This window comes from Miscanthus floridulus, chromosome 3 (assembly GCF_019320115.1).
Source record: "Miscanthus floridulus cultivar M001 chromosome 3, ASM1932011v1, whole genome shotgun sequence".
Classification (NCBI taxonomy): domain Eukaryota; kingdom Viridiplantae; phylum Streptophyta; class Magnoliopsida; order Poales; family Poaceae; genus Miscanthus; species Miscanthus floridulus.
Window position 1 is genome coordinate 67657998 of NC_089582.1, and position 72089 is coordinate 67730086.

Below are 72089 nucleotides of genomic sequence, written 5' to 3' on the forward strand. Positions count from 1 at the left end.
TGATCAAATAAACTGGCCAGACTCACCCTCCAGCGTCTGATCAGAACCAGACCAGCGTCCGGTCAGTACCAGACAACTACAGTTGATCAAATGAGCTGACCGGACTCACCCTCCAGCGTCTAGTCACAACCAGACCAGCGTCCGATCAGTCATTTGACCCTCCATTCACTTCTAACTCAAAATCTTATGTGAATAAAGTTGACTCTAATTGATCTTAGGGCTATTCCTGAGCTACCTAGTGCTAGGTTTGACAAGTGTGCACCACACCTAACCTACTAGACTCACCTAGGTCAAGCTACTAGTCCATACCCCCCTTAATAGTATGGCCAAAGGAAAAACAAAGTCCTAAACTACTCTAAGTGTCTCTTCAACTCTAAATGACACTTAGAACTAGCCGTCCTTAACCTTATCGTCCATCCTTTAAAAACCAAAACGAATTGCATCAATGGGGGCATGAAAATCATAATTGCCTAATCAATTGCCATTACCATGACCTAACTTTAAATTGCCTCTGCAACGTTAGTCATAGTAATCTCGTGTCGTCATTAATCACTGAAACCTAACTAGAGGCCTAGATGCTTTCAACTGGATTTATAAATAAAATATGATAAATTCCACTTCAGTTTTCAAAACCAAATATAAGTTTGGCTTAATTCAACTTAGGTATTTCTCTGAAATATCTTATGCATCCTTTTATATAGTTAAACTTAATAAAGCCTATGGTTCTCTTTTATAAAAGCAAGCCTTTCGATAGTTGTATCTTTCGCACCGTAGTTCTGATTAGCGTGCTATTCGCGTCTGTATGTTCGTAGCAATGTGTAGAACATCTTTAAAACCTTTTTACTTATTGTTTCATATGTTTGGTGTACTGTTCTAATTTAGTTCTATTGTTTGCTTCGTGTATGATTGCATGGATGCTTGTGTGGTGTTCTATGATCTTGTCCAGTCGGTGAGTTTTACGTGGTGATCAAGAAGCAGTCCTTTGGAGGCTATGAGTCAATAGATGAAGGATCAAAGTTTAAGGCAAGAATAGCATGTGATCATCCTTATTGTCCTATACATCTTTAATCATATAATTCATGCTACATGTGTCTACCTTAATTACCACTAAGGTTTTTCTGGTACTGTGTACCTTGTTCCTTGATACCTATGGGGTATTGCATTGGGTAGTATGATGCCAGTGCTCAATTAAAGCCATGATCTTGCAACTTGTCTAATAGTATATGCAATAAACACTAAAAGATGCTTTTTAGCAACATGGAACAAGGGGGCTAGAGCATTGGGTTATTTTTATGGTGCTCTAGATTCCTCTCCCTAAGAACTTATCTGTAAGTGATCATCCGAGACTTATAGTACAACTGTGAGAGCTACATGGCTCTAGCTTTAGCTCAGTATGAGGACCTTTTGTAGCTTGTTAGAGGTTACCTTTATTAGCGTAAGAATGGCTTGCCAAAATGAGTATAGGACAGCCTCTACTCTTATGTGTATAGCCATGATGGAATTGTGTCATTCGACAGGGGGTTCCTATATCTGTTTGCCAAGTGAATCTAATGACCCTAACTTGTTAGACGAACCTTTGAAAGGCTTCATTGTGAACGCTGTCGACCTTCCTTGGTAGTGGGTTAAGAGTCTTGTGACCTCGGGCGAAAGGGTAAATCATGACTCACAGTGAAAGTGTATAATCTCTGTAGAGTGTAAAACTGGTATATCAGCCGTGCTCATGGTCACGAGCGGCCTTGGAACCCTTACGGAATAGATGATGAACACTGATGATACTAATAATGAAGATGCTCACTAATGATTACTATTTATGCTATTCATTATTCATGTTTACATGATCATGTGTTTATGGGCTTGTGATAAACTTGTTGCTACTCAATTACTAAAATCATGACTCATTAAAAGCTAATCATAGTTAAACCAGTGTCAGCCTTTTGAGCCTCGTGAATCCCATATTATATTTGTTGAGTACGACATGTACTTACGCTTGCTTTATTTTTCACTTATTTGGATAAAAATCCTAGATAGGTACCAGATTGCTAGAGTTTGAAGAAGCTAGACTTGTGATCAACCAGTCAGTTGTCCCTGTGGAATTAGAGTTTTCACCCGAAGATCGGAGTTGTCTTTCCGTTGTTTGCTGTCTAAAGTTATATCCTTTATACTAAGTATATTGAGCATTCTCTTTCGATATTACCCTTATTTGTAGCTATATGTGAGATTTGACTTCCTGGGCTCACATATGGTGTGTATCTGGTTTTGTTCTTAAAACTGGGTGCTACAATCATTAACGGAGGCGGTCACAAATTATCTCCTAAAATACCTGAGGATTTTCAGAGGCGGTCACTTTATTTACGGAGGTCGTCGCATATTGACCATCTCACAAAATGGATTTACGGGGGCTATCAAAAGTAGTCCATCTCCCATAATCCATTAACATAGGCCCGTCTCCCAAAATCCATTTCGGAGACGGACCTCTTAATAGACCCGTCTCGGTTAATCAAGCGAAGCCCATTCGGCCCACTTAGCCCGCAACCAAACCCTAGCATACATAATAGTGTTCACCACCCACACCCCCGCCAGCAAGCCTCCACTCGATCAAAACCAGCCCCAAGTCTCTTCTCTCTCTATGTGCGTCAAGCGAAATTCACGAGCAATGTTGGCGTTCCCCTTCAGCAGCGAAGGCAGCGCCCCGGCGGCGGCGGCCACATGCACCCTAGCGGCACACCGCTCGCGGTGAGCTAGAGGGCCGCTCGCGCCATGGCGGTGTATCTCCCAGATCGAATGATGGCCAATGGATCTCCACCACCACCGCCTCCCCACCACCAGCGAGCTACGGCGACGATGATGATCGGGTGGACGGTGTCAACGGGCTCGTTAGCGGGTTCGATGGGCTCACTAGAGGATTTTTTTGTTTTGTTTTTGAGTTTCTTTTCAGAGGTGGGCATTTGTGCCGACTCTATGTAAGGCGGTGGTGGTGGAGATCCGCTGGCCGTCATTCGATCCGGGAGATCCACCGCCATGGCGCGAGCGGCCCTCTAGCTCACCGCGAGCGGTGTGCCGCTAGGGTGCATGTGGCCGCCGCCGCCGGGGCGCTGCCTTCGCTGCTGGAGGGGAACGCCATCGTTGCTCGTGAATTTCGCTCGACGCACATAGAGAGAGAAGAGACTTGGGGTTGGTTTTGTGTGCCGACTATGGAAATTAACATAGGCGATGGTTTGGAGGCTGACGTGTTGCCCACCTACAAAAATGAGTTTTGGCCACTGGGAAAAACGCTTCGGTAGTAGTGGTTTCATATTTTGAGGGGTTGCTTCATAATTTCTAAAATGTTCAAGTGGAGTTTAATATGGCTAGGGTGTGATCTATTTAATATATTTCCACATTGTATCCAAGTGTCATCTAAATCAATTCACATAAGTATATTGGCAACATACAAATTCTATAATGTCTCAACCTTGTAAAAATGGGCACATTGGAAATAAACAAGACCAATAACAAAAAACAACATTAACTACAATCACGCATGCAAAAGCATGTTTATGAAGTATTAAAATATACATGTTACTAATTTCTAGCTGGAATTGTAACCTTCTAAGTGGATCCAAAATTACAAACAACGATAAATACAAGTGCTTTTATTGATTCCACTCAATCTTTCTCTAGTAAAACTCAATTTTGTGTATGATATTTTTGCTTTTCTTGAGTTCCTTTTAATTATTCTTGGCAAATAGTTTACGACGATACTCCCCAAGAGCCCAAATTGGAAACAAAATGCGGTAGTTGGGGTAGTTGAAGTAAACAGAAGAGTTGGTGTTGCCAACATGTTCCTACACTCAAAATGCAAGAAACTTCTTAGTAATAGTAATGGTGTAGTTTATGGGAAATGTAATAGCAACATTATTGTCTTGCATGGTAATAATTCTAGAGTGAGATATCCACAATAAGGTGTAAGTGCAAAAAAAAAACACGAATATGCAAATACTATATGAACCCTTACACATACTATATATAGAACACAAAATGCAATTAGAACATTACATAGGCACACATATTCTATTTTGACAAATACAACTATCTAAAAGGCTATTATATAGGAATGTGACAGTAAGATAATGGAAATAATAATGAACAAATTGACCTAGCATGTGAATAGAATGACATAAATAAGAGTAAGCAACACCTTCTATGACCCTTTAGGTAATTAGAAAATTAATAGAGTTCTCTAGAAAGTCGACAGGGAAAAAGAGCTGGGCTCTGACTCAACAAAGATGTTTATCTTGCTAACTCTGATCACAAATATAAATCGATCTAGGTTTCTCATATATCAAAAAGTTGTAACTATGATTAGCAATATCAACAAAAATGTATTATCTTCAATGAAAGTAGTTATATGTTAGTGAAAATGTACTAGTTCAGTAATTTCAGTCATGTGTTACCGTGATATATTATGTCGATGGATAAGTAAGAAATGTTTAACTTAGCACAACCAAAATGGACATTTAAGATGAGAGAAGTTACAATTTTTCAAAAAAGATAGTGTTCGTGTCGGAAAAATGTTTGGAAAACTCACTTGTTGAGGATAGTCTCCTGTCTCAAACTGCATATTAATCAATACTTTTGCTGCTCGATGTAATGGTGTTGGGTCTCGTTCCATCTAATTTTTACACAAATAGAACAAGGTGGATGCAATCAACATGGTGTTTTTAGTCATCGACAAGTGACATTTCAGATACTAATTTGATATATCGAAAGCACAACACAAGCATTAATTTTATTGTGATATAGTAGTATTTGTCAAATCTAGTAAAAGGCAACCTTATGAAAATATTTTTAGGGTAAATTTGTGAATCTAACACATACAGATCTACACATTCATCCAGGTACCTACATATTCATAGATTTACCATGATTGATTATTATTGAAAGAAATAACTTGTTTTCATATCTAGCTGAGTATTCCTTTCACTAAACAATATGTGTTGATCAAATTGAACCTGCCCAGCATAAATCAAAGCTAGCATCGCCCAAGCAGTTTGTACAGCATGTGTACTACGACCCTCTACATAGACCTGCACAAGGTAATGTACAATCACGGATTAGGATCACAACAAACTAATAAAGAAATGAAGTATTAACAATATTTCCAAAAATCCAGAAATATGCATTACTATAAAATTGATGTAATGATTTTTGGTGAAAACCCATTTTATCTACATAGGCGTGCCAAAAGTGTTTCCGTCTCAAAGAAACACACAGTAATAATTTTCAAACATGGTCAGCCCATTTGTGGAGGCTACCCAAAAAAATAGCAGTCTTTGTAAATCAATTTTTAGATGTGAGCTTTCTTAGGAGGTTGTCCACCTCTTAGGGCAATTTATATAGAGGAAAACCTCCTAAAAAGCCCTCTCGAAAAGCCAAAGGCCCTTGAACTCCACACACAACCATCCGCTGCACACAACCCTATAACTTCCTCACACCTGAGACTAGCCATTGCACACTCCTATCCTCCATGTGCTCTCCAGATCGATCATGCATCTCCAAGCACCACCATTGTTGCCCTCAACCCACTGATCTCCTTAGCCAGAGATCAGCTACCTTACTCCAAGCGCCGTTGCTGCCACCCCAACTCACCGATATCCGCCCGCCGAAGCTCGTTCGCTCTACTCCAAGCTCCGCCACCACCCTAGCTCTTCCTCTCTTTCTCAAGGTCGTGCGCGGCTGGTCCATTGCAGATTTGTCTGCAGTCCGCTGAACCTTGTCTATGCTACTCCAAGTGTTGTTGCTGCCCTAGCTCTTCTTTGCCCGCTGCCTTGGCGTCTAGGTCATCCGATCCTCAACCTCCTATGTACCACTCTATCGACTTTGTTGGTGATGCAAAGGATCTCAGCAAACTCGACAAGCAAGAAAGGTACCTACCAGTGTCAGGGCGGTTGGATCTAGGGTGGCGGTGCGACCCGATCCATAGCCTGGCGCCCTAATTTGGAAAGGGCGGGGTAGATCCATCATGGTGGCGCACCGTGGTGGACATGGTGGTTAGCTGGCTAGGCTTCATTAAGAGTGTCATTGACTCGAATGACCTACTGCTGGACACTGAGATGTGTTCTTTGATTGAGATCGCCCAGATGTCTACGTCTCTACGTGGTACATGAGCACATACACTATGCCTTCGTGATCCTTTGCACTCTATTTGACCCATTGTCGATGTGCAGATCTTGCTGTACCGGTTGGGACTAGTTATGGTGGTGTCATTCTTTGTGGTCACAGCCTCCATGGTGTTACTACCATAGAGTGTCGACCTCTAGTACACCGTTGACTTATTAGCGAGGCTAGGACAGGGGCCGCTGTCCAAAAGGACTAAAAGAACCGCACCAAGCTCATCAACCTCCTGTGCTACAAGCCTACAACCCCATCTTGTATGCCGCTACCGCAGCGAGGCTGGGATTGGGACAACTTTTTCATTTGAAATCATTTATCTAAGGAAAATTATGTTTAAATTTCTCACATTTGAGATTCAAAATTTTCAAACGACCTTGGATGGAGAAACAACCAAAACCAATGTAGTAGATCTCAAAAAATTATACAAATTTGCAGTTGACAATCTTTTTAGTTGAATTCATTTAGGGTCCCAAATATCTCAAATGGATACAAGTGTGACTTATGACTGGAGTGGTTAGGGGATATATGCCAGAGGCCAGTGGGCACGGGTTCAATCCCCTGTGTGGCTGCCTGGTGAGATCTCCCCTGGATTTCAAAGTTTTTTTTTTGGCTATTTTTAGACTTAGATTTGTGATTTCTGGACAAACAATTTGTAGAGGCGCTGTATTCCGAACCGTCTCTAAAAATTTGATTTGTAGAGACGGCTGGATAACCACCTCTACAAATAGGTAGAAAACTAGAGGCGGTTATAGCATCTTTCTGTAGTAGTGTTTCCTTGTCTGTCAAAACCGTGCCGTTCAACTATGAACCACCTATGTAACCCTTTTTGTGCTAGCGATGAGTTACCACTTCCTAGCCGATTGCACCTATAACTCTCATCTATTAATGCTGATTTGTCTTTCATCTTTTGGAACTGAGCCTAGCACAGTTAGAACAGCCTATCTGTATATGCACAAACAACCTTAGTTCAAGTCCTTATGCAGCTAAATATTTATGCCCGTCCAAATCCTGCCTATTCCTAGTTTGGTCTACTTTTTTACTTCTTTCTCAATGTTTAATCCTATATAATATATTTTAAAAAGTGGTACATATAATATTTTACCCCCAATGTTTTATTTTCCTAATATTTATTCAATCTCATTTTATAGCAACTTGACCTAACAACAGTTGAGTGCTTATCTTTTTTGTAATTTTGTAGTGATAAAATGAAAATCTCTATGCATATTGATTACTGAAACTTTCTGCAAGTATTCCTCTATTGTAGTTCTGCACAAAAGGTTTTGAAATACACGTGCAGAAGTCTATGACTTTTGTTTTTGATAGTATGACTATAATTAAGTAACTGATGACAAGACCTAAGTAAAATGAAAACTGCTCTTCACCTGTCTTTCACAGGAAAGAAAGCTCTCTCCCCAGCCACCAGTTTTGAGTTGTGTTGAGAGCAAAAATCTACATGCTTTCCTGATGCAAATGCTGTTCTCATAATTTCTCCCAGCAGCAATTAAGCCTTTTATTGCATAGAGGGTTCCATACACAAAACATATGCCCCAAGTGCCATACCTTGTAGAAAAAATAGCTAATTTAGTTATTAGGAGTAAAAAAATGACAATAATTTGTACAAATAGATGATGTAATAATACAAACCAGGATCCATCCTTCTTTTGATTATTCTCAATAAATATGACTGCTTTGTTGACATAATCCTTTATCTCTTTACTGTGGTAATCTAAATTAATCTTCCTAAATAATATTAAAGCCTGCATCACTGAGGACGTACATTCAACCGTTCTGCCAATAGATAAACTGAGTTAGTTTGTCAAGAAAACTGAAACAGAGACATAAGGTCAGATCTATTTAGAAGAATCATCATTGCTCTTACGGGTAATCGGCAACAATATTTGAAAAACTCTCCAATGGATTTAAAATCTAGGATGTCAAATGGAACAAATGTCAGTGCACATGGACTATAGTAACCCGCAATAAATATAAAGTACTATTGTTTGCAAATTCATAATATAGTTATTGGTGGCTAACATCATGATAATTTGGAATATTTATTAGTAATGATAGACGCTATGGTTCATTGCATAGAACCTTTACGGTAAGATTCCAAAAAAAGTGATGGGCTAATAAAAAATTCTGAACAAAAGTAAACCCTATATATGTGTAATCCTTGTTCTGGTTATAACATTGTTTGTTAATCTAATTACAGTATTTTATGACATGCCACTCTCTTAAGTCATTTAACAAAGTTGACTTCATTGCAACAAATTGTCCTAAGCAATATACTAGGTGAGAGAATTATGATCTCCATGATCTGTTACCACATATATTAATATATACATGCTTGAACAACTTATTTATCATTTTCAGTCCAAAGCTACCAAAAATAAATGATACATAACTTGCTTTGACTAAAATCCTTTGATTGCTTCTTTTTATAGATGCTCCGTTCATTCTCAATTTGAAATCTCTTACTAAGCAAATACATGTAATTTTATCTTGTTCAGATTGAACAAATAATTGCTAAATTGCTTATTGCAAAAGTTATCAATATTTGACAATAGATGCACAATTGTGATGGAAACAAACTAGACTACTATGATTTTGGTTGCCCACAACAAACATGTTCATTTAACTAGTTACAAAAAGAGTAAAATATACAAGCGGTCCTTAAACTTGTCCAAGGTGTCACCTAGGTCCCTGAACTCTCAAAATACTTTTCAGGCACTTAAACTTATCTTATAGCGTCTCATAAAATGCATGTTCATGTACCTGAACTTGTCTTCGGGTGCCATCTAGGTTCAGAACTCGCGAAAATTTATTTTAGGTCCTCAAACTGCTGTATCATCTAGGTCCAGACGAGCTCCAACCAACCTACTTCTCCCTCCCTCCCTCCCTCCCTCCCTCGTGCTCTCCCCCCTCTCTCAGCGTTTCAATCTAGTGTGCCATCGCTTCACCGTCACAAACTAGCTAGCCATCCCAACCTATGCCTTCATCATCCTCCACATCAAATGCCACGACATCATCGTAGTGATGGCGGCAATGCCAACAAGGCCAAAGCTAGTGCTCCTTAGGCAGAAGAGGTGGGTGAACGATTGCTTTCCCATTAAGTTTATGGCAAGTTATATAAATAATGTCGCTTAGCAGCTTGAATTATTTATTAGATGGCCATAAACTACCCCATCCAACCTACAGTTATTTTGTTACCAAGAAGTTTTCACATTAACATGTGTTCGGATTAGCTCTAGATGTAAATATTACGTTGGCTTTTCCAACTGAGTTTGGCATTGCAACATATATATATATATATATATATATATATATATATATATATATATATATATATATATATATATAGTTATCCAATATTTTTTATGTTTTTTAAGTGGTCATGGGCTAGTTTTCCTTTTGGGGCAATAAGCAAATCAGGTTGTTCACAAACTTCTTATTTTAATTAGATACATTTTAACATAAGATGATATGCTACTGATTTTATTAATGCACAAGCATGCAAACATCCTCGCAAAGTCCTATTTTCTGTCCTTTCAAGAGCTTGCAAAATCTTTGGTTTAGAACAGGTACTCACCTCTAGCCAAGAATAGGTTCTTTGGCATTCCATTGAAGAAACTGAACCATCTTTGTTCTTTTGGGGGAAACAGAGTATGTTGTTAGTGAAATATTGCATTCAAGTAAATATAAAGTACTTCTATAAATGTATAAAATCCTAAAAGTTCATCCAGAAAATAAGTTGAGAATGAATTCTGTTAATTTAAACTAATCATATTTGATGTGCAAGAAATACAACCATAAATGAAAATAGCTAAAAAAAAGTAAAGCTATTCATTTTTTGAACAAATTTAATTAAATAAACAAAATTTACTTAATTTTGTTCATGGTCTCACTCCTCAGAAAATAAGTAAAGGAAACCAAATTATAGGTAGGCACCAAATTAATTCAGCAAAAGAACTGCATTGTTGGAAACAACATTTTCATAATTCCAATGGAATCAATCATAAGAATAGGATGGTGTCATGTTAAATAAATGCGAACAAAGTTGTGATAGAGGATCGGAGTAAATGTTCATACCCTAGAAAAAGATACAGATTTTGTTTTAGATGTGGATATAAGTTCTGCCTGTCTATTATTTCACCTTTGCTAGATCAAAAAACTTGCTTATATTGTTAGACAATATTCCCTTGCTAAGGTGTGATTATATCCATCATGGCATAAACAATATGGAGAGATGATTTGATTCATCAATATTATTATCCATAACAAATATTGATTAACAAAAAAAGTTCTGCTCTTAGTCACTTACTGTGGGGTTGACTATACAAAAGTGTGTTAGATAAATATTTGAACATTAAAATTCAGCTTTATACAATCATACCATAAAGGAAAGAAGGCAATCAACAGAACTAAGTAGCCACTCTTCCTCTGGGTGCTCAACGAGGTTAGGATATATCTTTGAAAGCAGCAATATCGCCTAAAGCATGAGAAGAAACAAAATTTGTGAAGTGATGTATATGGCTGCTATATAAATTTTGAGAATTTTCTTCTAAGTTTCACTTTGTTGATGTTCTTGTTATAGGAACATCATAACTCATCTATATCAAAACATAATAAACTAAAATTGTTGTGCTGACCTTAGTTGCTTCTGCACTAGTGTCTGGTGAAGCCCAGCCATTATCTACTGTCGAAAGTGGCCATGATCCTTTTGATCTATGCCGGAACCAATAACTTGGGTCTCCTGGAGGGTTTGTAGTCATCTGCTTATTATAGAAAATAGTTTAAAATGCCACAAAGCATAAAGGAGAGAAGTTCATATCGAATTTGTTGTTACAAAAAAATATTTTGATAAATTAAAGATGTGATAAACAACAGACTTGTGCTTTCTTTGTATAACTGAGAGCCCTCTCAATGGCTGGACCATATTCATTAGCAGCGTCTGCTGAAAAGAAGGCTTGTATTATAAGTGCTAACTCCCAGTTTTGGGCGCCATTGTATATCTACAATAAGAATCACACAGCAATGTTATCTTGATTTTCCACTTTGAGAAAAGAACTACTGAATATAAATAATGCAGCATTTTCCACAATGAGGCAGAAAAAAATTGAAAGAAAAAGTAAGAATTTCCTAAAAGTAATCCAAATAAACAATTTTTCCTACTACCCAAAACCCTTTACTCTTCATTCTGAACTATTTCTCTGGCCCATGTATCCACAAAAGATATACAATCATCCACTGCTCCTCATTTAAGTCACTTGTTTTGTCAATTGTGAAATTTAATTTTCGTAAGAGTAAAGAATTCTGAGTCAGAAGGGCAGGCCTGGTGCAAGCGGTAGTCTTACCGCCTGTGACCGGAAGGTTCTGGGTTCGAGTCGCGATCTCCTCGCATTGCACAGGCGAGGGTAAGGCTTGCCACTAACACCCTTCCCCAGACCCCGCACAGAACGGGAGCTCTCTGCACTGGGTACGCCCTTTTATTTGGATATAGCTGTGCAATGAAAACTATATCAAACGTGCATTAAAACATTGTTTCATACTTAGATGTTTAAGGCAATAACAATAACAAGAGAACCACGGACTCTGAATTCTTTAAAAAAGGGGGCGTACCCACTATAAAAGGGTGTTATTGACCCTTTTTTTAAAGAATTCAGAGTCAGTGGTTCTCTTGTTATTGTTATTGCCTTAAACATCTAAGTATGAAACAATGTTTTAATGCACGTTTGATATAGTTTTCATTGCACAGCTATATCCAAATAAAAGGGTGTACCCAGTGCAGAGAGCTCCCGCTCTGTGCGGGGTCTGGGGAAGGGTGTTAGTGGCAAGCCTTACCCTCGCCTGTGCAATGCGAGAAGACCGCGACTCAAACCCAGGACCTTCCAGTCACAGGCGGTAAGACTCTACCGCTTGCACCAGGCCCGCCCTTCGCACAGCTATATCCAAATATCATTAAGAAATAGTTAAAGCATGAGGGGTAGAGAGAAATAAAGAGAATCATGGGAAATTGCATGAAACTACAATAATAGTTGGAATAAAACATAGTACTTTAGTTTTCATGCCATCTTCAGCAATCCACAAATAATCATGTATCCTTGAAATATGTCGCTTGAGTGCATCTGAATTTGGGTTTTCGACCCAACAACAAATCATGTTCAGGGCCTAATAATCATCAAATGAAAATGGAAACTTAGCTCTAATCAATTTTGATATCACAACAAATAAAATGAAAAAATAGCCTCCTACTACTCTTAAAGAATATCACATTACAACACAGAACAATGAGAATAATTCTACATATGCTACGTGAATTATGCATTTCCTAATCCCAGCATGACTCATTACTATGGCATAAACGGTTATCAGCCATGGTTTGACACTCCTCATTTATCAAAAATGACCTCCCATGATCCATTCTTACCATTCTACATGTTATTGTTAATAGATAGCACTTTTATTCCTTTTGACCCTTGTTGATTGAAACTTTACATGGTAATTTGGGAATCTAAATAACTTCAAATAAAACTTCTTATGGATGCAAGAGATGGACTTGAGTTAGGCTAAGGTGGAGGTAATAAATAAACATATGGAAGATAAATAAGGACCCTTGGTTCTTGGCATATGTATTTACTATAAAAATAACTTGAAACCAACTTCTAGGTTACTAATGAAAAACTAGTGTATATTGTTTTCATAGTTATCTATGATGATAGATAATTTCTCCATTTAGTTGCCAAGATCCAACTATAACCTCATGTTATAAACCAACTGTGAATAGTGTCTTTGTGCTAGTGATAAGATTTAATGCATTAGGATAGAGCAAGAGTTCATAGTTCATGCCTTATAATAAAGTAAGATTAACTACACATGACTCCTAGCTAGGGAATGACTGTGAGGAAATCACCACAATAGACAATACCTTTGTAACTGGACATAAGCCAATATATTGAGTAGTTTCATCTTCATAGTGGATATGTTCTAGGATGTGGCTCAAAGCTTTCTCTCTTAACTTATAAAATGGCCAACAATTCAAGACCGGCTCCACAAAAGTGTTCAAACAAGTTGAAATACCTTTGAATATTACCGAAGGTTTATAACGCATGTCCTCCTAATGAAAATAGGAAGAGTCAAAATAAGCACGAGCACAAGAGTATTGAATAAGCAATTAAGAGGAAACATGTAAGCATGGAATGCATTCATACATCTTAATTAGCTCATGTTGAATTGCCATGCTAACGTTGTACAATGCTATATATCAGACAAATAAGGAGGTTTTATATTAAGTATCCTAAAAGTTATAAGCTCAGCATGTGATGTATAGTAAATAAGCAAAGGAGACAAATTTAAGTGAACCATAATTTCTATTTTTTTCTTTTGCAAATGATTATTTATGAATTGTATATTTTTTACTAATATAACACATAGATAAATCTTTAGTTACAATTCTACAACATCAATTGCATATTCAATCTCATGTTTCTTAAAAGAGTTCAAGATGATGATTGTAACATGTATGTATATGCATTTTTTATTGGACATGAGACATGCGTACATTATTCCAAGGTTGACGGCATCATCGCTACAAAACAAGCTTGTCGATTTAACTCAAATATGCACATTTATCTCCAAATCATAGTTTTTAAGGCGGTAAGGAGAGGTGCGGCGCTCCACCCCCTTCCAGACGCCTAGGCGGGTTAAGCGCATGGCGAGGCGACGCCATACACAAATAACAGAAAGGAGCAGAGCAGAGCACGAGTACAAGAAGCAGAGCAGAGAAAGAAGGGGGAGGAAAAGCAGAGCCGCAGTGGAAAGAGGGATGGAGGATTGGAGGAAGAACAGAGGAAGGAGAGGCCAAGAGGGGAGAGCATACCCGCAGAGTGGAGCTGGTGATGGAGGAGGTGGCGGAGAAGTCCTGGAGACAGTCGCAGATGGGGCGGGAGTCACTGCAGGATTCACGGCCACGGATGGGGCGGGAGTCTCGATCGTGGACGGGGCGGAAGTCGCGGACGCGGATGGGACGTGGGTCGCGGACTCAGGGTCGCAGGTGCCGCCGCTCGATTTCAGGTGAGCCGACGCGCTCTTCTCTCTCCCTCTCGCCTCCCTTTCCCTCCCTCGACTGGCGCGAGTCAGATGGATGCGTCTTTGGCGGGAGGTATGCGCGCGCTGCTCCCTCTTTCCCGCGCACTCGCGCCTCTGTTTCCTGTGCGCACGCAACGCTCCACTCTTTCCTCCGCGAGCGGTTTTCCTCCTGCGCTCGCGCGCGCGCGGCGTCCGCCTAGAGCAAGTCGACACCATGGCGACAACTTGGGGTGTAAGGCGACGCCATATGCGAGGATGCCGTGGCGAGCCCGACGCCATGGTTCAAAAAACGCCCGAACGACAAGGCGTCGCCTAGGCGACACCTTAAAAACTATGCTCCAAATAAGTTAGAGAACATGTCTTTGTCTATAGTACATGCTTTATATTGGCCTTGCAGCACTGCAAATTATGGTTTCATCAATAAGACACTAGAAGGGGAAGGAAAATGAAAGAATTTCTTATTTTCCATTAGGAGTGCGCTTTGTGCTGCCACTAAAAGTGCTCAAGTTCTTTATATGAAGTTTTAGTTTTGATGCCATCCATGACACTATCATCGAGTCCAGTAGAATCCATACATTGCCCACAGAACTCCATCCTCGTTCCCACTCAATGATAAATGTTGCTTCCTCCCTCGCATTCACATCTCTCTTCCAAAAACAAATCCTCTCACTAAACCCTAGGTCGAGGTAACATGGTGGATGTAGGAATCATGGCCCCATACTTTGTGGTTTTTGGGTAATTGAGTGACAACATAATAATTAGGACTAACATGCTTTTCAAGAATATTATTTACATGATTTATAGTTCTGAGGATCAATGTTCAAAATAGTGGGCAATAGTGGCACTGTAACATCTGGATAGATCCCCTTCTATGCAATTGGGATTTTATCTGTTACTTTAGCTATGACTGCTTTTTGTAGTGCTAAACAATGCTAAATGAACTTAGCGATGAGGAAATTTAGCGTTGCTATTCTTGATTTCGGTGGAAACAACAGGCTTGAGATGGTTTGGACATGTCCAACGGAGACCTCCAGAGGCACCGGTGCGTAGTGGAATCCTAAGCCAGGATAGTAACGTGAAGAGAGACAGAGGAAGACCGAAGTTGACTTGGGTAGAGGCAATAAAAAGAGACTTGAAAGGATGGAATATACCCAAAGACTTAGCCTTAGATAGGAGTGCTTGGAAAACAGTTATTCACGTGCCTGAACCTTGATTGCTTCTGCTGGGTTTCAACTCTAGCCTACCCCAACTTGTTTGGGACTTAAAGTCTTTGTTGTTGTTGGTGGTGGTGGTGGAAACAACAGGCTTCATCTCACCTTTCCTTGCTCAACAAGCGTTGGAGCGCATCCACCACTTTGCCCTTCTTCACTGTCAGCTGCTTCATACTAGAATCCATCACTTTGCTCTTCCCCATCGCTTTGCATTGTACAATGATTTTAGCAATGGCATCCACATGTATTGTACGGGTTTTCTCACTGGAGGAAGAGCGAACAGGCAACAAGGACTTGAGTAACACCCAGTGTCCAAAACTGCTTATATGGCCTAGCTCCGTACCTGGAACAGGCCTGCCTACTCGTAACACCTCTCTTACACTTTCGTCCTCGCCTGGCCCTCATCCTCCTAAACTTATAAGGTGGTACTAAACCCACCAACTACAACTCCTCCCTTGCCACATGGGCCAACTTCACAACTACAACAGGCTTCTAATGGGCTGGGGTGTTACAACTTATGGAGTTACGACCAAGATGTAAGCAATTGCTAGTGGTGGGGTGGATGATGGAGTGTGAGGGTAGGGAAATGGAGGCGCATGGCAAAGGGATCGAAAGCTAAGGGGGGGGGAGCTAAAAGGGAGATATCATGGATCAAAGGCGATGCAGCAGCAGGTGGGGAACAAAATAGGGAACATGGATAGAAGCAATGTGATAGCCAACATGCATAGGGATGGTTGGATGGGGATGCGATCCGTTTCACGTGGGCTTAGACATGTTTGGGCCTTCTATTTTTCATAGTCATTATTATGTTTTCCTTGTCTTAATCAATCTACTAATTGCAGTTGAGGCTGCTAAAGCATGCAATAGCGGCTCTTAGGTTTTGGAGAATGAGACAGCTAAATCATTTAGCTTGCGATTTAGGACACTACTGAGGATGCAAAGCAAAAGGATTCATGAAGAATAGATGAAGAAAGAAGAAAGATCAGAGATGACTTGAAAGAAATAGCTTAGACCAGAAGATTAGGTGCCCTGGAAGATTAGGTGATCTGGTGGTGTTAAGTTTGAAACATTTGAGTATTGTTCTGATGCATTGAAGAAGAAACAAGGTTTGGAATATATAGTGGGAGACAAATTGTGAGAAATAGACTATGGAACAACCAATATGGATAGTGTGATGTTAGCCAGAAGGAAATGCAAGCACTGAAAGGTGAAGTAATGACATAATAGTCAGCATTGGAGCATTGCTAGATAGACGTGAATAAGTTGGAGCTAGAAGAAATTCGGTGGATTGGATGATCAAGTGAATAAACCAAAGGAAGCATCAAAGTATTGCACACTGCTCCAACGACTAGAAAATGATGTGGCCAATTTCAAATTTGAAGACCATAATGTCCAGATCTAGTGTTGCAAACATCATAATATAGCATTGTATATAATGACTCTGACAATGAGTTGCAATGGCTAGTTGGAAAACTGGTATGCACCAGATGATCTGGTGCTACATGCAATAAGCACTCGATCATCCAGTGTGTGCATTTTGCATTAGTTGAGCTGCAATGGCTAGTTTTGGTTACAGAACCTATATATACCCATCCCTTGGTTCATTGGCAGATGCTAAAGTTGTGGATACTAGAGAAAAGGTTAGACACTTGAGAGAAGCTCCAAACGACCAAAGTGCTAAAGTGATCAATCCAAGGCATTTAGGACCTGTTTGGTTGGTGGCTACAAAAAGCTGCCTTGGCCTGGCATGCATCCCATGCATCTGATTTTGCATGCCTGAGGCTAGGATGTGTTGCTTGACAGGCCTTAAACCAAATATGCCCTTAGCACATTGTTAGAGAATGAGTAGTGCAAGATAAGGCCTTACAGGAGTGATTGTGAGGAAGCGATGGATCTAACTAAACCATCTTGGTAGTTCTTATTGTACTAAATCATTATGACTGGCTCATCGATGATGTTGTTGAACCTTCTTATTTGTGTGGAGCAGTGGACAAAAGCTTGTTTGGGGAATGAGACCTTTACTTTGGTTCATACACTCCAGAGTAGACATGGCATGAAGCTAACTACAACATATGTGTAGTGAGTATAATTAATTTTTGTGGAAAGCGGCTCATCCTATCAGCATCACCGGCAAGGGGCGCCATGTTATACTCCCATGCATTTCAGAGAGAGCAAGAGTCAGTCCCTACTATGGTCACATAGGCTAAAACTATGGACGGCATGAAGGACAGGACTCGCTAAGGTCCTAGACCAAAGTATGAGATACCATGACCGCTATGTTAGTCGCTGAATTCTCACTCTTGGAAATAGCAGAATTCTTACTCTCATCGAGAGAGGATGACACTAGGAGTTGGGACAATTTTCTGGTTTATTTCTCAATGCCATACCAACCCGAGGGGTTGGGGATACATATTTATAGGCTGCTAGCCAGCCAAGCATATGCCAAGATGCTAGTCTAAGATGCTAGTCTAAGATGCTGTCCTAGATGCTAAGATGTTCTCCTCTAGATGCTGTCCTAGATGCTGTCCTCTAGTCTAAGATGCTGTCATATGCTGTCCTAAAAACACAAAGACCACAACAGCCCCACAAAGACCACAGCAGCCAGACTTATCCATCATTCTCTCCCTAAGTCTTGTACGTCGTCTTATGGGAAAGTTGAATAATCCCAGTCCTGGAGCAGAGCTTAAGGAACTTGATCCTTCCAAGGGGTTTGGTGAGCAGGTCCGCAAGCTGGTCCTTGGTGTTGATGTAGCTCGCCTTGATGCTCCCTTCCTCAAGATAGCCTCGGATGAAGTGGTAACTCACCCGGATGTGCTTGCTGCGTTCATGGAAGATGGGGTTCTTTGCCAAGGCCAGAGCGGACTTGATGTCCATCCTGAGCTCCACCGCTCTAGTGTATCTACCGAGGAGATCACCAAGCAGTCAAGCGAGCCAGAGCGCCTGAGTCGAAGCGCTGGAGGCCACTATGTACTCGGCCTCGCAGCTGGACAGGGCCACCACCTGCTGCTTGATCGACTACCAGCTAACGAGGCACTTGCCGAGGAAGAAGAGGATCCCGCTCGTGCTCTTGCTGGTGTCGATGTCGCCGGCGTGGTCGCTGTCGCTGTACCCGACAAAGTGTGCCGCCCTAGGGCACCTAGGGTAGTAGAGGCCGTGGTCGAGAGTCCCCGCAACGTAGCGGATGATCCTCTTCACAGCCTGCTGGTGCTCCGTTGTCGGTCGCTGCATGAACCGACTAACGTAGCCGACGGAGAATGCCAGGTCCGGCCATGTGTGGGCGAGGTAGCGAAGGCTCCCCACAAGACGTCGGTACTGCGTAGCGTCCACCTCTTCCGTCGTGCTGTCACGGCTCAGCTTCAGCCTCTCCTCCATCGGAGTGAGAGCTGGGTTGCAGTCGGTGAGCCCAGCTAGCTCAGCGACGCGCTTGGCGTAGGCGGTCTGTCGAAGCGTGATTCCGGAGTCATCCTGGTGCACCTCGATTCCCAGGTAGGAGAGAGGCCCCTGGTCACTCATCTGGAAGGTGGCCTTCATCTCTTCCTTGAATGCCACCACCTCCGCATCCTTGGTGCCGGTGATCACTAAGTCGTCGACGTAGACACCCACTAGCAGAGCATTACCTCCACTGCCCCGTCGGTAGATGGCCGTCTCGTGCGGGCTTTGCTCGAAGCCCATTCCCTTTAGCGTGGAATCTAACTTGGCATTCCACGCCGTCGGTGCCTGCCGCAAGCCATAGAGGGCCTTGAGCAGGCGGAGCACCTTGCCCTCCTTGTCGGGGATCGCAAATCGCGACGACTGGTGCACGTAGACCTCCTCCTTCAAGTCGTCGTTAAGGAACGCTGACTTGACGTCCATGTGATGAACACGCCAGCCCTCCTAGGCAGCTAGCGCAAGGAGGAGTCGCACGGACTCCATCCGTGCCATGGGAGCAAAGGCGTCGTCGAAGTCGACCCCCTCCTGCTGCACGAAACCTCGTGCCACCAAGCGAGCCTTGTGTTTGACGATGGCACCGGCTTCATCCCTCTTCAGCTTGTACACCCACTTAAGGGTGATCGTGCGGTGACCACGAGGAAGGTCAGCAAGCTCCCAGGTGCGGTTCTTCTCAACCGCATCCATCTCCAACTGCATCGCGGCGCGCCATGCCGCGTGTCTCTCGGCCTCTGCAAACGACCGAGGCTCGCTGTCGTCACACGCAAGGTGCAACTGCGCCTCCAGGTCGTGAGGCACCGGTCCCGGCACCGGCTGGTCGCCGAGAAGGTTCTCCATCGTACGGTACCGCAACGGCTCGCCGTCGTGGTACGCGTCGACGCGCTCCTCGTCATGAGAGAGCGGAGTAGCGAGCTCAACCGGGCCGTGCTCGACACGAGCTGGTGGTGGAGTAGACGTGCCCGAAGTGGTGCCTGTCGGTGCTGGAGTGTGGTGTTGCCGGCTGTGGTGGAGCCGGCGAAGAACTCATCGCAGCCGAGGTCCTGACTGGAGATCGTGGTGCTGTCGGAGTAGCAGGCGTCGGGGTCGGTGGAGGCTCAGGGACTGGGGTAGACGCGCTCGCCGAAGAAGAGCCGCCTACTCCCCCAGCTCCCTCAAAGTGGACGTACTCGACAGTAAAGTCGTCGTACGTCGGAGCCGAGCCGTCGTCCACCACCTTGTCCCACGCCCATCCTCGCCCTTCGTCGAACACAACGTCGCGCGCCGTGCGCACACGCTGTGTCTTCGGGTCGAGGATGCGGTAGGCCTTCGAGCCCTCCGCGTAGCCGATGAACACTCCCGGAGTGCTCCTGTCGTCGAGCTTGCTGATGTGGCCAAGCTCCTTGGCGAACGCGAGGCAGCCAAAGACCCGCAAGTGGGAGACCGTCGGCTTGCGCCCATGCCAAGCCTCGTACGGCGTCCTGCCGTTGAGCGCTTTGGTAGGCGAGCGGTTGATGATGTAGATGGCCGTCACCACCGCTTCTCCCCAGAAGACAGCCGGCATCCCCCTCTGCTTGAGGAGGGCCCGAGCCATCCCCACAACCGTTTGGTTGCGCCGCTCGACGACGCCGTTTTGCTGCGGGCTGTACGACGCGGAGTAGTGGCGTTGAATGCCCTCGTCAGCGCAGTACGATGCGAATTCAACCGCCATGAATTCGCCGCCGTTGTCGGTGCACAGCACGCGCAGCTTACGGCTGCACTCCACCTCCGCAGCAGCCTGCGCGCGCCTGATGGCGTCCGCAGCCTCTCCCTTGCTGCCGAGGACCATCACCCACATGTAGCGGGAGAGGTCGTCGACGAGCAGCAGGAAGTAGCGTCGTCCTCCCGGTGTGGCCGGTGTCACCGGGCCACACAAGTCCCCGTGCACAAGCTCGAGCCTCTCCTTGGCTCGAAAGCTAGCCTGCTGTGGAAAGGGGAGTCGCCTCTGCTTCGTCAACACGCAGACGTCGCAGAGCTGCTCCACATGGTCGAGGCACTGAGCCGCTTCAGGGCCTCAAAGTGAAGGTGCCCGAAACGCTCGTGCCACTGCCACGCCTCGTCGTCCCGACGAGCAGCGAGACAGAGGGGTTGTGCCACCTGCACGTTAAGGACGTAGAGTCGATTTGCGCTTCTGGATACCTTGGCAAGAAGGCGACAACGACGATCTCAAATCCTCATGACTCCGTCCTCAACCACCACGCGCGAACCGTTCTCATCCAGCTGTCCCAAGCTGATGATGGAGTTCCTCAACGCGGGGATGTAGTAGACTCCGGTGAGCAGCCTGTGCTCACCAGACACAGTGGTGAAGATGACAGAGCCGACGCCCTTGATCTCTACGCCGGAGGCATCCCCAAACTTGACGGAGCCTCGGACGCTAGAGTCAAGCTCGGTGAAAAACTCCCGTCGACCGGTCATATGATGGGTGGCGCCGGTGTCGAGGCACCACCCGTCAGTCTTATCATTACCGGAGCTGTCGCCAAGGAGGGCGTGTGCTTTTGGCTCGTCGAGGTGGAGGAGAGCCATTGCGGCCGGTGCCGCTGGAGGTAGCTCAATGCTTGCATGTGCCATGAACAGAGCCAGCTCCTCCTCCTCCGCCTGTGCGACGTGGGCCTGGACGCGTCGTGGCTGTCGACAGTCCTTGGCCCAATGGCCGAGCTGGCCGCAGTTGCGGCAGGCGTCGTCTCGTGCCGGCTTGTGCCTGCCGGCAACGCCGCCCTGGGCGCCTCCACGGGCATCACCCTCGGCAAGTCCTCGCGTCCCGGCCTGGGCGTCTCTGCGCGCCTTGCGTGGCTTGCCACGCTTGCGGCCGCCTGTCGCGGAAGAAGGCTCCCCCTTCTTCTGGTCACCTTGGCTGGCAAGCCACTGCTCCCGAGTGAGAAGGAGCTTTCCGCCAGTGGTGATGGGTCCCGAGAGAGACTGTGGCTCATCGCTGTCGACGACCTTGAGGCGACCTATCGTCTCCTCGATCGACATCGTGGAGAGATCCAGCAGGGACTCGATCGAGCGAGCCATCTACTTGTACTTCTCGGGGACGCAGCGAAAGAGCTTTTCGATAGCTCTCTCCTCACCGTAGGTGTCATCGCCGAACTGCACCATCTTCTGCAACAGAGTGTTGAGACGGAGAGCAAAGTCATCAACGTCCTCACCTAGCTTGAAGGCCAGGTTCTCCCACTCCTTGCGAAGTGCCTGCAGTGTGGACTTGCGGGCGCGGGCGCTGCCAATGCGTGCCGCAGCGATGGCGTCCCAAGCCTCCTTGGCAATCCGCTTGTTGGTAAGCGAGAACTACATCTCAGGCGGGACTGCAGCGATGAGGGCATCCAGCGCCCGTCGATCTAGATCGTAGTCGACGTCGCCGTATCGGACTGCCTCCCACATGTGCCGCACCTGGAGCTTTACCCTCATCACCGCAGCCCACTCGACGTAGTTGGTCTTGGTAAGGGTAGGCCACCCACCGCGGGGACCGACGTCCCTGATAACTGCCTGGAGCCCGTGGTAACCACGGTACCGATCTGGGGAGAGAGAGCCACGCTGCCTGTGAAGGCCGCGCTCTCCATCGACCCGTCGGTACCGATCCGGGGAGAGAGAGCCACGCTGCCTGTGAAGGCCGCGCTCTCCATCGACCCATCCGCCACCGTTGCCGTGCGCGCCTCCTCCAGGAGCGCCGCCGCCGTGCGCGCCTCCTCCAGGAGCGCCGCCGCCGCGTCCGCGCCTGTCTGGGCTACCGCCGCGCTCGTGGGTGTGCGCGCCTCCTCCAGGAGCGCCGCCAGCGCGTCCGCGCCTGTCTGGGCTGCCGCCACGCTCGTGGGCGTGCGCAGCTGCCCACTGCGCCGCCCGCGCTCGCGCTGCCTCCCTCTCTAGCAGGTCGAGGTCCGCGTCGACGGTGTCGTCAGCGGAAATGGAGCTGTCGATGCTGCCGCGCAAAGCCTCGACCTCCGCTGCTGCCGCACGCGCTGCATTCGCCGCCGCCGCCGCCGCTGCCTCCGCCTCCGCTCTGGCTGCTGCCAGCTCCGCCGCTGCCAGCCTCGACGCCCTTGCCGCCGCCGCAGCGGTCTCTGCCGCCGCTCGCTCGCGTTCCTCTGCCGCGGCAAGTTCGGCCTCCTATCGACGCCGAGTGCTCGAGGCGACCGAGCGCTGAGACTGCCCTGCGGACATGACGCGGTACTGGGGGACTGCTGCGTGGGGAGAGGGCTGCTTCAGACGAGCTGCAGCTCGTCTACGTGGGGGAGGAGTGAGCAGGAGCGGACGGAGCTGCTGCTCGCAGCTGGGGCTGTTGTGTGGCTGGGAGAGGAGATGAGCAGGAGATGCTCAGGCTACAGGATAATACGCCTCTGACACCACTTGTTATTTGCTGAATTCTCACTCTTGGAAGTAGCAAAATTCTTACTCTCATCGAGAGAGGATGATACTAGGAGTTGGGATAATTTTCTGGTTTATTTCTTAATGTCATACCAACCCGAGGGGTTGGGGATACATATTTATAGGCTGATAGCCAGCCAAGCATATGCCAAGATGCTAGTCTAAGATGTTGTCCTAGATGCTAAGATGCTGTCCTCTAGATGCTAGTCTAAGATGCTGTCCTCTAGTCTAAGATGCTGTCTTAAAAACACAAAGACCACAACAGCCCCACAAAGACCACAGCAGCCAGACTTATCCGTCACGCTAAGCAAGTGTGGCCCCACTAGGTAGAGTGGTTATCACGACCACCAAGCAGGGTGGCAACCATAGCCGCGAGCATTGGTGGCTCCACAAAATAGGGTGGCAATCACCACCAACAAGCAGGGGTGGCACCTTGGAGCATGGTGGTGTCCATGATCACATAAAAATGGGGCAACCATAACAATTGAAGAGTGGCCCTAATGTGTAGGGTAACTGCCTCAACAACCAATAGGGTGCTGACCAAACAACAGAGCATGGGTGCTCCCATCAAGTGGGGTGGCAATGTGCATGCCTATGAGCATGGTGGCCTATCGCGAGCAATGAGGTGCACTTAGTCCACTCTATGGTATGTTTATTTTCAATTGCCTTAAACGCGAGTGACCCATCAAACCGTGTTGTAATGCCCTAGAAATTTGATCTTTGCCTTTTGTGTTTATCTAGGTCAATGTTTTCAGGTCGTCCGATTAATCACGATTAGTCACGATTAGTCGTCCTGGTCGGTCCCTGGTATTCGATTAGGAAGACCGACTCAATTAGCTCGACCAGAAAGCTGGTCGTCCGATTAGTCGACGACTAATCGCGATTAGTCATCCGACTAGGACAGGAACGACCAGTTTGGTTACTCTATTTTTGGGCCTGTTTAACTGGGCGGATATGTGAAACTATTGAATGTCAATGTTTGTGACTTTGTGATGAACACTTTAGCTTATCTGTACTGAACTAATTTGGTTATGTAATATGCTGGCTGTGTGGCTGCTATGGTCTGCTAAATGTTAGTTATTTTGCTACTGCAGCAGTGCTGCTGTTCAGGTGCGTCAAGATCAAGACTGTATTAGTGTCACCAGCTAAACACTAATGCAGTCTTGATGTTTGCTTTATTGTGTATACTATATATATATATATATATATATATATATATATATATAGGGAGAGGCTATTCAGTAGCCGGCTACAAAATAAGTTATTCTGTAGCCACTTCCATTTACTATAATTTTATATACTAATTTACTATAATGTCAATACATATTTACGATAGTTGGGTTACTATAACACATGGGGATATTTACCATAACGTTATATTAAACCACTTAGTAAGGAGTTACTATAATCTCGTAAATTAACATAGTAATTATCATAACTCAAAGTGGCTACAGAATAAGTTATTCTGTAGCCAGCTACAGAATAGTAGTTCTATATATATATATATATATATATATATATATATATATATATATATATGTCCTGATATACATGGATGATTAGATGGACGACCAGGGTCGACTAATTGGCCTGGTCGACGACTAATCGTGATTAGTCTCCTGGTCGGTCCCATGGCGACCAGGTTCAACCAGATGACCCGAAAACATTGATCTAGGTTGCTAGCCCACCCCACCGTTGGCTTGCTCACCCCGCCCGCGGCTGGACCACCCCATGGCCCTACTCGTCACCCCATCTATCACGTCGCCCGAGATGACTACTCTGAACCGACGGAGGTTGAAGACAAGGGTAAAAAGGTCTTAACTCCCACATTCTCTCTTAGCGGATACGCGACATTAATAAAGTAATCTATGCGGTGTGTTTTTACAAAGATACACACTTTCATAATAGTAGTGAACAAATTTCTTAGTTGACGGTGTCCATTAGCAAATATCATGTTTCTCCGATATCCCTGAGCAAATTTTCTCTAGATTTTATGATATATGGTATAGATAGCTATAACAACCCTGCTTTTTTAATAATTATATATAGAGAGAGAGAGGGAGTAGAGATAGCTAATTAATAATGATTGAGACCACACGAAGGATAGTGACAAACCTTGGCACAAGTATTACGAGCTTTACTCCAATCAATCTTGTCATACGGCGAACTGTAGAGTTCATCCCTTAGTGCTAATATAGTTGGTGTAATTGGACCAACAAATTTTTTTCCATAAAGGTAAGCTATTGACATGTAAGTAATCCTCGTGAAGCACCAGAACCGCCCTGTACAAACGAAAGCTCACTTCGTCATTAATAAAATGAATAGCACTTGTACACCAAAACAGCGTGAGTTGTGTTTCTAATATATACAGTATATCTATATCTCTTCCCACTCTAAGTATTTCTTAAATAGATTAAGAAGAGTGGTAAAATGGCTGATATGTGGTTCATTAAGCTTGTCCTACTTGTGCATGGTATATATTGTTGAGAATTATTATTTAGTGCTCAATTAGGGATTAATCCAAGAGGTGCCTTTTCACCCTATCTCTTTCGCACGTGTAACCGCCCACGTTATATGTACACACTGTTCATTTGAATACAGTAGAGAGATCATTTGCATCAACTCGCTATCTCTCGTTCTGTATTTTAATACGTTATCAGCACGTTTGCTTTCCACTGGCTTTGGCCAACAAGCAAGAACTGGAGGCCGCCGGTCTCCCGACTCTCCGTCCTGAATAAGAACAGGCGATGGTATTTTTCACACCGATGAAAGAAGAAGGAAAGATGTCCATGATGGGATCTTCGGTGAAGAATGAAGAAAAATGCATCTGGACACAAAGGCTGCAAGGCCGGATCAGGTTTTTCTTCAATTCATCATCCTCTTACCTTGCATTGGATCGGACAACGGACGAGTTCCAAGGCCACCGCCCACCATGGTGGTTGGTGCACCCTTTCGGCTCCCGCGCGCACGCCCTGCGGCCCTCGCGTGCCTTTCCGTGCCGCGGCGGAGTCCGCATGCCCGGCCGGCGGCAGTTGCCACAAGCCTGCCCGTTCGCTCGGTCAGGGCAGCGTTGGTGGCCGGTTTCAATGCCTGGCGCACCTGTCGACAGCGGCGGCTTGCCCCGAGGTCATGACCGGCGACGCCCGTGGCGGATGCGCACGGTTGTGGGTGGTGCCTGCGTGGCCGGCTTCCCGCGACGACCTCGCCCAAATCGGCAACAGCGGTTCCGACGTGCCTGTGGCACGCGGTATCGGCTGGCCCCAATCCGGACCCCTCTCCCGGCGACGGCGGCGGCCGGCTCCTAGCGCTCCATTGTCGGAGGCAGCCAGCCCCGAGGCCAGGCCCCAGCGGCCACTGCGGCCGGCAGCGGCGGTGCTCGCCCGCGCCAGGATGGCAGCAGCGGCGTCCGCACGTGCCAAGCCTGCGCCGGCAGCAGCCAAGCCCGCGCTCGCCTGGCTCCGTCAAAGGCGGCGGCAGCGACCAAGGGGCCGAGTGCCTGATTGAACATTCCGTGGGAAATTTCCTGGAAGGGATAAGGTTGTGTCCTTTTGCACATAAATCCTTATGCTCCAGTGAATTGCATAATAATTCTTATCAATTATTAATGCATTTTTGTTCCTATGTTTTAGCCTTTAATTTTAAGGTAAATCACCACAGCAATATATTGCATTTATATTTGATATAAATTCTTGATTTAGACCTCTGATTTAAATGGATTATGATGCACGTATTTACTAGTGTAAATAGATTTTTTAAGACCTACGAGTCTTAGAAATTGTATCATGATACTTTATATTGCGGGTGAATTTAATATGTTAATATTTAGATATGTTTTCTATTTCTATGACTTTCCGTTTGAGACATGGACTCTAACAGTAGTATTAGTATGATAGAGTTTTTACTCATATACATTGTTTGCTTTTAGAACAGAAATTTGTTCATGTCTAAACATACATAATTTGTCGATTTTGGTTTTCGACAATTAATTCTAATTGCAACAAAATCGATCATCTTTAATTAATTGATAGTTAATTAAGGTTGGATGATTTTAGGCTCATATGAGCCTAATCTGGAAAAGCAAAATAATAGCCAAACTATTTTTGCTAGTAAGGCTAACCTAGGAACTGGATTTTTGCTTTGATCCTACCGGATTTGCATAGTTATGCCACTAGCCAATCATAGCACTATGTGCTTAGTAAGTTTCTTGTTTTAACAGTATCAGTACAGTAGAGTGTTTATTCCTGTATATTTGTTGACCTTGTTAATTTGGTAATTTTCCATAATAAATTATATCTTAACAATGGTAGATCATCTTAATTAAGTATTTCTTAATTAACGATAGATTATGCAAAATTATTATATTCATATCATGGATACATTTGGGATATCCTAACACAAGTGGAGTCCTAGGCATTGGCTGCGTTTAATTCATATTGAATTATTTGGCCCAGAGACCATGTCTATGGTAGCGATTATTCATCCATTGATGAGAGGTCTACATCATGTTTATTTTAAACTTGATGATTACCTATATTGTGTTGTCCCAAATAAATGTTTTGGGAATATGAGAATGGTATATTTTTATGGTGACTACCATCATTCATTATTAAAGGCTATACATAGATGGTAGAGTCTTAGGCATTGGCTGTGGTATATTCCTACGAATATATCAGCCCAGAGACCGTGTCTATAGCAGCAATTTATTTGCTTATTAACGTGAGATCTACTCTATGTTTCAGACATAGAGATTATCTACAATGTGTGTGCCAACATTAATAATGATTGTTCGTGAGGTCTACACATCTTGTGATTACCTCTAATTGTTGGAAAATTTACAGTTTTGTTGACTATCTCCAATAATCCAAAATAAAGTGACAAGATATGGAACCCCCTAAATTTTTGCATTTGGAGATTACATCACCATAGTGATTTTTAATTTACCTCAAGTGTAAATTAATTAAATCAATGATTCATCACATGTTGTGGATATTGACTTTAGAGGAGTTTGATGAACTCGCTCTAGATAGCATCACTATCCCACAGGGACAATGGACATTAACATTGGTTTTATCCATGGACTAATAGAACAATTTAATAAATCTCAATTAGGGGTAGTTTGTTATAGATCAAAGGAAATTATGCCTTACTGTAATTAAGGTACTACGTCCATAAAGATCATCGATAAGATTATCTAGTGGAAAGAAATAAACATTCTTCGTGGCTCACTCTTTAGGAGTTTTATGAACAATAAATAAACTCATATAGCTTAAGGCTAATCATGAGTGGATCATGTCTCTAGTTTTTCAAACTATTAAACACTATGATCATATTGTTCATACAATTTGCTTTCACTAGTTAAAGCAAAAGGTCTAATGTGCAATATGAGTGATGGCAATGTGAACCCAAGAATGACAAAGAGGAATGTCATATATGTGGTTGTGTTTAGCATAGCGCTAAACAATATCATACTCTTAAATATGTAGTTGATCTATATCAACATTCTATAAGGGATGAAATAGGAGCTATAGAAATAAGATATGAAGGGTGTTTTAATCTTAAAATCTAAAGCTACATAGGAGGTTGGTTGTTTATGTTGGATCTTATGGGATCACATAACAACATTTCTCCTTTTTTCTTGTAAAGAGAACATCATATAGATGGACAACATGATCATCAAATATGCTTCGAATGATTTGTTTTGAGATTTGGGATAATCTCATGGTCCTTTGATTTGTCAATATATAACTATTGTGGGTATCATATTGATGTATTTGATACTCAACAATATTTATGGAACTCTATATATTAGATAAGAATTTCATTGAATTCTTATCATATATAGATTGTACGAGAATCATTCCAATATAGAAATGCTATGTGCCTAGTGGACATTTGTACCACAAACTCTATAATTAGAGAAGGAAAATATTGCTGGTTCTTATAACATGAAGAGGGAATAATTTTGGTCATCGCTGATGTGATGCAATGATAGTTTGGCCTATGTTGCCACTATATATCATTCTTCCTATGGATACTGAGTTAGGAGTTGAGGATATTTAATTATGTCCTAACTACACTCGTATCTTATCAAATTATAGAGATATCCAAATCTATTTTTGTATGAAATCACAAAAAGACAACATTGGATATGGCATATAAGTAAAAAGACAAGTCTCATTTTGGTTGTATTATGCATACAACCATCCCCGTACAACATGTTGCGTATAAGATAATTTTTCACACTATTGATGCATTCCTGATTTGGAACGAATAACTTGGCCATCATATGGGATGAGGTGAAAATTATTGACAATTCTTTTGGTCAAGATTTTCCAAAGTGTGGATATGATAAGTGCCACAAGGGAAATAGATTTTAAGACCCTCTTATCTTAAAATTAGATTAAATGTCTTAGATTCCTTCATCATATTCAAGAGAATATGTGTGGATCTGATACAAAGATTGTATGGACAATTTATGCATTTCATGGTTGTGAAGATACATCTATAAGATAATCTAGAGTGTGTGAAGTGTCCACACTCGGCCATGCATTTGGTAAATAATGGCTCATGTTGTGAGCTCATTATCCTGAACACTACTAAAATTTTGTACCTACAATGACGATTGTTTGGTATAACAAGAATTTAGTTACTAAAAGTTCTAGTTTGGTTTTGATGAATTGATGAAACCCTAAGTGCTAACCTAGTTTATCAAGTGATCATGAGATAGGTAGCACATTCCAAGTGGTGAAGCAAATGAAGATCATGACATGAGGATGGTGATGCTATGGTGATGATCAAGTGCTTGGACTTAAAAAGAAGACAGAGAAAAACAAAAGGCTCAAGGTAAAGGTATAAATGGTATGAGCCATTTTGTTTTGGTGATCACATTTAGGTTCGATAGCCGTACTATTAAGAGGAGCAAAACTCGTACCAAAATACAATTATCAAAGTGCCACTAGATGCTCTAACTCATTGCATATGTATTTAGGATCTAGTGGAGTGCTAACACCCTTGAAAATGTTTTGTGAAAATATGCTAACACATGTGCATAAGGTGATACACTTGGTGGTTGGCACATTTGAGCAAGGGTTAGAAACTTCACTAGTGCCCTAAACTTAGGTGAACGTGGTCACTATAAGTGACTGGACATTGGTCTCTGAAGGACCAGCGCGTCCGGTCAGTAGCAACAGAAGAAGCGCAGCGTCGGTCGTCGACCGGACATTGGTGCTGAAACAACAAGACGCTGGCTGGCTGTGTCCGGTCACACTGACATGGTCATGCATAGGGGAAACGCCAAGTGACCGGACGCTGGGTGAGTCCGGTCGAGCATGACCAGATGCGTCCGGTCGTGAAAAGTCGTCTCCGGATGCTTACTGGAAACGACCGGATGCTGGGGTTCAGCGTCCGGTCACTTTGAGCTGCTGCATTCGGTCGTCACTTGACCATTGGGATCGAGTGCTCAGCATTTGAAGAGAGAGGACACGTGGCGCACATCACGTGACCGGACGCTGAGGTTCAGCGTCCGGTCAATCTGACCAGAGCATCCGATCAGCCCATGTTTAGTGCAGTAAAGAGCCCAACGGCTCTATTCATGGGGGCTTTCTATTTAAGCCCTATGGCTAGCTCAAGCTCACGCTCTTAGCCATTTGCATTGACATAGCAACCTTGTGAGCTTAGCCAAAGCCCTTCTACTTATCTCCATCATTGATTCATCCTTTTTGTGAGATTGAGAGAGAATCCAAGTGCATTACTTGAGTGTTTGCATCTAGAGGCACTTGATGTTCGTGTTTCGCTATAGGATTCGCTTGTTACTCTTTGTGGTTGCTGCCACCTAGATGACTTGGAGCAGCGAGGATCGTCAAGCGGAGGGTGATGATTGTCTTCGGCTCCGATCGTGGTGATTGTGAGGGGTTCTTGACCTTTCCCCGACAGAGAGTCAAAAGGTACTCTAGTGGATTGCTCGTGGCTTGTGTGATCCTCATCTTGTGTTGGTTGTGTGGCACCCTATTAAGGGTTTGGCGTGTGATGCCAATTAGCGCGTGAACCTCCAAATGAGTGAATCACCACAACAAGGAGTAGCTTGTCGGCAAGCAAGTGAACCTCGGTAAAAAACCATTATGTTCATCATTTGATTCTGAGGTGATTGGTCTTCATTTATATTAATTCTTGTGATTGATTGGTTCACTCCTCGATACGGCGGTATAACTATCTTGCTCTCTCTCTTTACATTACCATAAACTAGTTATCAAGCTCTTTAGTATACCTAATTGTGAGAGCTTGTTAGTTTGGTTAGTGTGGCTCTTTAGTTAGTCTTTAAGAGCACACTAACTTAGTATAGTGCCATAGCTTTTGTGTGTTTTCAAATAATAGAAAACTAAAATTGTGGTGGATGGCTTGTATTTTTAGTAGGCTAACGCAACACTTGCTTTGCCTTATAATTGTCTAACCGGTTTGTTAAGTATTATTGTAGAAATTTTTATTAGGCTATTCATCCCTCTCTAGCCATTAGGACCTTTCAAGTGGTATCAGAGCCGAGGTCATCGTGATTTGAGGCTTAACAACCTTTGGTGTAAAAATGGCTCAAATCAACAACACCATGAAGCCACCCTAATTTGATGGCTCCAATTATCCCTATTGGAAAGCTAAGATGATAACTTATATCAAGTCAATCAATAGAAAGGTTTGAAAGGTGGTAGAGACAAAGATTGAGATTGAAGATGAAGAGGCTCCCGCCGCCGCCGAAGAAATACTACTTCAAAATAATGACATTGCTCTTAGTGCCATCCATGATACTTTGGATGAGAGAACATTTGAGCAAATCAAGAACATTAAGAGAGCTCATGAGGCATGGAAGAAGTTGGAAGAATCACTTGAGGGCACTCAAGCCATGAAGGGTGCAAAGGCACACATTCTCAAAGAGAAGTTTACAAGCTTCAAGATGAAGGAGGATGAGAGTGTGCTGAAGATGTTCCATAGGCTTTAAGTGCTTGTCAATGATCTCAAAGCACTTGAAGAAGAGGTGAAGGACAAGGACTTCTCCCACAAGTTCTTGAGATGCTTACCTTCAAGATTTGGCACATTGGTCACTATTCTAGTGAGGAGTGGTTTGGACACCATGACACCAAACTAAGTGTTGGGAGATATAATGACCGATGATACATATAGAGATAATGATGAGAAGGAAGAAAAGAATGAGAATAAAGATGAGAAGAAGAAGAGTGTGGCATTCAAGGCCACATCATCCAAGGGAAAGGCAAAGCAAGATACATCAAGTGAATATGATGGTTCATGGGATGATGATGATGATGAGAAGATGGCTCTCTTTGTCAAGAAATTTGGCAAATTCATAATGAAGAAAGGGTACCATGCTAGAAGAAAGAAATCTTCATCCAAGAACAAGGAAGAGTCAAGAAGGTGCTTCAGATGTAGAAGCAAAGATCATCTTGTTGCTCAATGTCCATACAATAGTGACAATGATGATGATAACAAGAAGAACAAGAAGAAGGAAAAGAAGGAAAAGAAAGAGAAGGACAAGATGACCTTCAAAAAGAAGAAGGGTGGTTCATATGTGGTCACTTGGGATAGTGATGCTTCCTCAAGTGATGATGATGATAGTGATGATGACAAGACCACCAAGAAGAAGGCACTTGTAAGCATTACAATCAATGAGAAGCATTCTCTCTTCGACACTCCATCATGCTTCATGGCTAAGGCCACTAAGGTACAAATTTGTGATGATGAAAATGATGAGGAACATGATAATGAAAATGAAAATGAAAGTGAAAGTGATAATGATGAACCTACTAAGGATGAACTATTTGACATGCTAGAAGATGCTAAAGAACACTTTGACATCAAGAGAAGGGAATGCAAAAGCTTGCGTAAGGAACTAAAAGCCCTTAAGCAAGCCTTTGATGAGCTCAATGCATCTCATGAGAGGCTAGAGGAAGCCCATGAGAAGTTTGGCAAGGCTCACAAAAAGCTTAAAAAGACTCATTCCTCTTTGCTTGATGAGCAAAATAAAAAGGAGCATGTTGAAACTTGCAATATAGGCTTAACTTGTGATATAATTAATGAATCATTATCTATGCCTATCATTGTTCCTCCCACTAACCCTTCTTGTAGTACTTCTACTTCCACCTCATCTAGTAGTGATGATTTCACTTGTGATGCCTCACTAATGGTTGAGAATGAGAACCTCAAAAAGGAGGTCAATAAGCTCACTCGCACCTTGGCTAAGGCCTATGGTGGTGAGGACTGCTTGCTTATGTGCTTGGATAGCCAAAGAGCTTCTCTTTATAAAGAAGGATTGGGCTATACCTCCAAGAAAAGCAAGGCGGCCTTTACTCCTCACAAGAGTAGTTTTGTGAAGAACAATGGTTGGTTTTGCACTAGTTACAAGCAAGTTGGTCATAAAGAGCATAAATGTAAAAAACAAGAGCAAAAACGCTAATATATCCTCTATTAAACTTGATTCATTTTATATGTTTACCAAGGGTGCAAATAGTATAAAGGCTAAGTTCATTGGTAAACCATGGATGGGCTCAAAGAAGAAAGCCATTTGGGTGCCAAAGAGCTTGGTCACTAACCTTTAAGGACCCAAGCAAGTTTGGGTACCTAAAAAGAATTAATCTTCTTTTGTAGGTCAACTACAAAGCTGGAGGAAGGCATTGGGTTCTTGATAGTGGATGCACTCAACACATGACTAGTGATGCAAGAATGTTCAACTCAATCAATACCAATGATAATGATGGTTATGATAGTATTATATTTGGTGACAATGGCAAAGGCAAGGTCAAAGGGCTTGGTAAGATTATAATATCCAATGACATGAACATATCCAATGTATTGCTAGTAGAGAGCTTGAACTTCAACTTACTATCCGTGGCTCAATTATGTGATCTTGGATTCAAATGCATATTTGGGGTAGGTGATGTAGAGATCATAAGTGTAGATGGCTCTAATTCGATCTTCAAAGGCTTTAGATATGAGAATCTATACTTGGTTGATTTTAATGCTAGTGAAGCTAAATTATCTACATGCTTGTTCCCTAAGTCTAGCATGGGTTGGTTATGGCATAGAAGGCTTGGTCATGTTGTTGGAATGAAACAATTGAATAGATTGGTTAAGCATGACTTGGTTAGAGGCTTGATGGATGTGTTTGAGAAGGATAAGCTTTGTAGCTCTTGTCAAGCCAGAAAATAAGTTAGAAACATCCATCCTAAGAAAAGCATAATGAGCACTAGTAAAGCATTTGAGTTATTGCATATGGACTTGTTTGGGCCAACACAATACACTAACATTGGTGGAAATAAATATGACTTTGTGATAGTGGATGATTATACTAGATACACATGGGTATTCTTTCAAGTGGACAAAGTGATGTATTTGCAACATTCAAATCATTTGTCAAGGACATTCACAATGAGTTTGAAACAACCATCAAGAGAGTTAGAAGTAACAATAGTAGTGAGTTAAAGAACACTAGAATTGATGAGTTGTGTAATGAATTTGGAATTAGACATCAATTCTTGGCCAAGTACACTCCACAATCAAATAGCCTTGTTGAGAGGAAGAATAGAACACTTATTGATATGGCAAGGTCTATGCTTAGTGAGTACAATGTGAGTCAATTCTTTTGGGCCGAAGCTATCAACACAGCTTGCTATTATAGCAACCGTCTCTATTGTCACCCATTGAAAGAGAAGACACCATATGATCTCTTGAATGGTAGAAAGCTCAACATTATATATTTTTAGGTCTTTGGTTGCAAATGCTATATCTTGAAGAAAGGCACTAGATTGGGCAAGTTTGACAAGAAATGTGATGAAGGATTCCTACTTGGTTATTCCACTACAAGCAAAGCATATAGAGTTTGAAATTTATATAGTGGTACTCTTGAGGAAGTTCATAATATTGAATTTAATGAAACTAAGGGTTCATAAGTAGAGAATGAGAACTTAGAAGATGTTAGCGACATTCAACCTTTAAATACCATGAAGAATATGGATGTTGCTGAATTGAGGCCTAGGCAAGTGAATGATGATGAAGATGATCAAGTGCAAGTGCTCTCTAACTCAAATGTGCAAGATGATAGAAATCAAGCTAGTATAAGTGGCTCTTATGAAAATGAACAAGATCAAGTGGCTAGTACATCATCTCAACCTAATGATCAGGCAAGTGCAAGCAATCAAGTTCAAATGCTCCAACCAACCAATATTGCAAGGGATTATCCATTAGACACTATAATTAGTGATATTTCTAGAGGTGTGTAAATAAGATCAAGATTGACTTTATTTTGTGAGCATTTCTCATTTGTGTCGTCCATTGAACCAAAGAAGATAGATGAAGCATTGAAGAATGTTGATTGGGTAAATGCTATGCATGAAGAATTAAATAACTTCACAAGAAATCAAGTATGAGAATTAGTAGAGAGACCAAAGGGACACAATGTGATTGGAACCAAATGGGTCTTTAGAAACAAGCAAGATCAAGATGGGATAGTAGTAAGGAACAAAGCAAGATTGGTAGCACAAGGCTATACATAAGTTGAAGGTCTTGACTTTAGAGAAACATATGCCCCAGTTGCTAGATTGGAAGCAATTAGAATCTTGCTAGCCTATGCTTGTGCCCACAACATCAAGCTCTATCAAATGGATATTAAGAGTGCATTTCTCAATGGTTACATCAATGAAGAAGTATATGTTGAGCAACCTCCTGGTTTTGAAGATGACAAGAAGCTCGACCATGTGTACAAGTTGAAGAAGGCATTGTATGGCTTGAAGCAAGCACCTAGAGCATGGTATGAGAGATTAAGGGACTTCCTACTCTCTAAAGGGTTCATAATATGTAAGGTTGACACCACTCTTTTCATCAAGAAGATTGGAAAAGACTTGTTTGTGTTGCAAATCTATGTTGATGACATCATATTTGGATCAACCAATCAAGACTTTTGTGATGAGTTTGGAAAGATGATGACTAATGAGTTTGAGATGTCCATGATTGGAGAGTTGAGTTACTTCCTTGGTCTTCAAATCAAACAATTAAAGAATGGTATATTTGTGAGTCAAGGCAAGTATATCAAGGACGTGATCAAGAAGTTTGGCATGAGTGATAGCAAAGCTATTAGCACACCAATGGGAACCAATGGCAACTTGGATAGTGATGCAAGTAGAAATATGGTGGATCCAAAAATTGTATCGGTCTATGATTGGAAGCCTACTCTATGTGACCGCATCGAGGCCGGATGTAATGTTTAGTGTATGCATGTGTGCAAGATTTTAAGTTTCACCAAGAGAAAGTCATTTGAAGGCTACAAAGAGAATATTGAGGTACTTGAAGCATACACCAAATGTTAGTTTGTGGTATCCCAAAGGAGCAAAGTTTGAGCAAGGTTGAAAGGAAGAGCACCTTGGGTACATGTCAATTGTTGGGAAGATTACTTATTTCATGGTCATCAAAGAAGCAAAATAGTGTTACATTATCAATCGCCGAAGCCGAATACATATCCACCGGTAGTTGTTGTGCACAAATACTTTGGATGAAGGCCACTTTGAGTGACTTTGGAATCAAGTTCAAGAAAGTGCTATTGCTATGTGACAATGAGAGTGCAATCAAGCTAACCAATAATCCGGTTCAACATACAAGAACAAAGCACATTGATGTCCGCCACCATTTCATAAGAGATCATCAACAAAAAGGGAACATTTACATTGAGAGTGTAGGCACCAAAGATCAACTTGCCGATATATTCACCAAGCCATTGGATGAGAAAAGGTTTTGCAAGCTAAGGAATGAGTTGAACATATTGGATTTCTCAAATATGTGTTGATGCACCTCCTATTTATATGGCATGCCTCTCCTTCGAGCAATCCAAGGTAAAAGTTGATTGGCATGGCATACATCCTTGCTAAGGATATGTTTAGTGCATCTAGTCATCTCTCACATTAAATAGGTTCATTCATGAAAATCAAATGAATTTGATGATTGTATATTGCCACTATTGCTTCTATGCTTATTTTGATCTAGTGGTAGCATATGACATGTTTGTGGGCTTATAAACCTAGTGTTTGATCTAGAAAATGAGCTCTAAGTGTTTAACTCAACATGGTACAAGATAACCCTCATTTGGAAGTGTGAAGAAGCTTATCCTTGGATCAAACCGAGTTAAATATCTTTGGCAAATGATCTAGATTGGACCAAATTTAGGAAAATGATCCTCACCCCATTGATTGACATTGATAATCTTAACCTATCTACATTTTGAACCTTTGTGGTCATTGATGACAAAGGGGGAGAAGATATTAGTATATGGGGAGAAAAACAAAGATATTAGTGTACTAAGATTATGAAAAGACAACAAAGGGGGAGAGATATAACAAAGGAAAATGATCAATTAAAATTTTAAGCACACAAGTAAGGGGTGCAAGCTCATAAACTTATATGGTGCATTTGAATGTGCATTTCATATGTTTGCTTGCATGGCACAAGTTTTAAATTTTAATATCCATGCTTATTTGGTGTATGCTAGTTGTAGGTTTGAATGTTGAAATAAAAATCTAGCATGCATAGGTTATCTAGTGATTTCATTTCCAAGTGTTTCCAAGTGGTATCGAGCTAACCATGGTGCTAAGGATGGTATAATGGTGTACTCCGATTGGTATCACGCTTCAAAGGTCTATTTTTATACCTTAGCATCATTTGGTAGACATTGTCTCCTATATTTCCTATCTAAACATATATGCAAGCTATAATCCAAACTCTTAGCACATATGTACAGGGAGCAATTGCTACCATTTGGGATTCATGAAACTTGTCCATATCCTTTTACACATGTTAAATATGCTTGGGCAAGCAACATGGATTCAATTGAATTTCAATTCATATCTTTGTGAAAGGGTTGTCATCAATTACCAAAAGGGGGAGATTGAAAGCGCTAGTTTGATTTTGGTGAATTGATAAAACCCTAAATGCTAACCTAGTTTATCAAGTGATCATGAGATAGGTAGCACATTCTAAGTGGTGAAGCAAATGAAGATCATGACATGAGAATAGTGATGCCATGGTGATGATCAAGTGCTTGGACTTAAAAAGAAGAAAGAGAAAAACAAAAGGTTCAAGGCAAAGGTATAAATGATAGGAGCCATTTTGTTTTGGTGATCAAGACACTTAGAAAGTGTGATCACATTTAGGTTCGATAGCCATACTATTAAGAGGGGTGAAACTCATATCGAAATGCAGTTATCAAAGTGCCACTAGATGCTCTAACTCATTGCATATGTATTTAGGATCTAGTGGAGTGCTAACACCCTTGAAAATGTTTTGTGAAAATATGCTAACACATGTGCACAAGGTGATACATTTGGTGGTTGGCACATTTGAGCAAGGGTTAGAAACTTCACCGACGCCCTAAACTCAGGTGAACATGGTCACTATAAGTGACTGGACGCTGGTCTCTGAAGGACCGGCGCGTCCGGTCAGTAGCAGCAGAAGAAGCATAGCGTCGATCGTCGACTAGACGCTGGCGATAAAATGACCGAACGCTGGCTGGCTGTGTTTGGTCACACTGACATGGTCATGCACAAGGGAAACACCAACTGACCGGACGCTGGGTGAGTCCAGTCGAGCATGACCGGATGTGTCCGGTCGTGAAAAGCCATCTCTAAATGCTTACTAGAAATGACCGAATGCTGGGGTTCAGCGTCCGGTCACTTTGAGCTGCTGTGTTTGGTTGTCACTTGACTGTTGGGATCGAGCACTTAGTATTTTAAGAGAGAGGACACATGGCACACATCATGTGACCGGACGCTGAGGTCCAGCATCCGGTCAATCTAACCAAAGCGTCCGGTTGGCCCGTGTTTAGTGCAGTAAGGAGCCCAACGACTCTATTCGTGGGGGCTTTCTATTTAAGCCTCATGGCCAGCTCAAGCTCATGCTCTTGGCCATTTGCATTGATATAGCAACCTTGTGAGCTTAGTCAAAGCCCTCCCACTCGTCTCCATCATTGATTCATCATCTTTATGAGATTGTGAGAGAATCCACGTGCTTTGCTTGAGTGTTTGCATCTAGAGGCACTTGGTGTTCATGTTTCGCTACTAGATTTGGTTGTTACTCTTGGTGGTTGCCGCCACTTAGATGGCTTGAAGCAGCGAGGATCATCGAGCAGAGGGTGGTGATTGTCTCTGGCTCCGATCGTGGTGATTGTGAGGGGTTCTTGACCTTTCCCCAGTGGAGAGCCAAAAGGTACTCTAATGGATTGCTCGTCGCTTGTGTGATCCTCATCTTGTGTTGGTTGTGTGGCACCCTATTAAGGGTTTGGCGTGTGATGCCAATTAGCGTGCGAACCTCCAAGTGAGTGAATCGCCACAACGAGGAGTAGCTTGCCAGCAAGCAACTGAACCTCAGTAAAAAATCATTGTGTTCATCATTTGATTCCGAGGTGATTGGTCTTTATTTATATTGATTCTTGTGATTGATTGGTTCACTCCTCGACATGGCGGTATAACTATCTTGCTCTCTCTCTTTATATTACCGCAAACTAGTTATCAAACTCTTTAGTGTACCTAGTTATGAGAGCTTATTAGTTTAGTTAGTGTGGCTCTTTAGTTAGTCTTTGAGAGCACACTAACTTAGTGTAGTGCCATAGCTTTTGTGTGGTTACAAACAGTAGAAACTAAAATTATGGTAGGTGTCTTGCATTTTTAGTAGGTTAGCGCAACACTTGCTTCGCCTCATAATTGTCTAACCGGTTTGTTAAGTATTGTTGTAGAAATTTTTATTAGGCTATTCACCCCCCCTTAGCCCTTAGGACCTTTCAGTTACATATCTAAAGGAATAAATGGAATTTATGAGTATAACATCAAGGTCATAGTTGGACCATTGTTAGTGAATTGCTATTTGCCAACTTTGTGTTGGGGTTAGGTAAATTTACACACTCCTGATATGAGATTAACTGCATATCCCCCTATATGCATTTAGAACGTGGGAATCCATGAAGATTTCCTATTTGCGTAAGATTAAGTTACGTTGTATACGTACCAATCTCACCACCACAACATACATTGATGGGTACACATAGGAAATTGGGGATCAATGTGAGATTTCAATCTCCGTCGATTGTTAAGTATTTAGATCTCTTATGGAGGATCTATTTACAACACGTATGCTGATTTTATTTTGACAACAAGCATTTTCAGACATTACGGGGAGATTTAAAGTACCATACATAATGTTAGGAATTTTTTTGGAATGTACAAGACATTTCAAGCTTAGGATCATGTACTAAATGAACTGCATTTTGAGTTGAAAGAATTGTTGATTTGCGTAATATTGTAAATAAACTGCCAAATGCATTTACTGATTACTAAGGTGTCTTCTAAACTTGTTAATCCATTGCAAGTATGTGCCAGAAAGAGTGGTGGTACTAAGTAAAACCACTCAACTCCCAATTGTAAATAAGAGGGGGAGAAGTATGGCCATAGAGCAAGATTATTCATGCTAGCAATAGAAGGTTTTCCGTCTAAGATAGTAAATGCAGGTCAACCTTTGGTTGGCGACACCTTGTGGGTAAATATTGGTTATTACCAAGTGGATGGTTGTCATCCACAAACCTAGCTCAGAGGTGCACCTAAATACTGATGTTGGGATATCAGAAAGCCCTAACCCTCATTTTGGAAAGTCACAATGAGTCATTCAAGGTACTCTGAGTTTTGATAATCGGAGAATTATATCATACAAAGGCTGCATGTGTCGACATGTACTTCTCTGAATAAACTATGTACAACATTTCAAGTCATCCAGTCAATAAGACCATGGCATAGTGCTTTGCTCACTCTTACTGGAACTTGTTGAGTGATGTAATACATGCAGAGATAGTCTTGCTCATCAGAAAAGAGGTATTTTGGGCTGTGATGCCAACACCTCATGGTACCTTTACTGTGGGTACAAAAGTGTTTTTGTCCTAGAATGGATTGAGAACAATGTGGTGGTGAGATCAAAGCAAGACTAGTAGCACAAGGGGTTTACGCAAAGCCCAGGCATTGATTTTCAATGCAAATTATTCTCTATAGTAAGTTATAAATTTTTGATACTATCTTTGATCGGCAGTACAAAAGCATCTATCTTTGCAGTTGATAGTTGATAGATGTAGTGATTGCATATATTTATATGATCACTTGATTTGGTGTATTTGTGAAGCTTCCAGGAAGGAGTTCATATACCCAACCCTCATACATAAAATCGCAACACATATTGTGTATTGCTTAAGTCAATATATGGCCTAAAGCAGTTAAGTCAAATTTGGTACAATTGACTTTGTGTGTATTCCCTAAACTGAAGGGATACAATATTGATTACACGTGGTGTTCATTTTGAAGTCCTTGATTGGATTTCATAGTGTTAAATGATAATCAATAATCTTGACATCATTAGTGATGAACACATGTTAATAGCACGTTGTAATCTAAAGACGGAGTTTGAGATGGAAGATATGGACTAAACCAAAATTTCATTTTGTATTTATCATCTAAGCATCTTCTCTCAGGATTTTGTACAAAAGCTATCTATATCCAGATCATATTGAGTGATTCAATATGAAGGTATCCTATGGTTGTTCTACCTCATGATAGAGGAAGATTATTTTATGCCATAGTGTCTGAGATGAGATATTGGGACACGTGGTCCATTATCTTTGTGCTATTTATGCGCTAATATATCTTGCAAAAATTTCCGACTGGATATTATTTTTTACAATGATTTGCTATCTAGTAGCAGCGCTATTCATACCAAATGTTGGTGGATTGAAGTTAAGAATATCTTTTGAAGTCTCAAATAGCACATGTGGTCTTGGTGTAATCCATGATCCGATTATGTGGATATAATGATTCTGGTTATATATAAGATCCCCAAATTCTAGATCATTGAAATAGGTTTTACATGAATATGGAAAGACCATTTTGTAATAGTATTTGAATAGACATTTAATGGTCAATTCCATTAATCATTCTGACATTGTATTGTATAAGGCTTCACATGAACATGTATAGCTTGATAGAATGATATATCCCATACTGAAGTTATGTGGTGTTGATTCTATGAATCAATGGTCATTATCTATAAAGGTAAAGCAACTTGTGTTGTGTAGATGGAGACAAGTTATACTTAATGCAATATTTTGCACTAAGATGGTTCTATTCCATAAGTAATATGGGCATATAAATATTTGCAAACTAAGTCTTGTGATAATCTTGTAGAGATATTCACAGAATCTACCATACTCCACATTTCTTATGTGTTGAGCGCATTGGTATGAATTTACTTTGAGATTTGCAAGTATCAAGGGGAGAGTCTCTCTGATTAATGACTTGTTGCAAATATCATATTGCACTCTTTTCTTTGTATGAGTTTTCCCTTGGGGTTTCTCATATAAAGTTTTTAATGAGGCAATATCAACACAAGGTTATGTCATATCATCTATTTTTGCCACAAGGGTTTTTGGTGGACGATATTGCGATATAAGATGCATTGTACTCTTTTCTTTATGTGAGTTTTCATTTACGGTTTCTTATATAAAGTTTTTGATGAGGCAATGTTCAACACAAATGTATATGCTATATCATCTATTTTCTCCACCGGGATTTTTGGAAGATGATATTTCGAGCATATTTGACCCTATAGTCAATGTGTTTTTAGACTAAGGCTTTGGGTTTATCTCAAATGGTCTAATAACATTGGTGATTGTATATCATGGTGTTTCTCCTTATTTTTTTCCATTGGGTTTTAAAGAGTTTTGTCTGGTATACCGGTATTACTTTGGTTTTTCCCACAGGGTTTTCTAAATATTCGTATAGATGCATAATAGATGAACAGTAAAGACTACAAGGAGCTAATTGATTAAGGGAGAGTGTTGAGAATTATTATTTAGTGCTCAATTAAGGATTAATTCAAGGGGTGTCTTTTCATCCCTCTCTCTTTCATAGTCATAACCACCCACATAAACTCTGTATATATATGTACACACTGTTTATTAGAATAAAGTTGAGAGATCATTTGCATCAACTCGCTATCTCTCATTCTGTATTTTCTAATATATATATATATATATATATATATATATATATATATATATATATATATATATTTGCATGCAGGTCCCAATGCTAATTGAACGAAAAAAATGCATGATGTTGACTGCCATAGCAGGTGTCAACTAACCTGCCCTGAAACTCAGACTTAGTTGTATTCTAGCTAGGACAAGTATCATATCAAATCCAAGTAGAACAGGGGGAACACGATGCTGCTACAATGTGATCATTTTTTTTTTTGCGAAATCCAGTAAAGTCATCTCTACGAATACACACGTATAACAACAGATATTTAGTTCCCTATAGACACGTTTTTATAGGGAATTTCAGTAGACATTTGATGGAACTAGTACCAAAAGAATATACCTGGGTGAATTGGGAGAAAACGTGGGACCAACCATAGTTCAGGAACAACTGGATTATTACCCCGCCAATCATATACACCAATAACCTTCAGTTAAGAAAAAATCGGTAGCATGTATCAATAATACCGATCGACCAGATTAAATTAATGTGCAAAAATAGAATGTCCATTGTTCAATAACTTTTCTACTACCTATAATAGTATAAAACAGCACCTAAGTCTTAATAACCTACTTATTATTATGTAATATAGTGCATGGTGTGTAGACAATACATAACTCAGAAAATAAGCTAAAAATTAATAATGTTATGTGAGAAATGGAAAGTGCATAGCAGTGGATATGCATGGAGCAGGTGTTTGGTATGGCTTTCCCTAGCTTCACAAAGTTGTTTTTCATCTTCTTCTACCAAATAGGTTTGGATGAAACGATTCCTCTCTAGAAGCTATTTTTTAAGCTCTTCTCGCATACACAGTTCTTACTGAAAACACTAACTTCTCCTAGCTTTTTCTACACTATCTTCGTGAGAAGTTATTTTACCAAACATTTTTTTTAAAACAGTTTTTGCTTCACCAGTGAAACTGCTTTATGGACTGAAGGAAAAAAAATATTTTATTAGTGAAATTGAGCTGTAGCAAACATGTCAAAATATATCCCCCGAGCTGGGGGCTCCAGTTGATGTCATTTTCACTGTTTATTTTTTTTTTGTTACTTTTCAATTTGCATAACCTGTCCAATGTTAACAAGAAACTATCCCTAGAGATTGTACCATAAAGCCTTTTAGGTACTCAAATTAAGCTGTAATACCTATATTTTTATACATATTATCGATCAATAATAACACAAATTTATAAAAAGCAGTTATTATTTACTATATATACGTGGAGGTGGAGCCATGATGCATACCGAGAGTAATATCTTTGCCCATTGTGGTGCAGCAGTTGCAGTGCCATGGGACAGGATCCACGCGCGACCTTTCGCTAGTCCATCGTTATGCGTCTCACCGAGAAGCCTCAAGGTGGCGTAGTTCAAGCACGTGCCAAACATGGCGCTCTCGTCCAAAATGTTGAAGCCCCATCCGCCGTCCTCGTTCTAAGCAATAATTAAATTAATTCATTCATTCATAAACGGTTGGTGTGATGCGAGTTTAATTTTGTTTCTCTCCTAAACTCTGCGATGGTTGTTGGGGCAGCCCCGATGCTTTCTATACCTATTAATTTCTATAGACACTAAATATAGAAACCATGGTCCTGATATCCAATCATATATATTCTCTCTATTCTCTACCAATCATATCCCTTCACGTCTTGATTCTCGTATAGACATGGTTTCTAACGTAGACCCGATTTCTATGATTTTTGCTCTCTCTTTTCAATAATTATCTTACCACATTAGCAGAACGCTTAGGTGGTAGTATAATTAATGTCTATAGAAACTATGATAATTTCTACATTAGGAGTGCCCTTAGATATTGTTATATGTGTGTGTTGTGCTTCTGTGTGCGTGTTCGTGTGCGCGTGTGTCCTCTTTAACATAGTTTCACCATCAGCTTTATGAGCTGTTTGAAACAATTTTTTTTTTCTGTCCAACAGCCTTTTTTAAACAGCTTAACCTGTGAAACTTCGTAAACAATAGCTTGTCACAGTTTCATCTCTCACATATGGGCGGGCCCCGGTATGGATTTACCCCTGCTCGGGGAGGCAGCACGCAGGCTCTATCGGACCGCTGGAGACTTGGGTGCGGCCGTCGGGGCTAGCGACGACCGCCAGGGTACAACGGCGCGTGCACCTCCGCGGGGTGCGCGCGCGAGCCATGCCGTGGGGCACGCAGGCATCGGCATAAGGAAGACTAGCGAAGGAAGAAGAGAAAGAAAGACCCGTGAGGAGATGAGGGAAAATAGAAGAAAAGCAAAGGGTATTGTAGTTATTTTATTTGTTTTGTCATCATGAGTCTGAGCTGTTTTACCAAAACGGGGCCATAGTCTCATGCCTTGCCGTACCCGTACCTGGTGGTTGTAGATATGGCGGCATATCTCACGTATATGCTCTTTCGATAGGACAGCATCGATTGATCCAGTGATGTGCAACGCGAAGATCTGTACAACAAGAGTAGAGAGATAGAGATTACAACAGAGCTTTTCTAGCTCCCTTCTCAGTCGTTGAGCATACATATGTAAGCAGCAAGTGCATGTACGTTGAAGGACTGATGATAGATATAAGCCGCAGGATCGGAATAGAATTAATACGAACCCAGAAGGGCAGCAGGTACATAATCCCACTGTAATCACCAGGCCAGTGACCATCTTCAGCCTGGAGAGCAGACATCCAACCGAGCGCTCGTCTCAGCGACTCCTGCAGAATTTCTTCCGTCACCTCGTCGCCATCCTCTAGCTTAGTGGCCGCGGGCATATCCGCGCGCAGATGCTTTTCTCCAGTGAGCTGCTTATATATAACAGGAGTAAATGACACACGCGCGTCGTACATTGTGAGCTCAACAACAGCCCGCGGGCATATATCTATGTATAATATACCTGCATGCGCATGAGTAGATCCTGCGATTCCCTCCTTCGGAAGCGGTTCTCCGTGAACTCCCGGCGAAGCAGCTCCACCTTGGCGAGCTCCTCGTCGGTGCCGGCGTCAGGGTCGAACTCCCACACCTGCCGGCCATGGAACTCGCTCACCGTCTGTATCCATGGCCCTCCTCCTTCTGAGATCTTTAGCCTCCACATGCTATGCTATGCTGGTCGCTGCTCGCGCCGCCTCTCCAGCAAGTTCAATATATGAAGTCTTCTGCAGCAGCTATAGCTAAGCTAGCTTCAAAGGTGGACGGAGTTGTAGTGTTGGACGGAACTCATGGTTGGGCATGCATATATAGCAAGTTATTAACTTTTCCTTCTCATCATTCAGAAAAATTGTATGTATGAGTATTAATTAGCCATGGACCCTATAACTATTAATAATTAATAATTCTGTCGGTTTGATATTGATCGAGAACAAGAGGCGCAGTCATAGCCATATATCTGTCGGTTTGATATACACATGTGCATGCAGCAGCTTGTATCTCTTTCAGTCTTTCTCATCAATCCTGCCAGCGAGACCAATCAATACAGCCCAGCCCAATCATGGAGAAACACCGCCTGCACTACTAGAGAAACGGTTTTTTTGATCTACTTTGAAATTTGGCTTTAGTCCCGGTATTTTTCACGTCTAGGAATAGAAAAACCTTTAGTCTCGGTTGGTAGCTCCAACCAGGACTAAAGGCCCCTGCTCAATAACTACTGTGGTAGGCTTTTGCTGCAAGGGACCTTTAGTCCCAGTTAGATCTACCAACCGGGACTAAAGGTTAACTTTTACTCCTGGTTGGTCCCTCCAACCGGGAGTAAAAGTCTACTCCCAGCTGAAGGCTCCGTCCGGAACTAGAAAGGGACCTTTAGTCCCGGTTGTTGTCTCCAACCGGGACTAAAGATACCCTTTTATATACCCCTTCTTTCTCCCTGAGCCCGAGCCACTTCGAGCTCAGTGTTTTTGCTTCATCGCCGGTCTCTCTTCTTCCTCATCGCCGGTAATCACAAGATTTCTTCGATTCCTCCATCGATTCTTCGGTTCTAAAGGTTACCAACTTTATACTCTCATGTTTCATCAGTAGCATATCTCATTTTGTGGACTAGATATATGTGGTTTTTTATGGTGGATTTTTTTTATATTTGTAAGCCATTTAAGCTCAAAATCACTTTAAAGTTTGCATATTTGAATGAAGAAAGGTTAAAGTAGTTAGTCAAAACTAGTATTCAGCTTTCATTTCTAGCATGCATAGCACACTTTATGGTTTAGAGATATAGCGAATTTTAGAGTTTTTTTATTTTATTTGTTTACAAAATAAGAAATTTATATTATATTAAAAATGAGTATAGAGAGTAGATGACAACTGCTTCTGGGTCCTCGGCCTCTCATCGGGTTACAAAGCGACTGAGGCCGGACCTCCCTCTCATTGCATGCGGCAAGTGTGAGGAGAAGATTGTGATGAAGTACCGGGTGAGGAAGGAGTGTCCCAACAAGGACCGTATCTTCTACGAGTGCCCGGATCGCAATATGAGTTATTTTGTCGCATTTGATGATTATGATTAATTTATACTTATTTTTATGATGATTGTGATTAAAGTTCTATTTTTTTGTTTTAATTTCAGTGGGATGACACTAGATGTTCAGGCTGGTACTGGGAGGAAGAGTATGTTGAACACGTGCAAAACTCTCTTGCACAGGCGGCTACGGCGGCTGATGAGGCAGTGATCCTGCGAAAGAAGCCCATAGATGTTGAACAAATGCATGATCTGTCTGTTTTAGTTAGGATTAGTCGCAAAATCCTTATGCTGCTGAAGTACATTTTAGCTTTAGTTTTTTTAGTGGTAGTTGGGATTGTCTACATTATTGCGAGACTTTCATAAATTAATACCTTGTGTGGTGGCATGCATGTCGTATAATTAACTAATTATGTTCTATGTTTTAATATGGTATGTATGTCATGTAATGCAGATGAGCCGGCATTGGATGTACAATACTGATCGCTGCTCCTAAGAGTTCATTGAGGGCGTGCATTCTTTCTTATGTGTGGCCGAGGCAAACAAACACGATGGTTTCATGTGCTGCCCATGTGCCATATGTAAGAATTTGAAGGAATATGCTAGCTCAAGGAGTCTTCATTCACACTTGTTGAAGTCAGGTTTTATGCCAAACTATATTTGTTGGATGAAGCACGAAAAAACCAAGGTTGTAATAAAAGAAGGTGAAGAAGAACAATGGAACGATGATGACATTATTGCTGAATATGGTGCATTCAATGATACTGCAATGGAGGAAGCTGAAGAAGAGGTAGGGGTAGAAGATAAGCTCGCCGATGATCTTGGTCAAGCCATTCGTGACGCACAAAGAGAATGCAAAAGTGAAAATGAGAAGATCAAGTTCGAGCGCATGCTAGAGGATCATAAGAAATTGCTATACCCAACTTGTGATGTGGGGCAGAAAAAGTTGGGTACCATACTGGAATTGCTGCAATGGAAGGCAAAGAATGGTGTATCTGATAAGGGATTTGGGGAGTTAATGAAAATCCAAAAGAAGATGCTTCCGAAGGATAACGAATTGCCCGCCACTACGTACGAAGCAAAACAGGTAGTCTACCCTTTGGGATTAGAAATCCAGAAGATACATGCATGTCCTAATGACTGCATCCTCTACCGTGGCGAGGAGTACGGGAAGTTAGATGTATGCCGATATGTCATGCATCGCGGTATAAGATCTGGCGAGATGACTCTGGTGATATTGAGGACGAATGTCCCACGAAAAAAATCCCTACCAAGATTATGTGGTATGCTCCTATAATACCACGCTTGAAATGTCTATTCAGAAACAAAGATCATGCAAAGTTGTTGTGATGGCACAAAGAAGACCGTAAGGTAGACAATATATTGAGACACCCTGTTGATGGGTCACAGTGGAGAGCAATCGATAGAGAATTTTTGAAGTTTACAAATGACGCAAGAAACTTAAGGTTTGCTTTAAATACGAATGGTATGAATCCTTTCGGGGAGCAGAGCAGTAGTCATAACACTTGGCCTATTACTCTATGTATCTACAACCTTCCTCCTTGGTTATGCATGAAGCGCAAGTTTATTATGATGCTAGTGCTCATCCAAGGCCCAAGGCAACCTGGCAACGACATCGATGTGTACATGAGGCCACTAGTTGAAGAACTTCTACTTTTGTGGAACAGACCAGGTGTACGTGTGTGGGATGAGCATGAACAGGAGCACTTTGACCTGCGAGCATTGTTGTTTATGACAATCAATGATTGGTCTGCTCTAAGTAATCTTTTAGGATAATCAAACAAGTGATATAATGCATACACACACTGTTTCGATGACATTAAAGGTATATTCTTGAAAAAATATCGAAAGGTCATGTACCTTGGCCATCGTCGATTTCTTCCTACGAATCACCCCCTAAAAAAGAAAGGCAAGCATTTTAAAGGTAAGGCAGACCACCAGACCAAGCCAGGCAACCGAACTGGTGAGGATGTACTCAATATGGTCAAGGATGTGAAAGTAGTATTTGGAAAGGCACATGGCAGCAAACTTGTTCCAAACGACACCGACGATCACGCACCCATGTGGAAGAAGTCTATATTTTGGGAGCTACCCTATTGGCAAGTCCTAGAGGTCCGTAGCGTGATCAATGTGATGCACTTGATGAAGAATCTTTGTGTGAACCTGCTAGGCTTCATGGGTGTGTATGGGAGGCCTAAGGACACACTTGAAGCATGATAGGACCTACGGTGTTTGAAAGAATGAGACAACCTGCATCTAGAGAAGACAAATGATGGACGCCATTACTTAAGTCCTGCCAGCTACACTCTTAGCAAAGAAGAGAAGGAAAGCATGTTTGAATGCCTAGCAAGCATCAAGGTACCATCTAGATTCTCCTCAAATATAATGGGTATAATAAATATGCTAGAGAAGAAATTCCTAAACTTAAAGTCCCATGACTGCCACGTGTTCATGATGTAATTGCTTCCAGTTGCATTAAGAGGAATTCTACCTTCAAATGTACGTCTAGCCATCGTGAAGTTATATGCATTCCTCAATGCGATTTCTCAGAAGGCAATCGATCCAATAGATCTAGCTAAACTATAGAATGATATGGTTCAATGTCTTGTTAGCTTTGAGTTGGTGTTCCCTCCTTCCTTCTTTAATATCATGACACACCTCCTAGTTCACCTGGTCAAGGAGATTAGCATTCTCGGTCCTGTGTTCCTGCACAACATGTTCCCGTTTGAGAGGTTCATGGGAGTCCTAAAGAAATATATTCACAACCATGCTCGGCCAGAAGGAAGCATTGCCAAGGGCTATGGAACAGAGGAGGTTATTGAGTTTTGTGTTGACTTTATTCCCGACCTTGACCCGATTGGTGTTCCTGAATCGCGACATGAGGGGAGACTAAGTGGAAAGGGGACACTAGGGAAGAAAACATATATTGGCACGCAGGACAATTATTGTAATAAAGCACACTATACAGTTCTGCAAAACTCCTCCTTGGTGGATCCATATATCGAGACACATAAAGAGTTGCTTCGATCCGAGTTTCTAAGGAAGTCTGAAGCTTGGATTATGCGTCAGCACATGGAAACTTTCAGCGATTGGTTGTGAAAAGAATGTTAGGGTGATGAGAGTATTGATGAGCAATTGTATTTGTTGGCTAGGCAGCCATCGTGGCATATCCTCACATACAAAGGGTACGAGACAAATGGGAATACATTTTACATAGTAGCCCAAGATAAAAGGAGCACCAACCAAAATAGTGGTGTCCACATAGATGCCACCGACCCTAATGGAAATAAGCAAACATATTATGGCCGCATAGAGGAGATATGGGAACTAAACTATGCACCTACTTTTAAGGTACCTTTGTTCAAGTGTCAATGGGTAAAGGTGACTAGAGGCGGGGTAGCAGTCGACAACCAGTATGGAATGACAACCATGGACCTCAACAATATTGGGTACAAAGACGAACCGTTCGTCCTTGCCAAGGATGTGAATCAGGTGTTCTATGTCAAGGAAATGTCTATAAAACCGAAGAGAGAAAACAACAGCAACAATGACCCAATCAATGAGTCAAAGCGCCACATAGTTCTTTTAGGGAAAAGAAACATCGTCGGAATTGAAGATAAGTCAGACATATCAGAAGATTATGAAAATGATGACCGAATTCCACCCTTCACAGTGAACAAAGACCCAAGCATCTAGCTAAATGATGAGGACACTCCATGGTTATGGCATGATCATAACCAAGGGATATACGTTAAGAAGAAGTTCACTAGTGTGCCCGCTTGATATATATAGTGATGTTTAATAGTGTGTATTAGAGGTATTATGTAATAATTGTGAATTCAGAGATGTTTATTAGGTGTTTCAACGTCAATAAGATGTGAAAACTAATTTCCTGTCGAAAAGCAATAGTTTTAATGATTTTAATTAAGTAGTACATTTTTGCATGGTGAAAATTATGATTATTATTTACACTATGTTAAATATTTATACGGTAAAACTAAAGAGTTTAGGTTACAGATTTTTCTTATGTACAATAATGCAAAACTAGGTCTAGGAATTCTTTTTGTAATTTTTTTGCTAATATTTTATTTACTAGGCAATTAACAACTCTCTGCATATTTATATAAAAGAAATATATAAAAAAGGAAAAACTTCTAGAAACCGGCGGGAAGCCAAACTATAGCTGACCTTTACTCCCAGGTTGATCAACCACCCGGAGCTAAAGATGGGCTGTGTTTTCACGGCCCGCCAAAATTCCCTTTACTCCCGGTCCGTTGCTGCACCCGGGACTAAAGGTCAGACTTTTAGTCCTGGTTCTAACCATCACCCGGAACTAAAGGATCTTTAGTCTCGGGCTGTGGCTTCACCTAACCATCACCCGGAACTATACTTGGCCATGCAGCCCGAGGCACGACGACACGGCATGAAGCCCATTTTTTAGCTTGACACGAGCATGGCCCAGCACAGAGGCTAGCGGGCCTAGGCTGGCCTGGCCCAGAGTAGCAGGCTGTGCCTGGGCCTTACCCCAGGCACGTGGGCCAGCATGGCACGGCCTGCTATAGTCGAGCCGGCCCACTAGTGGCCTACCTACGGCCTCCTAGGCCTCCCCGTGCCCCCAGCTCACCTCCCCTCCTCTCCCCGCCTCCCCTAACCCTATCTCATTTCCCCAATTCCCCGGTCACCAATGCCGTCCTCCTTTCCCCTTTTCCCTAGCCGCGAGCAGCATCGGCCATCGGCGTCGCCTCCCCCTCTCCTCTCCTCTCCTAGGCGTCTATACCCTCTCCCTCTCTACGATGCCCTCAGCACCACGCGGTCATGCCTCGCCCTTCTTCGCTCCACTCGTCCACGCACCACGCCCCTCCTCCCTCCATCTCTCTAGATAGTGGTGGCAGCGGCGCTGCCCTCCCCCACCCTTTTCCTCCCCTCTCCCTCAGATCCGGTGAGCAGCCAGCGACTGTGGCACCCTCTTCCTTAGATTCAGCGAGCAAGCGACGATGGCGCCCTCCCCCACCCCTCTCCCTCAGATCCGGCGAGCCAGCGATGGTGGCACCCTCCCCCACCCTCTTCCTTCCCCCTCCCTCAGATCCAGTGAGCCAGCGATGGTGACACCCTCCCCCACCCTCTCCTACCCTCTCCCTCAGATCCGGCGAGCCAGCGATGGTGGCGCCCTCCCCCACCCTCTTCCTCAGATCCGGCGAGCCCAAGGCGGCCCAGGCGGTGGCATCTATTGTGGGCGCACTCACCGGTGGTGGATCTAGGGTTCAAACACGCGCAGCCATCTTCCACCTATGCGCGACGTCCCCGCATGGCCCCACCTCTAGGGTGAGCGCGCCGGCGATGGCCTCCGCCTCCCATGGCGCCCTGCCTCCTGCTCTCCCCTTCCCTCTCTCGTGGGCCTCGGGCTGGCACGGACTGTGAAAATGGCCGTGCCTCGCGGGTCGGCCCAGCACGGAAATCGGCCCATAGGGCCGTGCCTAGGCCAGAGGCCAGGCCCGTGGCTCGGGGAGCCACGGCGTGCCGTGTCGGCCCATTGGCTATCGGGCCATGCTGGCACAGGCCCGTGCCATGCCGGGCCGGGCCGGCCCGTTGGCCATATGTACCCGGAACTAAAGGACCTTTAGTCTCGAGCTATGGCTTCACCTAACCATCACCTAGAACTAAAGGACTTTTAGTCCTGGGCTGTGGCTTCAGCTGGGACTAAAGGTCCCCCTATATAGCCCCTCCTCTCTTTCCCCCTCCATCATCTCTTGTTCTTCGCTGAGAGCCATTGCACCGCCACTGCTCCTCATCGCCTCCAGCACCACCTCCACACACGCGCACCTCTCTCGCCATCTCCATCGGCGGCCCGGCTCATGCCTCTCCCGTCTGAGCACGACACGTAGATCCAAATCCACCACCATCGTCCTCGCCCTCACCCAGATCTGATCTGGAACCGCCTCCATCGTCGTCGTCATCCACGTGTGCGCCTACCACCGGCACCACCTCATCACGCGCACGCTTTGTCCCTAGCCCACACAGGCGTGCCTCCTCTCTCTGGCTAGCCGCTCGTCCCTCATCCTCGTCATCACCGCCTCGTCACTCGTGAGTCGTCCCCGGCTCCATGCGCCTTGTCTCTATGCCATCCTCACTGGATCTATGCTGTAGTATAGCATGTATGATTACTTTAACTGAAGGTTTTGTAGCTAACCCAAATGTCCTTCTAAATTCTGGTTCCTAGAGCATTGCTGGGTATGGCAGAGCGATGTTTAGGTTTAGGTTTAGGTTTAGGTTTAGGTGCTTAATTTGTCTGATTACATGTGGGTATTTGGACTAGTTCTAGGGGGCCAAATTCATCCGATTACATGTCTATGAAACTGCTTTCACTGCTGGTGTCGCTTCTTTGGCATTCCATTGTCGCCTTTGGCAAAATGTGAGTTTGACGCCATTGTGTTTGCTGAGCTTGATCCAAATTACTGTTTGTCAAAATCTCATGGTGTGCCGCTGCAGTCTAATCATGGTAAACAGTGGAACTCGTGTATATAGTGTTCTAATTTGTTTTGAGAATCACCTAGCAATTGTGTGTTACAAATGACATGGCATCCTTGTCGCATGGCTTGACAAGAATAGTTCTTAGTTCTAGAAACTAGAGTTTCTGACAAACTGGATACAAACTGGATTTCTTAGCGAAAATTGGATTTTTCGACGAACCAAATATCCTAGCTAAGATTGAATATTTCTAACTAGTTACCATTTTAATGAGCTTGTAATGAATAAACTTCCGTTATCAGTTACTCAACAATTGCGCATTATAAATGGCATGTCATCCTTGTCGTATTATAAACTTCTGTTATTAGTTACTCAACAACATGCCACCGTCGTTCACGCGTGCCGTATGTTAGCATCCTTTCCTTCCTCGTCCTCACCGGAGTTGATGAGTATATAGTGTATATATGTGTGTAATATAATGATGATCATGTTGTACATGTATGTGAGTGATGATCAGTAAATTGTGTGTGTGAGTCAGTGAGTGAGTGTGTGTGTGATGTGCATATTTTTTTGGCATAGAAAAAATAGAAAAATAGATAGAGCACATGACTCAGAGTGAGTTATGGTTTGGAGACTTGAATTTTGAGTGTAGTTATTTAATTAATTTTAAGCACATGACTCGATCCATTTTATAGATATATGGTTTTTATTTTTTATAGATATATCTAGTGGTGTAAAAGCTAGATGGTTGCCCCGAGAGACAACATGGATGAAGAAATGATGGATATTATCAACACCGGTACTCAATTTGCCGATGGTGACCAGCAGGATGTAGATGACGGGAGTCAATACCTGGCTCTTGAAAATAACCAAGAAAATATTGTGCAAGAAAATACTAGCGAGGTATATATATTTATATATATATTTGAATATTATATATATATATATTTGAATATCTATCATCTATCATCTATTATGTGTACACATGATATTTATTTGAATACCTGGCTCATGACACAATTGCTTCCAGTTGCAATATCGAGACAGGCGAACCACTTGGTCCACATGCAAGAAAATTCGTGCAACACTGTGGGTGCCTTGTAAGGGACAGACTTCCGATCAGTGCCCGTGAATGGAAGCAAAAGATCAACGAGCCTCATGTTAGTTTTGTCTTTGATCTTGATAAGAATTTAATTTGGGATGATATCCTTCAATATTTCACGTTGCAAGCGGATGATTATGATGATATCAACGATGATGAATTGAAGGAGCTAGTTCGAAAGTGGGCTATGAAGAAGATGGCCACACAATTTCAGACTTGGAAGAAATCCCTATATATGAAATACGTCAAGAAGAACCTAACGCTCAATTTCAATACTAGTGGCCCGCTCGCGAAGTTGAGGCCCTACTGGAATGATTTTATACAGTACAAGACATCGAAAGAGGGTGATGAACGGGTGAGAAGGAACCAACAGAATGCTCGACAGAAGGTATACCACCATGGCATGGGATCAGGTTGCTACGCGACTGCCATTCCCAAGTGAGAAAAAATGGAAGCGGACATTCTTGCCAAGGGTATCACACCAAATCACTCAATTGACCCAAACGCGCGAAGAATTGATTTTTCGCTCATGGGGGTAGACTGGATCTAGAGACCGGGAAGTTGGTTCATGGCCCAAAACTCGAAAGAGCAACACAAAGATTTTCTTATGCTCTACAAACTAAAGCTATTGGTACGTTCAGACTCAATAGAGAGAAGGATGAACTGACGTATGCCATCAAGACTGCTGAACATAGTGGCTGAACGAGAGGTTTAGGGCGGAACATTTCTTGGGAGCATGGTTTCCCTAACGACAGAGATATCTACAAAAGCCGGCAGAGAAGGAAGGATGATAAAGCAGCACAGATAGCAGGTTGGAGAATATGTTCGTGAGTCACGGGAGGCGTTGCTTCAAGCGCAGGAACACGAAAAAGACATGCAAGCTAGAATACAGGATGAAATCATAAAGCAAGTGCAAATAGCAATGAGTGCCCAAAGACAGGCATCAGATCCAGGAATCAACATTAATATTAGCCCCCCTGATCAGTTGAAAAGCAGCTGCGCTTCTATAGAGTTGCCAAATCAAGATGATGCAATGCTATGTTTCCCCGTGGATGACATCACTGCACCATTTACATCATGTGAGCTACATATTTCAAAAGGGAATGCCACAATCATGGTGGCTCTCAATGTTTTTTCTCCTCTAGATCCTACCAAGACACCAAGAATCTATGGGACAATAATACCACTTGGATATGTTAGCGTCTTAGTGGATAGAGTTAACAAAGGTTTTAGTGATCTGTCTCTTGATATTACAGGAGGTGATGGAGAGAAGACTCTAGGAGAAGCAGAGAAGACATTCATACTATGGCGCAAGCGCTACATCATTATTTCCAGGGTCTCTAGTCCACCGCCGCTTCCTCAACTGCCAGACAATAGGTGCAGATAAAAGTGAACGAAATAATTTTTTCACTAATTTTCTATTGACATGCATGATTAATAATAATAATTTCTTATACATAATTATTCTTTTTGTACTCATACAGCAGGGCCTCCGCCAACCTAAGTCCAATTATTCAATCTCTAGATCACCATAGTGCTTCGAGCAATTAGGTGGCCACGCCGCCACCGCCGCCACCTCCAAGGAGGTCTCCAACGCCTCCAAAGATGTCTCCAACTCCTCCAAGGAGGTCTCCAACGGCTGCCCCGCCTCCCTTGATGACCAAGAAGCAGCCAGCTTCTAAGAGGTCCACCCCGCAAACGAAGCCGTTGGCCCACCAGTCGGCAAAGAAGAAAGCCTCCTCTAATCCAGTTATTCCCTAAAAACTGTCTTACGAGAAAAGTGAAAAGGAATTAAATGCTATAGTACAAAAAGATGTGAACTGTTTCTTCAAAAAAGTAAGAAAGCAACGAGAAGCGAGAGAGAACCCGGAGAAACCATACTTCTACCTACCTTCAGATCTTCTAAGAAAGAAGGTGGACCAGAAAAAGCGGGAATCTCAAAAGACCCTACCAAAATCGGACTACGACCGCTCTCTCACCAAGTCATTTGAGGCGGCGCAGAAAAAGTCGAGAGCAGGGAAATGTGTTGCACAACTCGGACAACAATCGCAATAATCAGTCCCCCTCTTGTCATTCCTAATGAATATGGTTCAAACTTAAACTTGCTGGACGTCGATTTTGAGGACCTGGCTCGGTTTTATGAGGATACTGGTTTGGACCTTGTACAAGTGCTCGCTGAAGGACCATCTGCTCCGAAAGTGGATCCTTGGAAGAAATTTGAACATGAAAAGAGTCTATACAACCCTGAGGCCTTAGGTGAACTGGGTACGCAAATGTACCTACTAAACAAGTGGTACATGGCGGCATGTGAATGGGGAGAGACCTTTGTTTCTGTCAGAGTTAGAAACCAATATTACTTCCATGGCGATGACGTTATATATGTCGAGTTTTCAGAATTACACCAACTATGCCACCTGGACTCTCTCGACAAAAGTCTCATTAGCTGCTATTGTCTGTAAGTGTGATTATTTTCTACTATTAAAGTGTATATATATAAAGCTACATGTATATATATAAATTATATATCCTCACACTATATTTTTATATATGCAGATATGAGATGACAGAACTCAGAAAGAGAAAGGATAATGATGTTGGTTTCGTTGATCCAAATGTCGTATTCAAACACCCTAATCCCCCGTCTCAATAAAAAGCTGAACTCAAGAAAAATCTCATGAGATTCTCGGTGAACCAACAAAACAAGGACATACTCTTCCCCTACAACTTCAAGTGAGTGTTAAATAATTAATGTCGATCAAATGAACATTTGTTCAATTATTTGCTTACTAGTTAAGCTATATATATATATATATATATGTTGACTCTAGTTAATGTCGATCATATTTATGTATAAAAACATATGTAGCAATCACTAGATATTGATGGTCATCGATATTGTCAATAGTTGGTTGAGCATCTTAGACTCGTTAAGAAAAGAGCAAACAGAGTACCAAGACATGATAGATATTATCCAAGGGTAATTTGGTCTCTCTAGCAACTATATATACCCCGATCTCTTAACTGCAACAATTATTAAAGGTCAAATTAATTTTTTATTTTATTGGGTGCAGTGTTTGGAAAAGTTTCATTGAGGACCACCACATGAAACATTGCAAAGCGACACTGGATGTAATCGCACACAAAGTAAGTACTAGCTACATTTATATATATACATATATAATTCAATTAACTAACACCATGCATGCTTTTAATTCACCGGATCTTTTTTCTCGTAAAAGTGGGTTCTGAGGCAAGAATAGAAAAACAACTACTGCGGATACTATGTTTACGAGTTCATCATGGCGTACGCAAAAAGAACTCCTGAAGAGATCCTCAAAGTACGTTATATAAATATATTCATAATTTCTTTTATTGCTCATATATATATATGTAATCACGTGACCAACACACATATATATATATTAATATTTTTCCTTTAACTTTTATTGAAGACTATGGTTGAAGAAAAAAGTCATACGACATGACCAACTGAAAGCAATTCAAGACATCATAGCAGAATTTCTTAATGACTAGGTCTTAAACCCCGCCGGCGAGTTCTACAATGACATGAACGAAACATAGAAGCCAAACCAGATGGAGTGAATTTGTTATCCTAAGGATATGATAGAATATACAATGCAAGCTTTATTTGTAATATATATATATATATATATATACATATTATATGTATGTAAAATAACGTACAATATATGTATATGTATGTAATATATATGTTAGTTTCGTACTTTAGTTTGTACAAAATGTTTGAACATTATAAGCGTGTAGAATACGTATATTATTAGCAGCGTAGAATACGTATTCGAAAACCTATTCGAAAATCAAAACGAATCATCAATTGAAAATAGAAACAAAAAAAAAGAAAAAAAAGAAAACATTTAGTCTCGGTCGGGAGGCCTCTTTAACCCCAGTTGGTATTATCAACCAGGACTAAAGGTGGACTAAAACAGGACCAAAGGGGGGCCCTTTAGTCCTGCATTCGTGCTCTCAGTTAAGAAATTAGGACTGAAGGGGTTTTTCAACCGGAAGTAGTACAGCTTGTTTTGTACTATTGCTGGTCGCTGACACGCGTCACGGGAAACATCCCGCACGAGAAGGGAGTCAGCAGGCTGCAGAGAGCATCCGATCCACACGACGCTGAGAGCCAAGCCCTCAGCCGTGAGCAGCGATCAAGCCGGCTGGCCACTCCTTCCGCCGTCTCGCAGAGCCGAGACCTGAGCCGCTGAGCACAACAACGTAACAACCATCAGTATCGAACCAATTTGGTAATCCTGCCGCCAGTAGTTTTTCGTTTTTCCATGGATGAAGTACACTAGTAGATGGCGCACGCTATTGCCCACTTAAATATTGATGTCATCTCCACTTCTCACGCTACTACACAAACGATTAGTATGGATGGCTCCAGTTTGTAGGGTCGATTTTGCTAGCCGTACCTACTAAAGGATGGTTACAAATCACGGATTTATAGAGATGGCTAGCTAACCGTCTCTACAAATTGAATTTGTAGGGGCGGCTCATCATTTTTAGGAACGATTTGATATTGAATCGCTCCTATAAATTATTTTTTATAAATTCACGAATCCGTGTAAAAAAATATTTTTTTTAATCCAGGAGGCTGACCGTTCAGCCACGAGTCGCTCGCAAGCCGCAAGTCGCACATTTTTTCGTGTAATAAAATCACACGCTACGCAGCTGCCAGGGTTCAAACCTGTGACCTCGGGATCACGCGTTCCCTCCTCTGACCACTCCACCCAATACTCACTTGTATCTATATTGGATTTTGGTTCCCACGTATTATCCTAAATCGAGCATAAATTAATTATTTGAGGCCCTAAACGAATTCAAATGAAAAAGTTATCAACTACAAAGTTTCATAGCTTTTTGAGATCTACAACTTTCATTTCGGTAGTATCTCCATCCGAGGCCGTTTACAAAATTTGAATTTCAAATTTGAGAAATTCAAACATAGTTTTCCATGGCAAGATGATTTCAAATAAAAAAGTTGTCAATTACAAAGTTTTATAACTTTTCGAGATCTACAACTTTTGTTTTTGTTGTTTGTCCATCCGAGGTCGTTTTAAAAAAATCAAATTTCAAAATTTTGAAACTTCAAATGTAGTTTTTGTTGACAAGATGATTTCAAATGAAAAAATTGTCAACTACAAAGTTTCATAATTTTTTGAGATCTACATCTTTTATTTTGGTTACTTCTCCATCCGAAGTCGTTTGAAAAATCCAAATTTCAAATTTGAGAAATTCAAACGTAGTTTTCCTTGACAAAATAAATTCGAATGAAAAAGTTGTCAACTATAAAGTTCTATAACTTTTCAAGATCTATAACTTTTGCTTTGGTCATTTGATCATTTATTCATTCGACATAATGGTAGCAGCATTGTTCACAAAATTTACATATCCATTTATAGTTTATGAAACTATAAGGAAGGTATGTACATTTTGTGAACAATGTTACTATCACTTTGTCATATGAAGAAATGACCAAAATAAAACTTATAGATCTTGATGAGTTCGTAGTTCATGATTTTTTCAGCTGAAATCATTTAATGTTTCAAAATGACGTTTAAAGTTGCTATTTTTGAAATTCAAAATTCAACTAGATAAAACACAGTTACATGAAAAGATGGATAAAATAATAGCCGTAAGAACACAATAAATTAATAGAGCATGATTTTAGAAATTTTTAGGTAAAAAAATCATCAAACTTGAAGTTAGTATCAGGGAGAAATATTAGTTACAAGTTTTAACCAGAAATTAAAAAGAGAAATCAAAGTTTTTTAACCATTTCAAAATTAAATTCAAACAACATTTTGAAGCAGCAAATTATTTTAAATGAAAAAGTTGTAAATAGCAAAGTTCCATAACTTTTCGAGTTCTACAACTTTTATTTTGGTCATTTCTCCATCCGAGACCATTTAAATAAATTCAAATTTTTTAAGCTTAATTTTTATTATTCGGCGTCTATTTGTAGGGATGGCTCAATATTGAGCTGCCCCTACAAATCGGATTTGTAGGGGAGGCTGGATATAGAGCCGCCCCTATAAATCGGGCCATTTGTAGGGGCAACTCATAACACCAGCAGCCACTATAAATAGATTTGTAGGAGCATCTCATTTGACCACCATTTGTAGAGTCGCTCCTAAAAAAAAAAAGAAGACGTTGCTACGAATCATTTCTGTAGTAGTGTCAAGTCTAGTGCGAGGAGGAAAGAGGAAGCCCACGTGTGCTCGCTTGCCTCGCTGGGCCGAACATATCGGCATGGGGCGAAGGGCGCGAGCCTGGTCCATCTTCCAAAGGCTGCTCTAGGACGTCGTCTGTTCGTATTGGGTTTATTAAGGTTTAGGATTTCGTAGCAGCACATACATTCTTATACGAGCTATGATTATACTACCGCTTTAGGATGCCCAATCGGATCATCACCAACTTGGGATCACCCTTCACAACTAAGGAATTCAAGGCTTAGGCAAGCGATTGTGGCATCAGCATCGATTATGCATCAGTTGCCCAGCCGCAATCCAATGGACAAGTAGAGAGAGCCCATGGTCTATTGCTAGTTGGGCTAAAGCCTCGTCTGTATTATGAACTCAATGACTACGACGGCAAGTGGATAGACAAATTACCCAAGGTAGTCAGGGGCTACGCACTCAGCAATGCAGAGCAACAGGGCACTCGCCCTTCTTCCTAGTCTACGATTCTGAAGCCATTTTACCAGCATATCTAATTTGGAACTCGCTAAGGGTTGAGCAATACAATGATGGAGAAGCTAACGAAACCAAACGACTAGAAATTGACAGTGTAGAAGAAGCTAGAATGGCAGCTCTGTTTCAGTCGGCTCGATAACTCCAAGGTGTGCGGCAACATTTTGACAAGCACGTACAACCCCACACGTTCTAGGTTAGAGATCTCGTCTTACGCCGCATTCAGGACACCTCAGGACGCCACGAGCTTCTAAGCCGTTGGGAGGGTCCGTTCATTGTTTCCAAGGTTACCCACCCGGGACGTACCTAATTCTTGGAACATCAAACAACTATGAAGATTTTACCCTTATGAGTTCACTACAGGACAGTGGTAGATTCAGTTTTGCAATTGTAAACATCTTTATTCAATAAAGAAGATTCTTGTCAGTTGCCAATCAAGCTGTCTACTACATCCTTCAGTAACTTTGGAAAAAAAAACAAAGGCTCCTACTACTCAGCACAACTCTGTGTTGTCCATATTCTCGGATCTGTAGATAACAAGCTACTACGATTTTGCCTAAGGGATACGGTGATTAAGTCGCCTAACATCCCTGCGACTAACACTTGTCGCAACTACTATTTGACACATAGCTTTTGAGCTACTTCCTATCAAACCCAACCCAACACGGCTAGGCTCCGTACTCAAGCTGCGAATCATAAGAGGATTGACACGTCCTTCATGGCATACAAGCGACGCTTGGTCATCTAGACTCGGACAGACTCGTCCTTAGTGGTAATCAAGCCCTTCGAGACACCTAGTCATTCACATCCACCCGGACAGACTCATCCTTAGCTGTCATGCCCTCTGACATGCTTGGTCGACTACGTCCACCCCTTAGTGCTTGTCATTGCACTCGGACAGACTCGTGCTTAGCGTCAATCAAGCCCTTCGAGATGCCTGGTCACTCATGTCCACCCCTTAGTGCCTGTCATGGCACTCAGACTGACTCGTCCTTTGCGGCAATCGTGCCCTTCAAGACGCTTCGTCAACTACGTCCATCTAACAAATGTTCCTGAACCTGTTTGTCTCTGTGAGGCTAGGATAACCTAGGGCGTAGCAATGGCGTCTTCCTCTCCTGAGTCGACGCAGGCCCTCACCGTCGCCCCCCATGGCTCCTCCCTCTGAGCTCGGGACCCATGGATCTCTTCGGTCTGAACTCAGGCCCGAGCAGGTGGTTGAAGCAGAGATTCTCTGAAAGTATGGTCTCTCAGTTTGTCTTCATCACTTTTCCTCAACCCCCGAATTCTTCCTGGTTCTCTCCTTTGGTCGCTGCAAATTTAGGCTTTCTGAGACCTCGACGACCATCATTATGCAATCTATCGTCGGTGGCTCTGCTTCTGGTTTCAACATTCGCTCTCTTGGAGATCGTGTTTTTTGTTTTTCTATCTCTTGTCAGCAAGTGGGTTTTCACATCTACAACTTGCGTTCTTTTGAATGCCAAAGCTTCAAGATCTTGTTCAACCTCTGGCATGGAGGCGGTCTAAACTATGCCGCTGAATTCCGCAGATGGGAAGCAGAGGAGCAAGCTCAATGGACAGAGGTTGCCTATCGAAAGCGACCACCAACGGTACGTCCCACCCCTCTCACTGGAGCTAACTCCATTCAGGTGTCAAGTTCTGGCCATGGTGCCTGATTTCAAATTTCAAATGTCGTTAAACCCGCCCGTCAATCTGTTCACAATCGCCTTAATTTTGGCGGGACTTTTGGCAATCAATAAACCTGGAAGTCTTTTAGGGATTCAAAATTCTAATAGCATTTTGGGCCCGGTATCAACTGTTCAAGCTTCTGGGCCGAGTATCCCCTTTTGTTCTCGCTGCCTAGCCCAGGGTCACTGTGTCCCAGTTGTCCCAATCGCATTCGTTGCCGGGCTTGTTTTCGTTATGGGAATTCCTTTGACAACTGCCGTTTATCGCTTCGATTACCGCGCCCCACCATGGAGCAACATCCCCGTAATGCCGTGCCATTGAGGGATCGCCGTATTTCTCTACCAATGACTAGTGGGCCCAAGACGGTGATTCCGCCGCGATGCTCCGTTTCCTTTGGTGAAGATTTCTTTCACCAAACTGGCATTACTCCCCCACCCCTGTTACTATTCCTTGGTCCTGTTCCTAGAGACTTGCAGCTCCGGAGTTCCCTAACAGTGACGACGACGAGGCAGCCGAGGAGGTTGTCACAACCGCCGTCGTCTCGTCACCGCCGCCTGCGCAAACCACCGCGATCATGTTCTCTAGCTTCGGTGAGTTTGCTCACTCTGTTCTTGGCTTTCGATCACCCTCCATTTGTCACATTTTCTAGGAGGAGAAAACCCCGATTGCTACAATGACTCTTACCTCCTCTCAGCAGAGCGAGATGGCTTTTCGCTTCATCGACCCCGCACCATTGATGCTAGTTGGTGCCCAAAGGCAGATGATCAACGGTCGACCCCTGATGAGAAGGGTGGTGGTCGGTCTTGTCACGGAGCAGAACAACGACCTGGCCATCGCCATTCTGAATCCTTTGCCTCAAGGTCCAATCAGCTTTCTAGACATCCGTAGCATTCTGGAAGATTTTCTGCACAATCATGTGAATGTAGGTTATCGGGGAATGCAGCCCTGCCCTCATGGACCAGCTTTCATCCGCTTCAACTACTTGCTTGAAAGAGACCTTCTCATTCAGAATAGCCCTCATCAGTACGGTAATGGTACAATCTCTTTCATCCCACATAATCGAGCTTGGAATAACAGAACAACAATCATGACACATGAGGTTTGGCTGATGTTGCTGGGTTTAGATTTGGATTTGTGGACTCAGCCATTGTTGGAAAAAGCTGTCTGCTCTTTTGGACAGTTAATGATTTGGGAGGAGTATTTATTTTTTCAGTCAAGAGCAATTGTCAAAGCCAGTGTTTCAGCTCTAGATGAAATTCCTTGGTTCTTTGTCTTTACAGAGGGTACTAACTTTGAGTCCCATAGTTGGACTATGCAATGTGAGGTTTTTCACACTCAGATGTTGGGTTAGGCACCACAGGATGAAGATCTGCCTCCTGATGATGATGATTTCGACCCCAATGCCTTCTTCTACCATGGTTTTGGTCAGTTTGGTCAGGGACCACCACCACCTCCACCTGCTGCCCCACAAGCACCCTTCATCCTGGAGCACCTTCAAGCCATGGGCTAGAATGCATGGCCTCGTCAGCCTGTGCAAGGTCAGGACAATCAGAATGGTGAGATTGTGCCCAACCTGGTCCCAATTCATCTAGAGGCTCCACCTGAAGCACTAGTGGTTGAAGCACCAGAGCCTGACCCCCTACCTGCTGTGGAAGAAGTTTTGCAAGCCCAACCTCAGAACATTGAGCCAATTGAAGAAGCCAATGTTGATCAGGGAGAAGTTCTTGCCATGGATGATGTGACTGATTCTGATGATGAATTTCTTCAGCCTCCTGCTCCTCTTGTTCATCCTGAAGTACAAGTGAACATCTCGGTTGTTCAGAACCCATAGGCCTGGATTGTGGATGAAGTGCCTCTAGAAGACCTGGTGCCTTTTGATGATTTGGTTCCCCAACCACCTCCACAAGCTGGCCAAGATTTGAACCATATCTAGTTGGGCTTCATGGAGACATTTATTCCACCAGTGGACCCATCTCAGCTTATGGCCTCTTCATCCAAAGGCCCAAGTGCAGCTGCTGTTAGGTGTTGGGCCAAATACTTCTCCTCAATTTTTTTAGATAAAGGATAGTTTATATCCGGCTTCATCTACACCAGGGTAGAATCAGGTCAATTATTAAAAAGTTTGGGCCGACGGCCAACGCACAAGAACCAAAACGAGTCTACAATCAGACTCGAGAATAACAAAGCGTGAAGCAGATCCTGACTACTATAGACCAATAAACCTAGATGACAACCATCCATTGGAACTAAAAAAAAAATGCAATGCCGACGTCTCCAAATACTGTCCAGCAAGGGTCAATTGGTCTCAAAGATCATCATGCCGCTGCAGTCTTGCCCATTGCCTTAGCCAATGGGTTCCCCTGAATAATACCTGCAAAAAAGTTTTCGGTCCACACTCGTCAAAAACCACTTCATTTCTTGTTATCCAAATTGTCCAACATAAAGCTGATGCCGCTGTTAATAATAACAAATTATGTATGTTACCACCCGCTTTAGACCAATTAACAAATAAATCGTCTATGCTATGGGGGGGGGGGGTTTGATATCCCAAACATTAAGTGTACAACGCGCCATAGGAATTTGGCATAATAACATTGAAAAAAGAGGTGTTGAATGGTTTCTGGGCAGTGACAGAAGCAGCATCTTTTATCACCATTCCAGTTACGGTGGGCAAGGTTGTCCTTGGTTAAAATGACACCTCTTTTTAGATACCACAATAATATTTTAATTCTTGTAGGAATTTTGATCTGCCATAAATCTTGTGACACTCTGACCCCATTGTTAATTAACACAGCATACAAAGATTTAACAGAAAAGCTACCTGATGAATGCAATGTCCAAATAAAAACATCTCTTTCTTCTTGTAAGTTCACATCTTGTAGAGATGCAACGATTCTATGCCAGTCCCTCAGGTTTTGACCCGCTAGATTGTGGCGAAAGGAAATGTTCAGCGGGACTGATGCAAGTACTTTTGCCACGGAATCTTGCTTTCTTCTCACAATGTTGAACAACGCGGGAAATTTATCTTTGAGAGGTTGACTACCCAACCAAGTGTCCATCCAAAAATGAGTCTGTGACCCATCTTTTACTTTGAATGAACCAAAACTCATGAAAGTGTCTTTGACATTCATCAGACCTTTCCAAAAATGAGAATCTGTTGGTCTTTTTGTACAGCCCCCTAAAGTCTTGTCTTTTAAGTATTTATTTCTCAATAGCTCTTGCCACAAGCCATCCTCATTTAAAAGTTTGAAAAGCCACTTACTCAACAAACATTTGTTTTGTAACTCCAAATTATGAATACCTAGGCCACCTTGTAATTTTGGTTGGCACAAGATTTCCCATTTGGCTAATCTATATTTGCGCTTGTGTTGTTCGCTTTGCCAGTAGAATCTTGATCTAAAGCAGTCGATCTTCTCCAAAACTCCTTTTGGAATTTCGAAGAATGACAGCATAAACATCGGTAAGCTAGAGAGCACCGAGTTTATTAGGACCAAGCGGCCTCCTACCAAAAGCATCTTTCCTTTCCACCCACTAAGCTTGTTTTCAATTCTATTTTCTATTGCCCTCCAATCTTTATTACTCAATTTCCTAGTGTGCATAGGCAAACCCAGGTAGCGAAAGGGATATTTGCCCAATCCACATCCAAACAACTACGAATAAAGCACCTCATGATCCCTTGCTTTACCAAAACAAAATATTTCGCTCTTGTGAAAATTAATTTTGAGCCCCGATAGTTGTTCAAAAGTGCTTAGAATTAATTTCATATTAACCGCCTTCTAAACATCGTGACTCATAAAAATCACAGTGTCATCCGCATACTGTAGAATAGACGGCCCATCTTGGATAAGATGGGGAATGACTCCTCAATTGATAGGTCCAAGCCAACTGTTACAATCCCAACTGAATGGATGGACTTTTTCTCCCTATTGCTCCTAAAGCCTGGTTCCTTTGAATGGGCCAAAGACTTCATGACATCTCCAGCTTGGGCTGCTCTTTCCAAGATGTCCATTGGTAACTCCTACCTCTTTTCTCTCCAAAAGTCTTCTCCTTCTGTTGTTATCTCTGATTACTCATGCTCTGAACCCCTTGAGCCTTTCTATCTTGATATAGAGGAGATTGATGAAGTAGATGGCAGTGAGAAAGAACCTGTTGAAGAATCTACTACTATAGAAAAGGAAAATAGGCTAGCTAGCAAGCAACCCATGAACACTACCCAGACTGAGCAAGGGGTTGTGACTCCCCCACCTTCCACTATAGCTGTTTCAACCTCGAGAGCCAAGCGTGGTAAGGCTCCTATCATCTTTGATGCTTTATTAAGAAGAAGTGAACAGGTGCACAATAACACTAAAGGTTTCAAAAGCCCAAGATATAAAGATAGGGATTGTCTTGGTTGTTCTTCTGACCCACCAACCCTTTCTGCTTCTATAGTCAGAGACTTGGGTGCCTCCTTCTGCAAGCTTGATCCTATTTGGCTAACTGAAGAGAGTCTAAATGCCAAGCCACCAAAGAAGAAGCCTATAAGCAAGCCCAAAGCCAAGAAGGCCAAGAAGGATGGGGCAAATGCTGATGGAGCTAGACCTTCCAACTCCAAGAAGAAGAAATGACTGACCTGTGTTGGTCTTAGCTTTTGTCTTAGTTATCTAAGATATCTTCTTTTGCTTTTCATACCTTGTTATCATAGATGTTAAACATTGGAAAGTCCTTAGCTAGAATGTTCGTGGTATCAACTCTGATAAGAAATGGAACTCTATCAGAGATCGAATTTCTAAGAATAATTGTGATGTGGTGTGCTTGCAAGAAACAAAGCACAGTCATTTTGATATCTCCTTCATTCGAAATTTTTGTTCTTATCAGTATGATTGCTTTGAATACCTTCCCTCTAATGGTGCCTCTGGGGGCTCCATCATCATTTGGAAGAGCTCAGTTTTCAATGGCACCCTCATTTTTCAGAATGTTTATGCATCCTCTGTCCTTCTTACTTCTGTGCACAATAATGCTTCCTGGATCTTAACTAATGTTTATGCACCTTGTACTCCTTTGGGGAAAAAGATTTTGTTCAATGGTTTTAGGATATTCAAATGCCAGATGGGGTTGATTGGTTACTGGTTGGTGATTTTAACCTTTATAGGAATCCTAAAGATAGGAACAGACAAGGAGCAGACATTTCTGAAATGTTAATGTTTAATGAGGCCATTAATGCTTTAGGCCTAGTTGAGTTACCTTTGAAAGGCCAGCATTATACTTGGACCAATAAGCAACACCCTCCTCTCTTATAGAGACTTGACTGGTTTTTCACTTTTACTAGTTGGACTCTTTCTTACCCTAACACCTCGGTGTCCACTCTTGTTATGGAAACCTCTAACTATGTTCCATGATCTCTATTTCAACAGATATTCCTAAAAGCTCTATTTTTAGATTTGAGAACTTTTGGCTTCAACATGATGATTTCCTCAATTAGGTTCAGTTGGGTTGGCACTCCCCTTACTTTTGTTCTGATGCTGCTAAAAACATAACTACTAAGTTCAAGAATCTTAGGAAGGTCTTGAAGGCTTGGAATCAAACTATTTCAAGCCTAAACGATAACATCAAGAATGTTAAGCTCATCATTTGTTTTTGAATCTCCTTGAAGAATTCAGGGATCTCAGTCTTCTAGAGTGGAATCTTAGGAAACTTTTGGAAGCCAAGCTTGTTTCTTTGCTGCAACAGCAAAAATCTTATTGGAAACAGAGAGGTCACATTAAATGGGTTACTCTAGGTGATGCTAGTACCAAGCTCTTTCATGCTCATGCAACTGTTAAATATAGAAAGAATTTTATCACCCAACTCATGGATGATCAAGGCAATTTTATTTTTGATCATAATGAAAAGGCTGAGTTGATTTGGCACTATTTTAAGGAGAGATTGGGAACAAGTGATTTCACAGTCTTACAGTATGATTTGGCTTCCCATTTTGCTAATCCTCCTGATCTTTCTAGCTTGGTTCAACCTTTTACTAAATAGGAGATTGATGCAGTTGTTAAGAATCTTCCTTCCAACAAGGCACCTAGACATGATGGGTTCAACACTGACTTCATCAAGCATTGCTGGTCAATCATTTCAACAGATTTTTATCAGCTATGTGATGCCTTCTATTCTGGTTCTTTATGTTTGCAAAGCATTAATTCCTCCCACATTACTTTGATTCCAAACAAAGATGATGCACTCAGAATCTCTGACTACAGGCCTATTTCTCTACTGAATACCTCAGTCAAGATTCTAAGTAAGCTTTTGGCTAATAGGCTTCAGAATAAGTTGCCAGCACTCCTTCATAAAAACCAATATGGTGTTATTAAGAATAGATCTATTCAAGATTGTGTAGCATGGGCCCTTGAATATCTTCACACCTATCATCAGACAAAGAAAGAGCTAGTCATTTTAAAGCTGGATTTTGAGAAAGACTTTGACAAAGTAGAGCGTGAGTTTATGATACAAATTATGAAGCACAAAGGCTTACCCCACAAGTGGTTACTTTGGATGCAATCTATTTTCCAGTCAGGAACATCATCAGTGCTTCTCAATGGAGTCCTTGGAAAAGTTTTTTTTATTATAAAAGGGGTGTTAGTCAAGGTGACCCTCTTTCACCTTCGCTCTTTGTCCTTGCTGTAGATTTTTTACAGACTATTGTCAATACTATAAGACTTAATAACTAGATCAGCCTCCTAGTGCCTTTGCCTAGTGATGAAGATTTTCTAATTCTGCAATATGCAGATGATACCCTTATCTTCATGAAGGGTGACCTCAATGAGTTGAATAATTTGAAGGATATCCTCTCCACTTATGCCACCTCCACTGGTCTCAGAGTTAACTTTGACAAATCCATGATGATCCCTATTAATGTTTCCAAAGAAAGATTGGAGATCCTTGCTTCAAGCTTTGGCTGTGCAAAAGGTACCCTACCTTTTACCTACTTAGGGCTGCCTCTCAGTGTCACTAAACCTACTGTAGCTGACTTATGGCCTTTGGTTTCAAAGTGTGAAAGGAGATTGGTTGCTTTCACTACTAGAAATATCCACTTCTATGATAAAAATCTTAATGACGAATCCGAAACTGTCATAGAAGATCACTTTTTATGATGAATATTTCTATTTTGTCATAGATCAGCAGTGATGATCCTGCAACCCTCCCTTTCTAGGATGAAATTAGGCATCGTCACAAAAAATGTCATGGAAGAGCATAGGGTTTCATCGCAGATCACACACGCGACTCATATGTGATGATCTCCTTTAATACTATGACGAATAGGGCTTCGTCATTGAACTAATTACACATCTGTGATGAATAATATTCGATCTATAACGAACGGCTTCATCATAGATCTCCGCACGGTACTTTCTCTATCCGATGTGTACCTATGGGACCTGCAGTTACTCATCCGTGACGCTTGCAATTCATCATAAAAGTCTCCGCTCGATCCTATCTCCATGTGATGTGTACCTATGGGACCCTTCTCTGTCCAACATGTACCTATGGGACATGCAGTTAATCATCTATGACAATTGTAATTCATCATAAAAGTCACCGCTCGATCCTATCTCCATGCGACGTATACCTATGGGGCCCTTCAACATCTAACCTATGGGACCCGATGGCTTACGTGTCATGTGTACCTGTAGGACCGTTCTCCATCTCCATCCGACCTGTGGAACCCACGGCTTGCGTGTCACGTGTAGCCATGGGACCATCTGACCTGTGGGACCCGACGGCTCACGTGTCACATGTACCTATGGGACCTTTCTCCATCTCCATCCGACCTATAGGACCCGACGGCTGGCGTGTCACTTGTACCTTTTGTGCCGCCGGGGTATAATAAATTCAAAAAAACCTCAATGCCTCGGAGTTGAACCCAAGACATGGAGGAAGGAATGCACGGTCTTTACCATTGCGCTAGATGCATGTTGAATTGACATGTCTTTGAAGTCGTTATAGTATTATATTCTCTATGTGGATGACCTACAGGTTGACCTATATTGGATATTTCCCCTTCAAGTGGAAACAAATCTATGCCCGTTAGACTAGCAGCGGCGGTGGAGGAGGAGGATCCCTAGTGTGCTAAGGTGGCTCCGACATCCTTTTAGAGGCTAGGAGGTAGGGCTTGCCCATAGGTCTCCTTTCTCGCCTTTTTCTGTTCGCTTCACTATTTTGATCCTTGCTTGAACATGAGGTATATAAGAAACATTCTAGCGTTGGAGATCTGGTTAGGCCAATGATATGATGATGAAAAGAACTAGGAGGTGGCACTGGTTGGTTTTTTGCTGATGTCTTGGTTTTTTGCATATGTTTA

At 42.4% G+C, this 72089-nt stretch overlaps 1 protein-coding gene across 4 annotated transcripts; it reads right to left on the reverse strand.

Annotated features, from left to right (window-relative positions):
- Nucleotides 1–3469: 3469 nt before the first annotated feature.
- On the reverse strand, nt 3470–46536 carry LOC136541762 (achilleol B synthase-like). 4 transcript variants are annotated; one of them, XM_066533843.1, is made up of 18 exons: nt 46220–46534; nt 45939–46127; nt 45695–45784; nt 44596–44781; nt 43694–43778; nt 25362–25528; nt 13079–13267; nt 12208–12321; nt 11043–11165; nt 10803–10925; nt 10547–10642; nt 9743–9799; nt 8033–8079; nt 7798–7941; nt 7536–7713; nt 4992–5066; nt 4568–4651; nt 3470–3824 (listed from the first exon to the last, which is right to left on the reverse strand). In XM_066533843.1, the coding sequence occupies exons 1-18, from the start codon at nt 46415–46417 to the stop codon at nt 3708–3710; spliced, it is 2262 nt and encodes a 753-aa protein (XP_066389940.1). In that variant the 5' UTR covers nt 46418–46534; the 3' UTR covers nt 3470–3707. The 4 variants fall into 4 exon arrangements, 3 of the variants coding, with proteins under 3 accessions (XP_066389940.1, XP_066389939.1, XP_066389941.1); XM_066533842.1 differs by having other exon boundaries at nt 45939–46130; XR_010780461.1 differs by having other exon boundaries at nt 3780–3824; nt 4902–5066; nt 45939–46130; nt 46220–46535.
- Between the last annotated feature and the right edge of the window lie 25553 nt (nt 46537–72089).

Coding starts and splice junctions, on each gene's coding strand:
- LOC136541762 (XM_066533842.1), bottom strand. CDS start 46,417: ATGTGGAGGCTAAAGATCTCAGAAGGAGGAGGGCCATGGATACAGACG. Junction 25,529..43,693: donor TTTTCTCCCAATTCACCCAG/GTATATTCTTTT, acceptor TCGTTTGTACAG/GGCGGTTCTGGTGCTTCACG. Junction 12,322..13,078: donor GCTTATGTCCAGTTACAAAG/GTATTGTCTATT, acceptor GATGATTATTAG/GCCCTGAACATGATTTGTTG.